A 72089-nucleotide genomic window follows, 5' to 3' on the forward strand; every position below is an offset into this window, starting at 1 on the left:
CTAGGATCGACAGAATTAATCCGTAGCAATAGATTCGTGAGGCACTGCATAATAATACATGTATTTTGTTTGTATGTTTGTTCCTTTGGTAAAATATAAACGGCTTATAAGAATATTTAAATGCAAAACCAAACCATGAATAATGTATAATGGCATACTATGTGTACAGTGACACACATACCCCTGTTATGTGCTGAAGGGATAGAAAACAATTGTTTTACACGTTACCCACATTCACAAGTAGATTGCATTATACCTGTGTAGGGCGGAAAGGAATATACAGACAACTATTGAGCCAATAGTTTAAATGAATATAAATTCTGACTTATGTTCTCCTTTATGGTAGACCTAGCCAATTTCACCAAGAAGTATGGAGGTTCCATTTGCAAGACAAAATAAGTGTTCAGTCTAATTATAATCACATAGGCTCGAGTCATTTTAATTAAATAAAAGGTGGAAAGGTAAGGTTATAAAATTATTATGTAGTCTGATTCATTCAACTATTTACCATCTTTACTCATTCAAATTTACCTTTCACATTATATTTTGCAAAGTAAATCTTTCCCCATGTTGTGACATTGAGAACGTCATAATTTACCTCACATTTATTTCAATATTTGACATAAATGTGTGCACCTGTATTTTCATGTTTGTCTGCAATAATTATTTCAAATTTGTAATTGTTACTTAAACAAATGCTGAATGTAATGTAAATATATATTTAAAACGTCATCGCCAGAGAACTATCAGTGTCGATTATCTGCAGAAACAGATTCCATTTAACGTAATAGGCACAATAGTGATAAAAATATTCTGAATGGATCATTGAAAATCAGTGATGACTCCAGGTGTTCGTGAAGTCTTTCGTAAGTCATTCTTTAGATCGTTTTATGTCATCTTGACCTTCAGGGTTGAGGCTTGTAGGTCATTATGCATAAAACCCTGCGATGTTGCAAGATCTCAAGGTGACATTGCCAAAAACTTCCACAGAAGTGGAACAACAATCGACTGATAAACAAGCCATAACAAATACGTACCTGTGTGTTAGCAGGTACGGTTTAATAAAATCGACTGATAAAGAAGCCATGACAAATTCGTACTTGTGTGTTAGCAGGTACGGTTTAATAAAATCGACTGATAAAGAAGCCATGACAAATACGTACTTGTGTGTTGGCAGGTACGGTTTAATAAAATCGACTGATAAAGAAGCCATAACAAATACGTACCTGTGTGTTAGCAGGTACGGTTTAATAAAATCGACTGATAAAGAAGCCATAACAAATACGTACCTGTGTGTTAGCAGGTACGGTTTAATAAAATCGACTGATAAAGAAGCCATAACAAATACGTACCTGTGTGTTAGCAGGTACGGTTTAATAAAATCGACTGATAAAGAAGCCATGACAAATTCGTACTTGTGTGTTAGCAGGTACGGTTTAATAAAATCGACTGATAAAGAAGCCATGACAAATACGTACTTGTGTGTTGGCAGGTACGGTTTAATAAAATCGACTGATAAAGAAGCCATGACAAATTCGTACTTGTGTGTTGGCAGGTACGGTTTAATAAAATCGACTGATAAAGAAGCCATAACAAATACGTACTTGTGTGTTGGCAGGTACGGTTTAATAAAATCGACTGATAAAGAAGCCATGACAAATTCGTACTTGTGTGTTGGCAGGTACGGTTTAATAAAATCGACTGATAAAGAAGCCATGACAAATTCGTACTTGTGTGTTAGCAGGTACGGTTTAATAAAATCGACTGATAAAGAAGCCATAACAAATACGTACCTGTGTGTTAGCAGGTACGGTTTAATAAAATCGACTGATAAACAAGCCATAACAAATACGTACCTGTGTGTTAGCAGGTACGGTTTAATAAAATCGACTGATAAAGAAGCCATGACAAATTCGTACTTGTGTGTTAGCAGGTACGGTTTAATAAAATCGACTGATAAAGAAGCCATGACAAATACGTACTTGTGTGTTGGCAGGTACGGTTTAATAAAATCGACTGATAAAGAAGCCATGACAAATTCGTACTTGTGTGTTGGCAGGTACGGTTTAATAAAATCGACTGATAAAGAAGCCATGACAAATACGTACTTGTGTGTTGGCAGGTACGGTTTAATAAAATCGACTGATAAAGAAGCCATGACAAATTCGTACTTGTGTGTTGGCAGGTACGGTTTAATAAAATCGACTGATAAAGAAGCCATGACAAATTCGTACTTGTGTGTTAGCAGGTACGGTTTAATAAAATCGACTGATAAAGAAGCCATGACAAATACGTACTTGTGGTTTGGCAGGTACGGTTTAATAAAATCGACTGATAAAGAAGCCATGACAAATTCGTACTTGTGTGTTAGCAGGTGCGGTTTAATAAAATCGACTGATAAAGAAGCCATGACAAATTCGTACTTGTGTGTTGGCAGGTACGGTTTAATAAAATCGACTGATAAAGAAGCCATGACAAATTCGTACTTGTGTGTTGGCAGGTACGGTTTAATAAAAAAAAAAAGCCAGGTTGTGAAATGAGGGACAGATATCAACGGGGCATTGTTGATCCACACTGGGCAATACAACCATACCCGGGTGTTTAACAATCTGCTCTGAACACTGTTGAGGGTTACTTTAAAGAGTAGCACTATCAAGACAGCGAGCGTATGGACCTGATACCTGACATTCAAGATGTTTAGACACTATGGATTATGACTGAAAACTTCTCTTTCAGAACACTTTGAGAACACAGAGAAAACACTGTCGCTGTCAGGATGAAAGGCGGTGATGTTTGACATGTCGAATGACGTTGAAGGACACAGAAACACTGTCACGAATCAATGCAGAAGAATACTTACAAAACCAGTTTTCCATTATCATTTCACAATTAGCATGTTAACCGTGATGTTGAATCATGCAACTGGTAATATTTAAAGAGAACCATTCCTCGCATTAATGTATTTTTGTGTAGGGCAATGTTCACGTATAACACGTATTATAGCTAAAATGAATAGAATTATCATAAAAACGCCCGCATGTTATCAGAAATGAGCGGGCTACTGTAACTTGATAATGCCCTCATATTACTTGCCGACGGGCCATTATCACGCCCGTTGTTAGGTGACGTCAGAGGATAGGGATAGGTGACGTAACGTTCAATAGTGACGTCATCTGGTTTGTTCTATGACGTTTCCATATTTGTAAAAGTGGGTCAGTGACATTCGTGTTGATTGCAGTAAATGTTTCAAAATCGATATTGTTGTTTCTTTTTATTTGATAAGAAATTCCATCCATTTTAGCTATAATAACGGTAACGCTATTTTTCAGGGCATTATCATTTGCAGAAGCCCTCGGTCTTTTCAACTGCACTCCTTCGTCGGGCTTCTGCAAATGATAATGCCCTGAAAAATAGCGTTACCCTTATAACATTCGTCAACCCGTCAACTCGTCTGAGGCGCCGTAATTCGCAGGGCAGAGTTTCGTCCCTTAGGCTTGTCTGAAACCTCAGAGAGTGGGTTTAAATCAGGACATACATTCGCCATGTACTAAGGTGTAACGCAACACTACACACTACCTTCCATTTGATACATTGGGCGCTTTCTAGCTATTTGCCGGTCAAAGACGTTTTAAATGACCATTTGTTTTTAATAATATCCTAAAGAAAGAAAGACCTACATATACGTAAACAGGGTGAACCTGAAATATTCAAAACCAACGATTGTTGGAATTAGAACCGCCATACATTTATCCCAAAAGTAGATATCCTTCTCGTCCTACAAGACATATAGTTTTGAATGACGTGAGAAAAGTTATCGTTAGATGTTGGTTCATATGTATGTAAAATGTCTGTTTGGTATTACGTGATAATTTCATGATGACACCATGTTGTGTGTACAAAATATCAGCGAGATATCGCGCATGAAGAGGCAGAGTACCCAAGTCTCGCAATGGCTCGCTGATATTTTGTATTCACTGTCGAATGTATCCAATGGCAGACGAACATGCCCCTCAGTGCGAAGGGTATATCTGCACGAAATAATTCTGGTACTAGTATTTAATCAAGTTCATCATTTCAAGATGTATGACAAAACGTTTCAATCAGACCACTAATGTCGGTACGTCTTCGTGTCAACATTATTCCTCAATGTATCACTATACAAATAAAATGTTGCTATTACTTCTGACTTCGTTTGATGTTGGTACATTGTATTGTGTGAGGGTTACCCAGTTATCTACCAACTCCGCCATCATTTGATGAGTAACCAATCAGCGATGCCGGAAAGGTGTGGTGATATTTCAGGTACAACATATTCTTTACTTGACATTTCAGGGCCTATTTTCGAGTAAGCACAGAGAAAAACCTTCTGCATACTTATTTTTAACAAAATTGTACACGTGCACATCTCTGTGCATATAAGTCTGCATGTTTATACTTGTACATGTCCAAAATTGTATGTAATACGGGTCGTTTTTCCTCAGTTTAAAAATGCGTTTTTGTCCTTTTTGACCCACATTTATTGAAAACGAATACCATTTTATGCTTATCTGTCCATGATATGAATCGCTCAGAACAAAATATTTCCAAGGTTTACCCCAAAACATCAATACACTAATCAAGCTCCTCCGTTTTGATGAAATATCTAACGACCAACAAAAGAATACTATCCTATTCATTAATTATGGTTCACGACTTCGCAACCGTCTTTGTACAAATGATGTTTAATTATTCTTGAGGTCATTTGCCTTCATTAATCAAAAGCTTTAATCTCTTCTTGTTGTGTTGTGATGCGACTTATTTTTAACAAAATTGTACACGTGCACATCTCTGTGCATATAAGTCTGCATGTTTATACTTGTACATGTACAAAATTGTATATATATAATGTTATTGTATGGATATGGGCCTATGGCCAGAATACAATAAATGAGGATGATGAATGACGTGCGAAAGGTTATCGTTAGATGTTGGTTCATATGTATGTAAAATGTCTGTTTGGTATTACGTGATAATTTCATGATGACACCATGTTGTGTGTACAAAATTAAATATCAGCGAGATATCGCGCACAAAGGGGCAGAGTACCCAAGTCCCGCGATGGCTCCAATGGCAGACGAACATGCCCCTCAGTGCGAAGGGTACATCCGCACGAAATAATTCTGGTACTAGTATTTAATCAAGTTCATCATTTCAAGATGTATGACAAAACGTTTCAATCAGACCACTAATGTCGGTACGTCTTCGTGTCAACATTATTCCTCAATGTATCACTATACAAATAAAATGTTGCTATTACTTCTGACTTCGTTTGATGTTGGTACATTGTACTGTGTGAGGGTAACCCAGTTATCTACCAACTCCGCCATCATTTGATGAGTAACCAATCAGCGATGCCGGAAAGGTGTGGTGATATTTCAGGTACAACATATTCTTTACTTGACATATCAGGACCTATTTTCGAGTAAGCACAGAGAAAAAGGTGTAAAGGTTTCCGTTTTCGGAAACCTCCCAGAAACCTTCTGCATACCTTCCCACTTTAAATCCAGCCCGGATGCATTCCGGAAACCTTCCAAAACATTTGTCAAGCCCTCGGCGGGGCATTTTATCTAATTTAGTGTGAGAGACATAGAAACATATGTGAAAAGTACCAAGACAATTGAAGGTTGCTGAAGGTATCCGGAAGGTTTCCGGGAAACAGAAACCTACACTTTTTTTGCTGTGATGGCATTTATTACCATGAAAACAGCAAATGATCTTCTGACGGCTATTTGGTAACACTAAATGAAAACCTTTACTCTCTCGAAAACCTTGATGATAATGAATTATTATCTGCGTTTACAATGGAAACCAATGGAAAGCACTTCACATCACCTACATCACCATCAACCCAAGAATTCCATCCACAACATCACGACCCCAACAGTCACACCATCTACACCACCATCACGCCAAGATTCCTATCACCTACACCAACCATTCCTCTCATTGCGGCAGTGTTTGTGGAGGTTCATGGCGTTCATCGTTTAAATTAGCAAAAAGGTCAACAAGAAGGCAAAAGAATTCACAGGCATAACAGTTAACTATTCAGTAGTGCATCCGTTTATCAGCACACGGCCTCTGAAACTTTCATCTAACGCCTCAAAATCGTTGAATATTTTTACCATTATTGCCAAATTATCCCGTTTTGTCTGCTTAAGGAATCATATGCCATTTCGAAAGTATATAAAGGCCACAAAAGAGAGTCATTAATAGCTGAAATCGTTGTCACATGATCAAAACACAACCACCCATTCTTGAATACATTCAGCTCGTCCTGGATAAAATTCCGAAAAAAAGTCTAAGTCCTTGTAAGGTATAAAACTCGTAAATAAATGTAGCTAATGATCCTGTGACTTTGGAATACGTATATTTCCAGCATGAAGAAGTCTTTAAATGATTGGGTGAAATGTGGACCTTTTCACGTTTACCAGGGTGTAGATACATGTTCTGTTGAAAAGATATGTGAAGTATGATATGTGTTATTTAATAGGTGTTCTGTGATGTTGTTGTGTGGTATGTGTTATGTGACTGGTGTTTTCCCATACGTGCTATGTGCTTTTTGATATGCATTATGTGATTTGTGATAGATTATATCCTATGCACGTCTAAACCAGGTTCAAACGAAATGCCGTACTGCATTAGGGTTTTGTTATTGACTCCTTCTGAAAACCATTCCATGTGTTATAGAAAAATGTGATATGCGACATGTGAAATGTGATATTTGAAATATTTTATGTGTTATACGATATCTGTAATGTTACATGAGATATGGGGCGGTCGGGTAGCCCAGTGGTTAAAGTGTTCGCTCGTCACGCCGAAGACCCGGGTTCGATTCCCGACATGGGTACAATGTGTGAAGCCCATTTCTGGTGTCCCCCGCAGTGATATTGCTGGCATATTGCTAAAAGCGGCGTAAAACCATACTCACTCACTCACATGAGATATATGATATGTGATATGTGGTATGTGGCATGTGGTATGTGATATGTGGTATGTTGTGTGACTCATATGTATTTTTTGTTATGTGTTATGCAGTATGTGGTATGTTATATATGATATGTGATATGTGGTATGCTTTATCCAACCGAAGTTGGCATTCAAGGTGACTCACATATTTCCAAACCCAAAAGAACGTCTACACCCTTTCTCAACACCGTCTATAAAATATTGCACTACACGGGACATACAGTACGTGTTGCAACTTAACAAAACCACCGACGTCATATTTTGAACAAACATGGCCAAGTAATGTCCATAAACAGAGTTTTCAAAATGGCCACAGAACGGATTAGAACCTGTCGCAGAAATTTGGGTATCATCATTGATGGGAACAAGATGGGTGCATTTCAACATTGTTGATCTTTTAGTTTCAGAATAGATGATGTTTACGGTGTCGTAATAAACTCACCGTCAAAAGAAACGCGAACCATAGAAACATACAGATAAGTATGTAGGTTAAGAAGAGAAGTTTCCAATGTGTACTACTTAATGACAAAACTAACAATCAGTCAAGCATGATCACAAAATGCTTTCGCCTCTTTTGCACGCACGTGTCTTGCACCATCTCTGATGACATGGACCATATCGTTTTTCCTTGCTTTAAATATTAATGGTGGTAAACGGTAATTTACTCTGCAAATGTTTGTATTTTTCGCGTAGCTACATTAAAATGCCAAGCCAACAGAAACGCGAACCATGGAAACATATAGAGAAGTATGTAGGTTGAGGAGAGATGTTTCCAATGTGTACCAATTAATGACAAAATAAAAATAAAAAATGGATATGTTGCACGTGATTTCCAAACTTTACACACAAATCGTGCACGAGAGAAAGGGTACATCTCGAGTCATGGATCTGTGATGTCACATGTGATGAGTTCATGAGCACCCATCCTGTTAAAAAACAAAACAAATATATATCTACATATCACAAAAATTACTATGAGCAACACAAACATTCTTGTACACCAAATTGTTTTATTTGAACACATGAATAGTTCAAATACCTCATATATATGAGCTTGAGAAATTTGATTTAGCGTATATGGCGGACAACATGGCCCCCACGATGGCCGCCAATACAAGAAAATGAAAATATGAGAAGAATATGACTTCACTTCGGAATGCATGAGAAATTTTAAAATGAAATTTTAGGTTTCGACTAGGAATATATAACATAATTATCGCCTATGTTATGTGCCTTAATTGCTAATCATATCGACTTACTTTGAAGCGCCAAGGTGAAGCACTTTTATGGAATTGCTTCAATATTGTGGGTAACTCATTAACAAATATTAACAATATTTTATTCCAATACAGTAGGGGACACGGGTGGCCCAGTCGTCTAAGGCGCCGCGATTCGCTATGCAGAGTTGCGTCCCTTGGGCACGCCAGAAACCTGTGATTGTGGGTTCGAATCCCGGTTCACGCCGATTATGTTTCTATGTTTGTCAGCACCATATCCGTGCTCGTGGGTTTCACCGAAGTGGTAAACGTCTAACACCTGCATCACTTCAGGCTTTCATCCCAAATTAAGCTGACACGCCGTGATATAACTGGAATACTGATAAAAGCGGCGTTAAACCCAACTCACTCACTCACATTATATGCCCGTGCTTGCTGTAAAAGGCGACTGCTTGTAAGGCGAGATGCATGTCATCGTTTTCCGATGCCCATGATATCAATCACTGGATTGTCAGGTCGAGGATTGATTATTTAGAGCCGCCGTCAATACAGATGGAACACTGCTGAGTGAGATGTTAAATACCAAACAAACATAATTTTAACTGTTGATTAATGCGTTTGAGTCAACGTGAACAAAAGCTGGACTTGCGTTGGTTGTATGATATCATTGTCTTTCCGATGTTTTCGCCATGTCCACTGATATTAATGTTATAAATGCTGACCACAAGTTACCTACCTGCTGAATCTGCTGAATCGTATTACAAAACAGACCGCCTCCGTGGTCTAGTGGTAGAGCGTCCGCCCGGAGAGCGGAAGGTCCGGGGTTCGAATCCCGACCACGTCATACCAAAAGACGTTAAAAGATGGTACTTGTTGTTACCCTGTCTTGCGCTCGGCATTAAGGGGCTAAAACAAGGACTGGTCGGCTCGGTGTCAGTATACTGTGTCTGAGTGGGGTATTCATGTTAAACTGCGGCATGGTATCTCAGTGAGCTAGCACTATAAATCGACATCACTCAGGAGTAATACAAGCAGCCACGCACACGTGCGTGCACGTCGCTATATAAGTGCAATAATCTTGGACGCAACGTTGAACCTAATTTCACCTGACCAGACTCCAAACTTTCAAAATCTCTTGATCATGAACAACCAGTCTCAACCACACACGGAAATGAGAGCTAAAAGGGCCAAAATCTAGCAAAGTGACTTTGGTCTATATCGAACTTGACTTTGGCCCTTTTACAGAATTTTAAATAGCTATATTTCAAAAACTTATCAATGAAAACATACAATTTCTCTACAAGTAGACAAGAACTCATAGATGTTATTTATGCAATAATATACAGAAAGGACCATTTTGGCACCTTTTGGCTCTAAGCTCTTCAAATGGTCTGTTGGCTGCATGAAATGTGAGTAAATGTCTGCGATTTTTTTGCGGGTTTGTTTATTATTATTATCAGTAACATGGTCCTGTGGATGATCACACATTACCGACCTGCTGAGGCTTTTTTTCAAACAGGACGACCGTGAAAATCCGGGTTAGAATAGGTCTTCAGCAACCCCTGCTTGTCGTAAGAGGCGACTAACGGGATCAGGTGGTCAGGCTCGCTGACTTGGTTGATGCATGTCATCGTATCATAATTGCGTAGATCGATGCTCATAATATTAATCACCGGAATGTCTAGTCCAGACTCGATCATTTACAGACCGCCGTCATATAGCTGGAATATTGCTGAGTGCGGCGTCAAACAACGAACAAACAAATCAGGCAATTCCAAAAAAACAAATAAAACAAGACCCTCCCGAATAACTTAAACACTGACAGATTAGATAAAGACGGCGCTTGCTGGGGCGATGGGGTAGCCTAGTGGTTAAAGCGTTCGCTCGTCACGCCGAAGACCCTGGTTCAATTCCCGACGTGTGTCAACACAATTTCCTTTTCTACATTAAAAAATAGAAATTCACAATGATACTATTGACAAGAGAGACGCCCTTCTCTTCGTAAATACTTGTGTCGTATGTCTTGTATGGTAATATTTGCCATTTCTTAGAAAACCTGCAAAAGTGCCGACAAAATTGATAGATTTGACAGCCGAACCACACTCAAACCACAGATCAAACTTAAACAACAGATCAAACTCAAACAACTGCTCAAACTCAAACGACAGACCAAACTCAATCCACAGATCAAACGCAAACGACAGATCAAACTCAACCCACTGCTCAAACTCAAACCACTGCTCAAACTCAAACGACAGGTCAAACTCAAACCACTGCTCAAACTCAAACCACTGCTCAAACTCAAACCACAGATCAAACTCAACCCACAGATCAAACTCAAACCACTGCTCAAACTCAAACCACACATCAAACACAAACCACTGCTCAAACTCAAACCACTGCTCAAACTCAAACCACAGATTAAACTCAAACCACTGCTCAAACTCAAACCACAGATCAAACGCAAAGCACTGCTTGAGTATTGAGTAAAGACTGCTTGGCTAACGTACGCCCTTAAGCTCTGCCCGACAAGTGACAAAGTTGCGAAAGACTGTAGTTTCCACAGACAAAGACTTCAGACTGCAGAATGATGAAGAGATTTTGCTTTATTGTACTTTGTAAATATATACAGAGACATCATATTTTAAACCATTCATTGACTAGATGTACAACATTTACAATAAGTGTAGAGGCGTCTGTACAATCGTCTTCAGGCGAACGCATGTTGACGATGTTAAAATAATTGTGCTTGTGTTTTGCCAAGACTGCAAATGAAATTTCTTCTCGTGGGTTCTCTTCATGGGAGATAACTCCTCATACTATATTTAAACGTTATGTGGTCACGTGACTTTTTCTTCTTTTTGCCATAATTATTGTCGACACTTTACTGTTTTGCACTGTTTCCTTATCAAGACCATACAAAGTAATCATCCCCAAAAATGTCTCCGCCAGACTTCCTGAGGGAAATGCACGTGCTGAATGAGTATTTATTGTTTAACGCCACATCAACCAACAGATGCAAGTACTGGGATTCTGGGAGTCAGCTAGATCATGTTTGATCGTTGTTTTACGCCGCACTCAGCAGTATTCCAGCTGTATGACGGCAGTCTGTAAATGATCGAGCCTGGAACAGACAATCCAGTGATTGACATCATGAGCATCGACCACGCAATTGGGATCGGTGACATGCTTCAACCAAGTCAGCGAGCCTGACCATCCGACCCCGTTAGCCGCCTCTTACGACAAGCATAGTCGCCTTTCACGGCAAGCAAAACTTGCTGAAGACATATTCTCCCCCGTGATTGGAAAGTAAATCAGTTGTTCACAAAATGCTGTATAAGAGAAGTCCTCGGGTTTCAGAAAACATTCGTTCGCGGGACATGCTAGTTCTGGAATATAGTGCATTGTAGGTTCAAGCAAATTTCTATGACGGCGGCCTGTTAACGTTACCATTTAGTCTGGGCCAGACAAACCAGTGATTAACATTATGAACAAAGATCGATCTACGTTGACACGTTATATATCAAGCCGAGACTACTTCGTATCTATTTAACCCGTGAAGATCCGGGGTAGAATAGGTCTTCAGCAACCCATGCTTGCCGTAAAAGGCGACTATGCTTGTCCTAAGAGGCGACTGTGCTTGTCGTAAGAGGCGACTGACGGGGTCGGGTGGTCAGGCTCGCTGACTTGGTTGAAGCATGTCATCGATCCCAATTGCTTAAATCGATGCTCGTGATGTCATTCACTGGATTGTCCGGTCCAGATTCGATTATTTACAGACCGCCGTCATATAGCTGGAATATTGCTGAGTGCGGCGTAAAACAACAAACCAACCAACCCTATCTATTTAGACACTTCGTGTGACAAGACAAAGTACCTATTGAAACACGCCCATGCCCGGACAAGTAACCTAGACTGAGATTTCATACTGAATGCTTCACCATGCGTGCTCGTGAGCTTGGAGCTAACTATTTTATTTATATGACACTCTTTATAAGAATAAAAGATGAAAAATGTATTTCAACATTGAAGTATTGGCATCCAAGAACCAGAGAAACATTTCATGGCATCCGGCGTACTGCACTACGGCATCCGGAACAACAGGGGCATCCAAAAATGGGTTGGCATCCCTATTCCCACTAGGTCATATTCTCCACCCTAGAAGTTGACCTCGCTTGACCACAAACCTTGGTAATCTGGAGAGGGGTTCAGAAGCTTGGCCGTCCAGATGAAAGAAAAGCGAGATTACCTGATGACCAATGAAATTATTTTTTTCTTCATCATCGATCGGTACACGTGGTGGTGATCATTGTCTTTGAAAGCTGTTCTCCAAACCAGAAACATCCCATAACGGCATAATTGTCTCACGTGCCGGTCATGAGGGGGGAGGGGATTTGGGTGTGGTTGATTCCGACCCCGGGGATTTGTCAAGAGGCTGGAAGGCAGAATGTTCACTGCCCAGGGAGAGGCGTGGGGTGGGCGGGGTCAAGGCCTCACGTTGAGAGGTCAGACGGCTGAGGTCACTCGTGCTTGCCAGTGACGTGGGTGGTAACCCTGGCAACAGTCGGAATGTCTCCATCGGTGTGTGTGGGGGGACAGGAAGCGTGGGGTAGCGGAAGACGAAGGGAGATGATGTGTGGAGGAGCTTCAGACGCTGGTGACGTCGCCATTTCGCCCGTCTGTTGGAAAACCACACCTAAAAAATAATGATATTTCAGATTGCAGTGATTATTCAGATTATAATCAATCGCCTTTTCTTCAATGATCCATGGAATTCCTTGCGTGTGATTCAGGAACATAATATATGCTTCTTGATAGTGCGGAAATCATTTAATATTCAAGTACCGTCCATACAAACGAGTTTAATCGGCGCCAACGAGGTGAGGTGAAATTGGGTTTAACGTCGCGTCCAAGATTATTGCACTTATATAGCGACGTGCATGCACATATGTGTGTGTGTGGGTGTGGGTGTGTGGCTGTGGCTGCTTGTACTAGTCCAGGCTGATGCCGATTTATAGTGCTAGCCCACTGAGATACCATGCCGCAGTTTAACATGAGTACCCCACTCAGACACTGTATACTGACTCCGAGCCGACCAGTCCTTGTTTTAGCCCCTTAATGCCGAGCGCCAGACAGGGTGACAACAAGTACCATCTATTAACGTCTTTTGGTATGACGCGGCCGGGGATCGAACCCCCGACCTTCCGCTCTCCGGGCGGACGCTCTACCACTAGACCACGGAGGCGGTCTCCACGTCAACGAAGCACGATGACGCGCAAGTCGCCGAGCCTGACCACCCGACGCTCTATAGGTTCAAACACGCATAGATCACTCGGGGTCATCGCACTTAAAGTGAGCAGTCAATTATATCATTTCTTTGAGGCAGTCCCCTTGAGGACTGGGTAGAAATGTTCCCCAGCGCACCGACGGTGTGGATGAGTGCTTTTAATGTCAGTCACTGGGTTGTCTAGTCCAGACTCGATTATTTACAGGCCTGAATGAGGCATTTCACGTGAACAGTTGACAAGCCTTTGCATGTGTTTGTGACGCGTGTCACCGGAAGGACTGGATACAATCACCGTTTCACGGACTCTGGTACGTATACCGTCACTATTTGAATGTCATTCATTGCTACATGCTACAGTCGGAATCATACAATGGACTCTGCTTGTAGCATACATTTGTTATGATTATGGTTATTATTGTTGTTTGCTGGGCATGGGTTGTGTCTCACCTGCACTCTGGCCTCCGAAAGATTCGTTTTGGAAGCGAGGTCTTCCCGGGTGGCGACCCCAGGGTAGTGAGTCCTGTGGAACTCCTTCTCAAGCACCTCCAGCTGCTCCTGTGTGAAAGTCGTCCTGTTCCTCCTCAGCTTCTGGTGATGGTCGGAACTGTCGGGGCTGCTGCCGAGTGGATCTGAAAGAGTGAGTGAGTATGGTTTTACGCCGCTTTTAGCAATATTCGGCAATTTCACGGCGGGGGACACCAGAAATGGGCTATACACATTGTAGCCATGTCAGGAATCGAACCCGGGTGATCGGCGTGACGAGCGAACGTTTTAACCACTAGCCGACCTGTTTAGTTTCTCTATCTGATGCCCAGCGCTAGGCAGGGAAACAACAAGCACCATTTGTACGTCGTTCGGTATGACGGAGCGGGGATCGAACCACCGACCTGCCGCACTCCAGGCAGACGCTCTAATAATCGACCACTGAGGCGGTCTCTAGGCAGACGTTCTATCGACCACACCACGGAGGCGGTCTCCGGGCGGACGCTCTATCCACTACACCACAGAGACGGTGTCCGGGCAGACACTCTATCCACAAAACCACGAAGACGGTCTCCGGGCAGACGCTCTATCCACTACGCCACGGAGACGGTCTCCGGGCAGAAGCTCTATCCACTACACCACAGAGGCGGTCTCCGGGAAGACGCGCTATCAACTACACCACGGAGGCGGTCTCTGGGAAGACGCTCTATCCATTACACCACGGAGGCGGTCTCCGGGCAGCCGCTCTATCCACTACACCACAGAGGCGGTCTCCGGGAAGACGCTCTATCCATTACACCACGGAGGCGGTCTCCGGGAAGAGGCTCTATCAACTACACCACGGAGGCGGTCTCCGGGCAGCCGCTCTATCCACTACACCACAGAGGCGGTCTCCGGGAAGACGCTCTATCCACTACACCACGGAGGCGGTCTCCGGGAAGACGCTCTATCCATTACACTACGGAGGCGGTCTCCGGGCAGACGCTCTATTCACTACACCACGGAGGCGGTCTCCGGGCAGCCGCTCTATCCACTACACCACAGATGCGGTCTCCGGGCAGACGCTCTATCCACTACACCACGGAGGCGGTTCTGTTCTCATAAAGGTCGTCATCGACCGCTAATTCCAAGCCCTGCTTAATCCCAGATCGATGTTAACAGTATCGTAATATTTATAGTTTCACTGTTTTTTTCTGCATATGCGTACTAACTGTACGTTATAAATCACGTGTTGCTTTAGGTCTGTAAGCCTTTAAGTATCACTCGATGGCGATGAAATGTGGAGCTTGAGACAATCGTGGCGCGAAGTCATCTAAAGCAGACTTGAAAAGTGAAATATTTTGGACATATTTCAGTAGCAACACCAACCTTCGTCTGAAGATTCACAATCTCTCTCCATGATCCAAGGGTCTTGGGGTTTGACAAAGGGGCGACTACTCTGATGAAGGCTAGGAGGCGGCGCCACTGCTGGTCCCCATAAAGGATGATAAAGAGGCTGCAGCACGTGTGTCGCCATCTTAGCGTACTCTGCGGCTGCGCGTTCTGCTGCTCTGTTCCGGAGGATTCGGTTGATTGAGCTGACGCTGGGGAGGTTGGACTGCGTGCACACGCCTGGGGCAAGAATATATACCACTGCCTTATATAGGAATATATAACGGTGTTTTATGTTTGTTTGTTTGTTGTTTAACGTCACACTCAGCAATATTCCAGCTATTCTGTAAATAATCGAGTCTGCACGAGACAATTCAGTGATTGATATCATGAACATCGATCCACGCAATTGGGATACGATGACATGCATCGACCAAGTCTGCGAGCCTGACCACCCGACCCCGTTAGTTGCCTCTTACGACAAGCATTGTCACCTCTTACGACAAGCATGGATTGCTGAAGACCTATTCTAACCCGGATCTTCACGGGTCGTGTTTTATGTAAGGATATATGACAATGTCTTCTATAAAAATACATGACAGTGTCTTTTACGCCGATTCCGACTGGACACAAGGTTGTTTGAGACAATATTTTGATATTCAGTCATTCAAGCCGAACAATTTCTGTGAATAGAGGAGCCATAGAATTTTGCTAGGACCCACAACACACTATATTCCAGAACAACTAGCATGTCTCGCGAACAAATTTGAAATTTCTGAAACCCGAGGACATTTCTTATGCAGCATTTCCTAAACAACTGATTTACTTTCCATTCAATCACAGGGTAGAATAGGTATTCAGCAACCCATGCTTGCCGTAAAAGGCGATTATGCTTGTCGTAAGAAGCGACTACGGGATCGGGTGGTCAGGTTCGCTGACTTGGTTGATGCATGTCATCGTATCCCAATTGCGTGGGTCGATGCTCATGATATCAATCACTGAATTGTCTGTTCCAGGCTCGATCATTTACAGACCGCCTTCATACAGCTGGAATATTTCTGAGTGCGGCGTTAAGCAGTAAACAAACAAACTTTCCAATCACTGGTTTATTTGGGCCCAGTCTTCATTATCTACAAGCAGCCGTCATATATACTGAACAAAGAAAGTAAGGGATCATGAATGTTTTGGGGGATATTTTTGCAGTTAAGACTGAGCACACAATGTCTTAAAAATATCCCCAAAAAGATCCATCATCCAAAACTTTTTTGTTCAGTATAGTAGGAATAACAAACATGATATCATGAACTACAGTCGAGCACCGTTAGTTCGTTGTTACGCTACAAACAAGTCGGGTCCATTTAGCTCACCTTCCGCTAACAGTCTGTCTCGGATCTCCCATGCAAACATAGTTGGGTTGTTCCTCTTGAGGTCCTCTATCTTGGACACGACACCAGGCGTCGCCACCTTGGGCTTGCTGCCTCCGATGCTGTTACATCTGAACGTGAATGGATCATACAGACGACCTGAGGATGGAGAGAGAGAGGGGTTGAGCGAGGAAAGCTCCTGAAAAAAGGGATAACCTTGACTTTAGGCTGTCCGTGGTTTATTGATTTCTCTTCTCAAACACACCTTGACTTATCATTCCGACGAGGTAGCCTAGTGGTTAAAGCGTTCTCCCGTCACGCCGAAGACCCGGGTTCGATTCCCGACATGGGTACAATGTGTGAAACCCATTTCTGGTGTCCCCCGCCGTGATATTGCTGGAATACTGCTAAAAGCTGCGTAAAATCATACTCACTCACTCACTCACTCATTCCGACGCAAAAAAATAAAATTTTCGTATCTCAATTTTCCCCGCCACTGAGGAAAATTATGCCCCCATATGATAAAAAAAATACCATTGCACGTTCAGGTCAGCTTGATTTTTATTAAGATATGTTTATTAAAAATTCATTTCCGAAGCAAAGGGACTCGATGTACGCCATGTATTATTTTAAAGACTGGCAACGGGTGTTTTCAACTTTAAAATGTCATAAAATAAGTTCCATAATTAGTGAAATATTATTTTTTATTTTTATTTCGCCCGCCCACTCCCCTGCTGTTTGAAACACATAATACAAGACATATAGATGGCCTTAGAGTCGAGGCCCTACATAAGATGGGCGTAGTGGTTCTAAACATTAAAAAACGTGGGATAAGGATGCTGGTTTGCGGGATCTTCAAGACGAGCGCGTAGCTATTTCGTTCATAAAGATAGATGACAATTAATTATTTTGTATTTTAATGAAATCATTCAGATACGATTGCAGAATTCAGTGTTTGATCACTTTACAAGAACAAAAAACATCAAATTTTATAACAGATTCCACATAATAATTTCTAATATATCCAAATCGTGACTTTAAGCATGATTTTTTCAGCCCAATTTACAACACTTCAGCATGGTAGGGGCCACGTGGTTGCATATTTATATCTTACAGTTTCCATTGAACAAATTTAATTTTACCCCAAATTACCCAATTACGGGTAACGTTTTGCACACTGTTGCACGAATGGGTGGTGGTTTAATAGACATAATCAAATCTAACAACAGTTCCTTCAATTTTCAATTGCATAAAAAGTTTTGTTTTCGAATTCATTAATTGTGGCAAATGTATTCCAAATACAAGCCTTAATTATCTGTCATATGTGGTAATAAGGGTTTTTTAATTAAACAGGAAGATGAGGTTAATCTGAGCGTACAATTGGAGTACCTGTCAATACGTTACGAGTGCCTACAAATACATACATGATTTTAATTTAATTAATTTATGAAAAAAAAATAAAAAAATTTAAAGTGCTTTTAAGTGCGGTTGTTTTAAAATCTCCCATTTTCCGTTCCACGCAATTAATCCTATAATGGCGCGATTGCTTTGAAATACCAACTGCGTTTTGAAACCTATTCGAAAACTTAATGAGCCGTAACTTGTCAACTGTTTAGAAACGTGATTAAAAGTGATCGGATCATGTGATGAATGGAACCAGTTAATTCAAATGTTATTTTTTGAAAGTTCAATGACTGTCACGTTTTAATGTAATTCTAATTTATACTCTATCTATGATATTTGTAAAGGAGCACTGTTCGAACTGTACCAGTGATCACCAGTTTGCCATTAGTTCACACATGTTGCCCACTGATGGAAATATGGCTAGATCTCTTGCACTACACAAATTATAATTGCGGTTTCTGACGCAGCTGTGCTCTGGGAAACAGTTTATTTTATTCCTTTTTAAAAAAATCAAAATTAGAAAGTGATAGTTTTGGAAATATGTGCATAAGCGACAATAACGCCTGCAGTTTTTAGTAAAAACTATTGAAAGTTGTTGATTTGTTTTTGATAATTATTGTTATTTTTATTCATACGTTCGATATGGGCAAACACATTCCACATGCTTCAGATTATATCAAAGGTATTATATACAATGTGTCGTCATTGTTCGCACTACTGCGGTTTATGATCACAGAGACCGTCAGCGCCACACCCGGGTGCTCCCACGCCCGGGGTCAAATAGGTTGTTGGGTGGGCTCGTTACCCCTCGCATATTTCCATCTACCCACCTCCCCCCGGACGAAGTCACGCGCCCCCCACGCGCTGCGCACGAGCCAAATCTCCTTCTCGGCACGCGCCGCCACCTGTCGGAACAGTTTGTTTTAAGTGAATTAATATAGTGACAATACAAGCATTAACAGGTGTTTAGCTTTGCGTTCGTAAGGCCGGGGAAAACGCCGAGATTACACAGCAATATCTGATCGAGTTGACTTGGAACGTGATAATCAGGTTTGAGAAAAGACTGGGAGTTTGTCGTCGCGACGCGCGCGAAGAACACTTGCGATAACGATACAGAGGGCTTAGTGGTCGTTTAAGCGATTTCCGATACATAATTTGCTCTGAAAATAATAAGACGCACACACTAGCGTAAACAGTGCCCTGTTTTCCAACAACCTTTGGAGTATTTGTTGAGTGAACACTTACCCCAGACAATAAACAATGTGTTCTATTCTCTCCTGATCAGTTTTGTGCTTTGTGTTACTTGTCGGATCACTAGCCGTATTGATTTTCGTCGTTGCGTGCTCAACACTAAACCAATGCGGAAAGTCATGTTTGAAAAGGGAGGATGGCACGGTTCCTGCAACTGCGGAAGTTCTTTGTGCATGTTCTAAGTCGTTAGGCTATATTCCGCTTCATACCCCATATAATTACCCCTTTGCCAAGAAGCAACAAATACAGAATGATCACAATTATCCTCCAAAACGGTCCCGGAACTAAAAAAGGTTCTCTTGAATTAAGCTATGCACATAATTCTCATGGTTGTAATACTAATTTTTAAGTAATGGTTTCAATGACGATTTTGACATGTAGCGGACATAACATTTCCGAGTCCCGTGATGGGATTCGAACCACGGACCTTCTGATCCGAGGTCGGACGCCTTGTCCACATGACCAAAGAGGTTAACCCCGTCAGCATGTTGTAAGGTAAGGATGTCATCTGTGGGATGACTCCACGCCCTGCTACAGAAATATTACCCGGAAATATAATAATTAGCTTATTCTTTTCTATAACCCAAAGAACAGAACTTAATTACACTTTAAGTAAATTCTAAAACGAAACAGATGTGACGGTTGTTACAGCACGTGGAATTCTTTAGATGGCTCATATGTAACAGGACCTGTGAAGACCCGGGGTAGAATAGGTCTTGCCGTAAAAGGCGACTATACTTGTCGTAAGAGGCGACTAACGGGATCGGGTGGTCAGGTTCGATAACTTGGTTGATGCATATCATCGATCCCAATTACGTGGATCGATGCTCATGAATTATCTGGTCCAGACTCGAATATCTACAGACCGCCGTCATATAGCTGGAATATTGCTGAGTGCGGCGTAAAACAACAAACCAAACAAAACAAAAATCATATGTCACAGATATTGTCAAGTTTGTTTTAAAAGAGTCATTTTTCGCAGAGGAAAATATTCTTTTAAACCAAATAATTACGTTTCCGTAATGATGGCAATATATTAATACTGAACGTTTTTTAATCACAAATATTAAAACTTTTTGTTTTCTTATACAAAAATATTTGGGCATCTTTAATGTCTTATATATACTACACATTGTTACACATACCGTTTTATCATAAAGAAATAAGAACAACGGTTTGAATTTCAAATGTTATAAATATATATAATATATCAGTTATCTTCCTGTCAGATTGACTAAAGGTTATTATGAATTTCAAAAGGGCTTACTAAATATCACAATAGACTAATTATGTTAGGATTAGAAGTAAAAGAAATAAAAACATACACCATGAATAGATTGACCTTCGTTGTCTCTCAATACTGTCATTTTCAGTCCCTGTGTGATAAAATAGAGCGTAGACATGTCTGGAATTCGTCATCAAATATAATAAGTGGTAAGATAACTGCAAAATGACTGAAATATTTTGGCGTTTTGTAAATTACCTAAGTGGAAATTCCAGTCATTTTACACATTGACTGTAACAAGAGACTATGAACCGATATATTCCCGTAACATATACCCGTTGTCAAGGGGCCTTATGTTACCTTGCGCACGTGCTTCCGATGTGTGGGCGAGTGTTTATCTCGCTCCTGTCAATCACATGTGCTGATGGACATTGATTACACTTTGTAATCAAAACAAGTCACTGAAATTGACAAGAAGCGGCCGATTCAATCTGTTGAGTGGGTATATGGGTCATTATAGGAACTCATTATTGGCAGTAAATAAAAACATGCGCGCCTATATGTTAGCAGAGAATATAAGTTACATATGGGAATACATAATTTTTATTTACTGACCTATTACGAGTCGCTGTGGTTATTATATATATTTACAGTTTCGTCTTTTTGAAAATTTGCCAGTATTAGTTCACGCCACTCTACATGACGATTCACACACAGTAGTGTAGCTCTCATACAGATATTGAAAGCAAAAATATTCGAAACCTCCCCAACAAATCTACAATTCTAGATTTCTCCAGTTTCTGTAAGAGTTCCTGTGCAACATTATATAATATATCAAGATAATTTAACGCACAAACAGATTCAAAAATATTTTCATTTCAGAAAGTAAATTTGAGTCTATCGTAAGTCGTCCACTCCCCAAACCATTATTAATTTGTTTTATTTATTAACATTCTTTTTACATTAAAAACAGGGCGTCTACACACGATTTAAATCGTATTACAGCTAAACGACATCAATGAGATTCGCAATTCCACACACAGTGTGGATTGTGCGTCTTTTGATAAGGTCATTCCTCTGTCCTTGGTTAAACTAACCTGTACCGACGTTAAACCGGGGCGGTCGGGTAGTCTGGAGGTTAAAGCGTTCGCTCGTCACGCCGAATACCCGGGTTCGATTCCCATAAGGGTACAATGTGTGAAGCCCATTTCTGGTGTTCCCCGCCGTGATATTGCTGGAATATTGCTAAAAGCGGCGTAAAACCATAATCACTCACTTCCGTTAAACCACAACTTGAACTCTCACGTTTACGTATTTATAAATATTTATATAGAACTCTCAGGTATTTATAAATATTTATATAGAACTCTCAGGTATTTATAAATATGATACACCTTAATAATCAAAATACAAAATGGCCTACACATCCATCTGTCCACCTCAGAACCAGAATAATTTGTAAATGGTTTCGGTTTCGATTTAATCGATTTAATCGAAACCGCGATAATAATTATTTTCATGTTAAGATTATCAAGTGACAGTCTCGAACAAATAACCTTTTCTGTGTTAAACAGCTGTTTCTAGACCAAAATTTAATCCTTAGATAAGTCGCGAGTACTATTTTGTTGTGGTATTTAATTTGAAAACACTAACCCAAATCTCTCATCCCTAATGGATGCAAAAAATGATGCATCTAGTTTGTGATTGTTTGTCAGTGACGCATGTGTTTATAAGCTTTTAGCAACAATGGACGAAATATAATGAATATTTTATCACAAATATCCATTTTAGTCTAACAGGAACTCGATCCAATTGTATAGATATGAACAACATTAATCCCACTTTGTATACACATATTGATCCCATACGTCGTAATAGTAATAGCTAGTTATTGAAATAGTCGTCGATTTATTATAACCATATGTCATTGAGCCATCGCCTTTGTCCGCGCACACGGCCCTCTTCGTTGTTATGTATGAAATCAATAGACGTATATTAAACATATCGCTCGCAAGATCCAACGATACGAAATATAATTACCCACAATCTGCAAATTTATCTTCAAATGTCTAAAGCCTGAAGCTTCCGCTAGCAGTGATTCCTGTCACCGCCCCAACGGAAAATGATGAACGCTTTACCGATTCTCAACTTCAAGCCAATCAGGACACGTTATAATTGATGTTAGCCAATCAGCGTGCGACAATGACGCCCGTCATCCCACGTACCGCTTTGTAATCACCGATCGCAAAATGGGTCTGTTAACACAAGATAAGCGTTAATTAAGTATATTTGATTGTCACATGTTATATATCTGATAAGTTGGTTCAAAAGGGTTCATCGGGTGTCGGTATTGACTAGTTGGCACCTGTTGTCGACGCATGCTCAACAGTAGAAAGAGGTGCTCTATTCTCACGACACGCTTAAAGCCACAATGGGTTATTATTTGCGCAGATAGGACAAGCAAATGTTCGAAACATGATTTGTTTGTTAACATGTGTGGGAAAGGATTTTGTATGACACTCTGGTTTTATGACGTCAATTGCAAATAAATGGACAATGCATTGTGTACGCTTCAACCGACCCAATAATATTCTACCGACCTATTACGTGTGTATTTGTAAAGCACATGGTTGCTCAAAGATCCAACCTATAATGTGTTAAATTTTCTAACCATGTGACATGGTTTCGGTTTTTTCAGCAACTTAACGTTGTCTTGAATCGAGTTTATTGTATGTATTGCCCCGTACTTCAGTTATGTGTATTTTATTACTCGATTAATAATGACGATTATTGAGAGAGAGAGAGAGAGAGAGAGAGAGAGAGAGAGAGAGAGAGAGAGAGAGAGAGAGAGAGAGAGAGAACCTTAAAAAATTATATTTTACATAATATATACGAATAGACACAGCGAAAGTACTATGTTTGAAACTGATATAAAGAAGATGATGGACTAACGTTGACTTTTTTATTTTATTATATATTACATGTACACCGAGTGAACATTTACCTCATTCTTGTGTATATACATATATATATATTTTAAAATATCCTAATATATACTAAACGAAAAACGTTATGGATCACGAATATCTTTAGGATATTTTAATGAAATTTGCGAGAAATATATTCCCAAATAAAATACAAATTAAACATCTGATTTTTCACAAATATGAAGATGATTAGGGCATTGAGGACATGCGTTGCGTTGGCCAATTATGTGATATACAAGATCAGATATACCCCGTTAAAATAAAAAAAACCATACACATTCGCTTCGTTTTTAAATTGTACACAATAAATTCTGTACTCATTTGTTGATTAATGGCAACTGTCAAAATTGCAATTGGTCCTTATTTTATGTAAAGACTGCCCAGGGTTCTGAATTAATAATAATTGAATAGTTACAATATTAACTGTCAGCTATCATGTTTCCTTATAATGGCTGCAATACCAAAACTAACGTTTGCAACTTCACGAAATGCAAATCGAAATACGATGTAAATGTTTTATCATGGTGTTTCTTTTTCTCAGCATCCACAATGGCACATTGAATACGGATCAAGAGATATTTTTTATCCACCTGTCCATAACACTGCATGCAGTCTTACAAAACGCAAACACACACACACACACGAGCGCGCGCGGGCACAGCCACCCAGAACGCAAAAAACCACAAACCAGATAGTTTCATTGTCGTAAACATTTACATATAATTTACCCCAGGACAAAACTTTATTGATTTTATATTTTATATTGTCTTTAAAACCAACCCGCATAACGGTAATTTAACTTACCATCACTCGGAGACTTGTCAATTCGTTTGATAATGTACATTTTCAATGGGTTGGGACCACACTATCATTCAGCTGAAATTCGTATTAGTGCGATATTATGATAAGGCATGGAGTAAACCCTATATTAATGACGAGCAAAATATGCGAGTTTAAGGCAGCCCCGTATACATAAATATTATAATATTGTTATTATAACTTCAGCTATAACAGGTAATGTACACCGCCATGTTGGGTTTGTTGTTTGAATCAACTATTCAGCTTGCATTCACTTTTACTAATAAATAAAACAATAAAATGTTATCTGGGTTTTATCAAGTTGCATTTTTAATTAACCACCAAAAACCTAATGACGTATCATTACAAAGCATACATCCAGGGGAACACGTTAAATTCGTGCTGTCGGTTACAAAGGATTTGTTCGTGATTTTAATGATGTTTTCGAAAATAAACTGAACACATCTGTTGCAAAGGTTTAAAGTGTAAGGGGACACTCGTACGTTTCATTGCATATCTGACTCGGGAGCGCCGTAAATGTTGTAACTATCGTCATCTGGGAACGCTGAAATCTGTTTACATGCCATGGTCGTTTGACTTCGTAAATAATGCGGCCATGTCACCTAATAACTATTGCGTCGTCTCCATACGTGACGTCATCCCCGACAGGCAGGATTGTTACCGTTGTGGCGACGGGTGCACACTGATATGCGTCATTTTAAGGAGCTAAACATATTTTAAATATTTTTGAAGGAGTGACAGCAAATTAATACTATAAGGATCCTAACAAAAGTGCTTGGATCCAAAATTCAAGACGAATTCTTATTGCTTTAAAGGCAGTGAACAGAATTCAAGGCGATGCACATTGTCCGGATCTACGAGCCTGAGTCAAATACGTATTGTACCGTGTGCTGTTATCTCAAAACGGATTTTAAGTCAATTAGGAAATACAAACACCTGATTGTATCGAGTTTGAGGTTATCCTCACGATTTCGATCAAAGCGAACGCTTTAACATCTGTAAAATCTCTGAAAGACATGCTGAGTCTCGAACACTATAAGAAATGACCTAAAAATATATTATTTAGGGTTATTTCGTTTTTAATTATTTTATTACAAGGTACACATGTCGTTCTTATCTATCGTGAAGATGTCCGATTTTCGTTGACAAACGTTAAGAATACCTAATATCGTTTATCCGACAGACTCGTTAATCCGACATAATCATATGCAACCAACCATGTCGGATTAACGGGACTTCACTGTACAAAGTTCCACGAATCTTTAATGAAGTGAGCGAATGCAGGATTCGTTTGTATGTATAACGGTTTTTCAAAACTTGTATAAAGGTCGGTATTGTTAACAACAACATTCCAGAAATAACACAACTTGGCACACAAAGAAAGGGCTTCACTTTTTGTGGCTTGTTGATAAAAACAAACACGGGTCGTCGACGTGACGACCGAACCGTTAAAGGCTACCATGACTGCTCTAACAAAGAAGGGACTTCTAGTTTTTTTATACTAATCAGCTAAAATATACGGACTGCACCACAAATCTCATCATTGACCCACAAATTAGCCATGCTGGAAGTTCACGCTTGTGATTCACGTAACGCACGTGCTTACCTTTTGAAATGTACACGGTAAAAAAATCTGGTTGGTTGGTTGTTTTGATGTTTAACGCCGCACTCAGCAATATTCCAGCTACATTGTATATGGCGGCGGTCTGTAAATAATCGAGTCTGGACCAGACAATCCAATGATTGATATCATCGATCAACGCAATTGGGAACGATGACATGCATCAACCAAGTCAGCGAGCCTGACCACCTGATCCCGTTAGTCGCCTCTTACGACAAGCATAGTCGCCTTTTATGACAAGCATGGGTTGCTGAAGACCTATTCTAACCCGGATTTCAACGGGTTTCCTCTTTTGGAAAAAAGCCTCAGCAGGTCGGTAACGTGTGGTCAATAATAATAAACAAACCCGCCTCTTACGACAAGCATGGGTTACTGAAGACCTATTCTATCCCGGCTCTTGACGGGTCTAAATATCGGGTAATAAATCCCAACCAGTTATGACACACATTTTAGACAACCTTTCTCCTTTGCCACATTCGTAGGGAACTATTTTTATTGCCCAAGAGAGGATAATGCCATACTGGGTCCATGCACGCTATTTACCCGGGGTGTGAACGATTGAACGAATTGTCGACGCAGGATGGTTGTCCAATAGTATTAACATCTATGACACATTTAAATATCAATTGTTAAATCGATGCCGAGCCATAGTATTCATAGTATCAATCATCATCATCATCATCATCATCATCATCATCATCATCATCATCATCATCATATTGATAATAATAATGTGGTGATGATGATGATGATGATGATAATAATTTTCTTCAAACTATACATTGATTGAAGAATTACATACGTCTACATTTAATAGATTTTTATATCATCATATAATTATAATTATTTATTAATATACATTCCTCCATAAAATCATTAACAATAATAAGAAGTATACGTCCTTAAATCAACAACGTCACATGCAATCAGCTGTACCGTTGAATGAACACGCGAAGGACGGGTAAATAAAAGGGACTAAAAATTGTAGAACCACAAAACATCTGTACTAAATGGAGAGTCCAGCGTACGATTCTGCCTACAACAAAAGCATGTGAATTTAAATCACTATCAGCTTTGTCGTGTTAAATAATGCGAATGAATCACTGTCGAACGGTAAGACAACTATACCGTTGCAGTAGTTGTACCGTTATAACAATAGTATAGCAATAGTATTTTAACTATGGTAACGCTACCGTAATGGTAAAAATACCGTCGATTTTTACCCATGTGGTAATTGCATCAATCGCACTTTACCTACTTTATAAATTTTGTTTTATCCCCGCTTTCCCCGCAGTCAAATAATTGTCTCTTTGTTTCAGAATTCCATGTTAACAACTGATATATTGTAGTTAAAAATACACGTATATCAATTTGGTCATACTTAGTTTGCAATATAAACTGCCGGCAAAGAAAGCATACACTTTTCAATAGGATTTGACAAAAAATTAAAAACATTATCGAAACGTTGCTAGGATAAAAACGGTGGCCGAAATACTACCAACTTGAGGTCCAAAAAACAACTATGACACCCGTATCAAATACATCACCATCGAATAATCATTTCTTGTTTGTTTTATTTTCAGCGACCATCAACATTTTCTTTTGCCCGGAGTTTATTAAACAAATTCGTAACAAAAACAGAAATAAAACTACTCACTCCATACTCTCTGCAGGTAGTCACGTGAGGCCAATGTGTGACGGGCATCACCTGGGGGTGGGGGGGAACAGTGGGGGGAGGGGGAGGAAGGGGTTTGGTGGGGGGACGCGGAGGTTTGGAGGCGCTGGAGAATGGTTCAAAGACATTGTCTGTGAAGAAAAACAACACTTGCTTAATACGCATAGAGTTAATAATCACCACTTGCTCGTGATTCCATTACGCATGTACACATTGAAAATAAAATAATTCCATCTACATAATTTAATTTCTTTAACATCAAAATAAATAAAGTGTATAATATTGTTTTATCGATAAATCGAGAAATCTAGAGTTGCTCGGCTGCTGTATAATTAGTATCGGTCTATATATTCACGGTGAACGTGAATTATATAGTACATTTTCATTACCCGTTTCATAAAAATATTATCATAACGAAATATGTAATAACAGGTTGGTCAGCTGTATATACAGTGAGTACATTAAAATTACATGACTTAATAAATATGATTTTTACAATAAATAACAACGGAAATTATGAATAAAAGAGAAAGAGAGAAATACGAAGAGAAATGAATGGAGAAAAGGTAATTTAAACTAAAACGTACATTATATTTTTTCACGTGCGTGTGAATTACATCGGCAGTTGAATATCTTGAAACAGTGTTCAAAATGCACATATTAACAACACATCAACCTCTGAAAAATTCCGTACTTTAAACCAAAGATGTGATTGAAAATATGCACAGTACAAAACTACAAAATCGATTAACCAACAGTTCTTTGGAATAATATATAAATAAGACAATCGCGTTTTAAAAAGTAGAATTCTTAAATAAGCGAGTTGCGCAGTGAACAAGTCTTACAAAAACAAGGTCCGGTATATGACTAAGTACTTACTTCAACGGTGTGAATACGTTGCCGGCAAATTGACAATATGAGTATTTAATTGTATTAATCATACTTTTATACACGTAGACGCTCACCGTCATCGATTATCCACTGCTTGTCTACCTGCAGCCGAGGCGATCAACAGGTGCGCCTTTAGCCACGCCCACTGATGCAAGCTGGCCACGCCCCCGCTGTGACCGTGTCAAAGTAATGTCGGATTTACACGCTAGATAACCTACCAAACTGAAGATCCCCTGATACGACTGACTGCTGGACGCTAAAAGTATTAATGATCACCATTTATCCGTCGATGATGACCTTCGCACGCGTTTGTGTGGTGTGACAGTTTATCAATAATTGTGAATTCTAAGCAGGACGACCAATTATTGCTACAAGAACACTGTAATAACAAGTGGATTGAACGGCGGTAAAACTGTCAAGTATAAATGAGTTTAATATTGTCTGCTAAAGCTACAATCAATCACTGAGAGTTTGACGGCTATATATTTGTTTGACTAAATAATTTGTTTAGGTAATATGTTTAAACATATTTGATAAATATGTGAATGATTACAAATATTAACATGACAATTACATAGTAATAACGTTAGATAATTAAAAAAAACAATACCTTTCCAAATGATTAATTACAAACTTCGATTAATTAAGAATCGACGTGTGGATATATGAACAAAAAGTTAAAAAAATATGTATGAATAAAGATAAGATATAATTATTTTGTTTATACCTACAACACGTAGGTAAACAAAGATAGTACAATGCATGTAGGTTACTTTTAAAAATAATATTGGTCCCTCGGTAAGCGATATTCTGGGATGCCTATGCATATTTTCTCATATAATGTTGTTTATTTATATTGCGCATAATTAAATATTAATTAACATGTCTTGTATCGATCTACAAGCATCTTTTAGCGTCTTTTGGTACGACGCGGCCGGGGATCGAACCCGGGATCTTCCTCTCTTGGCGGACGCTCTACCACTAGACCACGGAGGCGGTCCCCTTACACGACGAATTAATGCTGATGCAATTGACTGTATTTACAGGACGAATCGACTAACTCTGATAGCATTTCAGGCTTTAAAAACTCAAATAATTAGGGAGGCGGTCCCCTTACACGACGAATTAATGCTGATACAATTGACTGTATTTACAGGACGAATCGACTAAGTCTGATAGCATTTCAGGCTTTAAAAACTCAAATAATTAGGGCCAACTTTGGCACAATAAATTTAGCTCACTGCCGGGTACATGAAAGCATACACTTGAAAATAGGATTTGACCAAAGAATTACAAACGTTATGGACACGTTTCTGGGCTGAAACGTCACAGTCGCCGAAACAGTGCAAACGCAAGGTCCAAAACAGAACAATGATACTGATTTCGAATACATCACCATCGAATAATCATTTCTTGTTTGTTTCATTTTTAGCTACCATCAAACACTGGCGTATACTTTCTTCTGCCCGGGACCCCCTACGTGGTGTAGTGGTAGAGTGCCCACCCGGAGAGCGGAAGGTCCGGGGCTCGATCCTTGGCCGCGTCATACCAAAAGACGTTAAAAGATGGTACTTGTTGTTTCCCTGTCTGGCGCTCGGCATTAAGAGGCTAAAACAAGGACTGGTCGGCTCGGAGTCAGTATACTGTGTCTGAGTGGGATATTCATGTTAAACTGCGGCATGGCGTCTCAGTGTGTTAGCACTATAAATCGGCGTCAATCCGGACTAGAACAAGCAGCCACACACACACACGCGCGCATGCACGTCGCAACAAAATAGCAATAATCTTGGACGCGACGTTAAACCCCATTTCACCTCACTTCTTCTGCCCAACAATTTCTGTCAAATCTTTCTTAAATCCAAGATTGTCATTGCAAACAGGTCGATAAGAATATTTCTCTCGAACACCGAGGATATTTTTCGATTCAAATGGTTCACTGGAGACGAATTTCTTCATGTTTTACATTTTAATAACAGCCGCAACACACGGACAGATAGATATATAGACAGATTGTCTTAAACAATGTACACTCACTCACTCACTCACTCTCTCATGTCAATTTTACTGTTTTAATTTCGTAAATTGATAATGATGCATTTCTTTGTACTCTTTTGTACTACCGTTGGTGTTTTTTAAGAGAATAAACTGCTTCTGTTTGTGTATGTGTGACCCCCCGAGGATTCCCGGTTAGAACAGGTCACAAGCAACCTCTGTCCTTATAAGGGGCGATAAAATAGATCGGGTGGCCAGGTGCTATAACTCACTCACTCACTCACTCACTCACTCACTCACTCACTCACTCACTACAATGCATATCAAAGAGATGGTTACGATGCAGTTCTCGTGTATGGTTCTAAAATATATAAAATAGATGAAATATTGAAAGACGATATATCAACAACGAAAGTACTCATATTTAACGATATTTTATCTTTGTGATCCTTAAATGTATTTGCTTAAATTTGCAGACGGGGTTACTGGTGCGATTTTGACATTACTCCATTTGGTAAATCTTTCTCCAACATGAACGGAACAGAGATTGCTTCTATTCTAAAGCATTCCCTGAATCGATCACACGTGTATGTATATCACAATAAAAACACCCGGCTTGCATTAAATGTGTTTTAAGTATTGTTGTAAAAATAAGCAATTTCAATTGTAATGAAACATATTTTAAGCAACATTTTATCACGCCAGAACAAACAATATAAATAAATATAAGTGTTTAACCTGGTATATATTTCATGTTTGACGTCAAACAAAGTGTGCATGTGTGTCAACGAGTATTTTGTCACAGATTTTCATGTTTTAAACACTTTAAAAAAATGTGTTCAAAATTAAAAAAATACTTTTACGTCAGTTAAAAACATAAAATAAGCAAATAAACATTAAAGTATAAGGCAGCATCTGTAGTGCCGCATGTTATACAGGGAAACAGTTCAAGCACGTGTGCAGTTTAGGTAATATTACTTTAGCCTGGCGCGTGACTTATCCTGGCAAAACTCCAACATTCTAAGACCTAACATGGTTATTAAAGATTGGGTGATATCATATCGGTAAAAGAACCTACGCTAGGGGGCGCGCTTAGGGTCTGATGACTTCACGGATGCAGGTGGCGCATGGATGTGTACCCGCAAGCATACGCAAGAAGCCGAGATCGCTTTTATTGCTCGTTCAAACAAAGTAATAAAAATGTAATTATCTGCAAAAAAGGATTACGTGCAATGTGTGATTGATAAGATAAAAGCAATTGCTGTGTAGGTGTTTATTTGAACAAGGGGCAACTTTTTTGGGAGGACTTTGAAGTGAAATTTGTTTGGTACAATAGTACCAGAAACAAACAAACTCCTCTAAAGTGTGTGTCCAGTCACTCAACATGTGTGCTTGTTCACTTGTGTCCCCAAAGATACAAATTTGCGTCGATTTATCATATACTAATTACACATTTGTTAGTAACATTACCGTGTAGTATACACTGTACTTTAAACCGTAAAGAGGGGTAGACACTAAACCATTCCATACTGTAACGTAGACACTAAACATATACCTAAAGTGCGGTCTACATTAAAAAAAACACAATTAACCAAACCTAATGCGTATAGAGTGATATACATGTTAGGGTTAGCTCGTAAAATGTCAGCGTGTTAAGTGCAGTCCACGTGAGGTCAGCGTTTAAAGTGCGGCCCTTGTGAGATCCGCGTGTAAAGTGCAGTCCCCACGAGATCCGCTTGTAAAGTGCAGTCCCCGTGAGAAACACGTGTAAAGTGCAGTCCCCGTGAGAAACACGTGTAAAGTTCAGTCCCCGTGTGATCAGCGTGTAAAGTGCAGTCCCGAGAGATTCGCGTGTAAAGTGCAGTCCCCGTGAGATCCGCGTGTAAAGTGCAGTCCCAGTGAGATCCCCGTGTAAAGTGTCACTTCCCGTCTGATCCGCGAGTGAAGTGCAGTCCCCGAGAGATCCGCGTGTAAAGTGCAGTCCCGTGAGATCCACGTGTAAAGTGCACTTCCCGTGAGATCCACGTGTAAAAGGCAGTCCCAGTGAGATCTGCGTGTAAAGTGCAGTCCCGTGAGATCCACGTGTAAAGTGCACTCCCCGTGAGATCCGTGTGTAAAGTGCAGTCCCCGTCTGATCCACGTGTAAAGTGCACTTCCCCTGAGATCCGCGTGTAAAATGCAGCCTCCCGTGAGATCCGTGTGTAAAGTGCAGTCCCCGTGAGATTCGTGTGTAAAGTGCAGTCCCCGTGAGATCCGTGTGTAAAGTGCAGTCCCCGTGAGATCCGTGTGTAAAGTACAGTCCACGTGAGATCCGTGTGTAAAGTGCAGTCCACGTGAGATCCGTGTGTAAAGTGCAGTCCCCGTGAGATCCGCGTGTAAAGTGCACTTCCCGTGAGATCCGCGTGTAAAGTGCACTTCCCGTGAGATCCGTGTGTAAAGTGCAGTCCCCGTGAGATCCGTGTGTAAAGTGCACTTCCCGTGAGATCTGCGTGTAAAGTGCAGTCCCCGTGAGATCCACGTGTAAAGTGCAGTCCCCGTGAGATCCGCGTGTAAAGTGCAGTCCCCGTGAGATCCGTGTGTAAAGTGCAGTCCCCGTGAGATCCGTGTGTAAAGTGCAGTCCCCGTGAGATCCGCGTGTAAAGTGCAGTCCCCGTGAGATCCGTGTGTAAAGTGCAGTCCCCGTGAGATCCGCGTGTAAAGTGCAGTCCCCGTGAGATCTGCGTGTAAAGTGCAGTCCCGAGAGATCCGCGTGTAAAGTGCAGTCCCCGTGAGATCTGCGTGTAAAGTGCAGTCCCGTGAGATCCGCGTGTAAAGTGCAGTCCCAGTGAGATCCGTGTGTAAAATGCAGTCCCCGTGAGATCCGCGTGTAAAGTGCAGTCCCCGTGAGATCTGCGTGTAAAGTGCAGTCCCGAGAGATCCGCGTGTAAAGTGCAGTCCCCGTGAGATCCGCGTGTAAAGTACAGTCCCCGTGAGATCCGTGTGTAAAGTGCAGTCCACGTGAGATCCGTATGTAAAGTGCAGTCCCCGTGAGATCCGCGTGTAAAGTGCACTTCCCGTGAGATCCGCGTGTAAAGTGCACTTCCCGTGAGATCCGCGTGTAAAGTGCAGTCCCCGTGAGATCCGCGTGTAAAGTGCACTTCCCGTGAGATCTGCGTGTAAAGTGCAGTCCCCGTGAGATCCACGTGTAAAGTGCAGTCCCCGTGAGATCCGCGTGTAAAGTGCAGTCCCCGTGAGATCCGTGTGTAAAGTGCAGTCCCCGTGAGATCCGTGTGTAAAGTGCAGTCCCCGTGAGATCTGTGTGTAAAGTGCAGTCCCCGTGAGATCCGCGTGTAAAGTGCAGTCCCCGTGAGATCCGTGTGTAAAGTGCAGTCCCCGTGAGATCCGCGTGTAAAGTGCAGTCCCCGTGAGATCTGCGTGTAAAGTGCAGTCCCGAGAGATCCGCGTGTAAAGTGCAGTCCCCGTGAGATCTGCGTGTAAAGTGCAGTCCCGTGAGATCCGCGTGTAAAGTGCAGTCCCAGTGAGATCCGTGTGTAAAATGCAGTCCCCGTGAGATCCGCGTGTAAAGTGCAGTCCCCGTGAGATCTGCGTATAAAGTGCAGTCCCGAGAGATCCGCGTGTAAAGTGCAGTCCCCGTGAGATCCGCGTGTAAAGTGCACTTCCCGTGAGATCCGCGTGTAAAGTGCACTTCCCGTGAGATCCGCGTGTAAAGTGCAGTCCCCGTGAGATAAGTGCAGTCCCAGTGAGATCCGCGTGTAAAGTGCAGTCCCCGTGAGATCTGCGTGTAAAGTGCAGTCCCCGTGAGATCCGTGTGTAAAGTGCAGTCCCCGTGAGATCCGCGTGTAAAGTGAAGTCCCCGTGAGATCTGCGTGGAAAGTGCAGTCCCAGTGAGATCCACGTGTAAAGTGCAGTCCCCGTGAGATCTGCGTGTAAAGTGCAGTCCCCGTGAGATCCGTGTGTAAAGTGCAGTCCCCGTGAGATCCGCGTGTAAAGTGAAGTCCCCGTGAGATCTGCGTGGAAAGTGCAGTCCCAGTGAGATCCACGTGTAAAGTGCAGTTCCCGTGAGATCTGCGTGTAAAGTGCAGTCCCCGTGAGATCTGCGTGTAAAGTGCAGTCCCCGTGACTAAGCAGTTTTCCTATTTCATGACGTTTTTAGACGATTTACAGAAGCAAAATATTGCGAGAATCGGCAATATTCCACCTATATGACGACAGTCTGTATGCAATCGAGTCTGGACAAAACAATCCAGTGACTGACATCATGAGCATCTATCCACGCAATTGGGATACGATGACATGCATCAACCAAGTCAGCGAGCCTGACCACCCGATCCCGTTAAGCATGGGTTGCTGAAGACCTATTCTACCCCGGGTGTGCACTCCGACAGACTGACTAAGGTTTGGTTTAACGTCGCTAATAACAGTATTCCAATATATATCACGGCGTGTCAGCTTGATGTGGGAGGAAAGCCCGACGTGATGCAGGTCTTAGAATTGGTGATGATGGAACTCACGCGTCTAAACCCAGACAGGATAGTGCGTGCGTGCGTACATGTGAGTGTGTGCGTACCCACCCACTCCTTTGTAAAGGTTGCCTTAGTCTGAGTTTGCGCTCGTTTCACAAAGCACCCGATTTGTCAACCTAAGAGCTTAGTAAGTTTGCGATCAATGTTAGGCTGTATGACATCGCATTGCTGAAAGTATTTATCGATATGATGTTCAAATCACGACAGTATAGCACTCTATAGCATATTTCTAACACAAATTACAATTTTTTAGACCGATTTACACACCAGTCAAATGTCATTTCTATACATGAATGGTTACGAAACTACAGTAAACTACCTTTATAACGACCACGCTTATATCGAACTGGCGGATATAACGAAATGTATTTTGATCCCGTCCAATTGCTGTATATTTGCTGTATGACATGAATTTAGACAACACGTAGGCATGCTATTATCAAAGGTAGGCTGGTGAAGTTTAGCGATACAGTAAACTACGGTTATAACGAACTCAAAGTGACCACTAATTTTAGTTAGTTTTAACCGTAGTTCGTTGTAGACATATAAACAGCAAATATACAGCAAATGGGCGGGATCAAAACACATTTCGTTATATCCGTCAGTTCGTTATAAGCGTGTTCGTTATAAACGTAGTTTACTGTATCAGAGTACGACAATTCTCGAAGATGGGTAGAAATACCGGTTGGTCCTGCATGTACAACTGAACGTCAATAAACATACAATAAACTACGGTTATAACGAACTCAACGGGACCACTAATTTCAGTTCGTTATAACCGTAGATCGCTATAAGCATACATACAGCATAACTACAGCATATAGTCGGGACAAAAAAGTAAGTTCGTTATATCCGTCAGTTCGTTATAAGCGTGTTCGTTATAAACGTAGTTTACTGTACATTCACAATGCACTACAGATATCGATTCAGTCACATCATACTCGTGGTTTGTACATTAATTGTTAATTCTTATCAGATAGTAATAGTACATTATTGGCATGAACACATGTTTAAGCTAAAACCTTCGTTCACAAATTATTGGATTCCGTTTTCATTGGGGGAAAATGTGTTCACCTAAAAAAGATCACAAGGAATTGTTCTTCACAGGAGGTTTTTAAAATAGAATATACTTAAATTCTTAGGTTTCGCTGAAAAGAGTTTTAAAACCTGTCATCAATTGCGTAGTTTTGTTGAAACACGTGCCTTTGAAATTATTTGCAGATGAAAAATTAGCGTTCAAGTACATAGGTACAGTAAACTACGGTTATAACGAACTCAAAGGGACCACTAATTGTAGGTCGTTATAACCGGTGTTCGTTATAGACATATATACAGCATATATACACCAAATGGACGGGATCAAAACACATTTCGTTATATCCGTCAGTTTGTTATAAGCGTGTTCGTAATAAACGTAGTTTACTGTATTTCATATTTGATACTAAACTATGTGACAGAAGACTAAACAACGCACAAGCGTATGCATCAATTTCTTGACATAAAGCACAATGTGTTCGTTTCGTTTCGTTTGTTGTTTAACGCCACACTCAGCAATATTCCACCTATATGACGTCGGTCTGTAAATAATCGAGTCTGGACCAGACAATCCAGTGATTGATATCAGCGAGCCTGACCACCCGATCCTGTTAGTCGCCTCTCACGACAAGAATAGTCGCCTTTTACGGCAAGCATGGGTTGCTGAAGACATATTCTACCCCGAATCTTCATTGGTCTAATTTCCAATGACTAATTACATTAAACAAGTGAAGTTATATAAAATTATGTTTCATTTCTAATATTCCATACTAATATGCATCTGTAGAAGATAAGTTACTTTTAGTAATAAGCTTCATATCAGTTAAGAGGCGGTCGGGTTAGTGGTTAAATAGTTGAAGACCAGGGTTCGATTCCCAAAATGAAGCCCATTTCTGCCCCCCCCCCCCCCCCCCCCCCCCCCCCAATGTTATTGCTGGAATATTCCTAAAAGCGGCGTACTACCACTCACTCATATCAATTTAAGCTGTATTTTATGTATTTGTGTATGTGACATTCACATTGCAAGGTGAACCACGAATGTTCAAGATCCACACGCCCGATAGCTCTGTTCTGTCCACATGTTCCAAGAGGTATTCTGGACTTCTGCGGATTAAAGTCGAGCTGTTATGTATAACACGAAATTTGCATGTCACATGATTACAACCACCAGTGTGTCGGCATAGAGATGCACGTGCAGCACGCGCCTAACCATTCACTGAGCGTCCACATACGCAACGTTGCGCTGGCCAGCTATCCGACGAGGTCGGAATATTAAGGTGGGCTTATTGATCGTTGTTTGACCTGGGGCGGTGTCTATTTCTTGTGCGGGAAACCGCCGGCGCGTGGACATTGTAACAGTTGTTTGAAATTAATGTTCCGCTTCATTATATAAACACCCCCAGAGCAAATCGACTTAGGGGTGGCCGTCTATCACAGAGATTGTGATAGATTTCGTTCTTTGGTTAGCGCTATCGGCTCATCGGCTTACAAGTAAATGAATTCATAACACTGCTGTCTTTTGTGAAGATTGCCATGCGAGTGGTTCATTTCTCGTGCGAATCCATGACTCTATTTCAAGCCTTTAATCAGCCATCGTGCAGAGCAGCGATCGTAAGGCGTACCTCAAAACCACGCTCGCCTTGGCTTTTTTGTACACCATATACGTGAAGTTCTGTTTTACAAAAAACTTACTTTTAAAAATGATTAGTGAGTATGTGATGTTGGATGTTTTGTTTTGTTTTGTTTGTTTGTTTGTTGTTTAACGCCACACTCAGCAATATTCCACCTGTATGATGTCGCTCTGTAAATAATCAAGTCAGCACCAGACAATCCTGTGATTGATAACATGAGCATCGTTCCACGCAATTGAGATACGATGACATGCATCAACTATGTCAGCGAGCCTGACCACCCGATCCCGTTAGTCACCTCTTATTGCGGCAAGCATGGGTTGCTGAAGACTTATTCTACCCCGGATCTTCACGGGTCACATGTTGAATGTAAATGACCCGGGTTCTCTTCCCAAAATGGGTACAAAGCGTGAAACCAATTTCTGGTGTCCTCTGTCGTGATATTCCCGGAAAATTGCGGCGTCAAACCCAACTCACTGTTTAAAAAATAAATTGTTGTACATAACCCAGAGATATTAATAATAAAATTATCATTCATAATCAGTGCCCGCTTTATCAAACCAACGCAGATCATTTACAGGAAATTGATTATTGCTCTAGGAGTGCGGCTTTAAACAACAAACAAATAAGAAGTAAAATATCCACAGATCCACAGAAATTGTAAAACTAATGCTAATTTGCATATAATAAAATTCTTTAACTTAATTGCACATTCTGAGATATCGATAAATCGTTTAAGACGGTCAAAGGGGTGCAGACTCAAACGGCACCACAGCAAAAATGGCGCCTCATTTGGCAAAAACAGGTACTATTTGACGGGCGAAAACAGCAACTCTATTTTAAAAAAAGATAAGAACGATGCCTTGTTATGTTATGTTGCGTAGGATTTATTTACATTTTCATTTCCTGTACTCCAGGTCTTTACAGATATTCACAGCTTTTCGCAGTGGGCTGTTTCATAAGCAGGGCTGCTGCTGACAATTCAACGTTGTTGTTGTTGTTGAACTTTTGTGGTGTTATGTTTGCTGATGCTGCTGTTTTGAGGTTATGTTTAAGACCCTGTGAGACATCTTAAATTCAGTTTCAGCTTGACATTGAGTTAATTTGAGTAAAGGTACATAAAGGTACTTCAATATTTAAAGCATGTGGTGTTTTCACAATAAGTTTAGTTTCGTATCGGCTAAGATCGAGTATGGTTGTAGTATCGCCCCCCTCCCCCCCACACCCCCACCCCTAACCTCACCCCCTACCCTCTGTCAAAGTTCAAGTGTCATTATAATGCTTGACTTGATGACTTGAACAAATGACTTCAACCTCGCTTTTCATATTTAAAAAAAATTCCCACTTCCCTTTTAAAAATCCCAATATGTTGCCTTTTGGAAACATGTTTTTTTATGCGACGCATCTTTTGTTAGATTCTACACTTTATTACCCGCATAACACGCATGGCGGATCTCGACCTCAGAACTCGCCTTCCCCCCGAAATGGTTGACTAAATTCAGTATTACTGCCTCGTTCAACCTGTTACAGGTGAAACTAATGCTTTCAAAGATTACATTTAATATTTAATTGCTCCATCTCAAGCTCCTGAGGCATAACGCATCATTCCATCACAAACACTCAGTGCGGTTACTTATCAAATGCTTAGCTTTTAAACTCGTCCTGCTGTTAAAACATACTTGCGCTTCTGTCACTGGTTAAATGGAAGATGATACTCTATGTAGTAATTGACGATGCAATCAGCGTTTCATGTTTAACCAAACGCGGTACGAAAACCAAGAGACAGACTATATGTTGAGTAGTTTTATGAAGCCATTGTCAAGTGAGGCTCTGATTCTGCGCCGATAACACATGAGTTGGTTCGTGAAATCCCGGCTGTCGCAATCACTCGGTTTAAAATTACACTTTCCTGTCGGTTCGTCATTAGGTGAAGGTGTAATTGTTTACCGTTATCCGTCTGTCAATGCGGGTTTGCCACCAGCACGTGCAGCACGTGGAAACTGTTCGTGCGGTTCACGAGAAGTACATTCCCATCATATAGTGTTGTTATGTATAAGAGAGAGAGGGTGACATATTTCTATCGGCTTAGACTCCCGGTGGAGTGGCACACGTTTAAATCGGCCTCCCGTAACTCGACTTTATTGTCGGGAACCGGCGTCTATGCATTATTATTTAGTCGTCTTATTTCGTTCAGTTTGATATTTTGGATAAAGCGAGTTCGGTCCCTATAAAAAAACAATTGAAAGCTTACTTATTGGCACAGAGACATTTTAATATCACCTTATCAAGTCTTTGTGAACAGTTCAAAATAAGAGAAATTTTATAATACAAACTAACTTTTAAATTTGTGCATGTTGTAATATCATTCAGAATAAAGAATTGTATTCGCAATATCATTGCAATATCATTCATACTTTCTCACTATGTTTAATATGAAATAATTATCAAACTTATATTTGTAATAATCTGTAGGTATAATCATGATAGCAATACAGTAAACTACGTTTATAACGAACACGCTTATAACGAACTGGCGGATATAACGAACTGCTCTTTTGGTCCCGGCCATTTGCTGTATATATGCTTATAACGAACTACGGTTATAACGAACTAAAAATTGTGGCCCCTTTGAGTTCGTTATAACCGTAGTTTACTGTATTATTAAAAATTATATTTCTAATCCTTAACTGAAGTAGTCCCCTACACTATACATTCAATGAAGAAACCTATGAACATATTACATTTTTAACATCCTTACATATAGCTGGAATACAAACAAACAAAAACACGTTCACTTTAGTAACTTATGTAGATATAGGCACTACCCTTGTTTCGAACTTTTGATAACTCGAGATGATTTTGTTTGTTTGTTGTTTAACGCAGCACCCAGCAATATTCCAGCTATACGACGGTGGTCTGTAAATAATCGAATCTGGACAAAACAATCCTGTGATTGACATCATGAGCATCGATCTACGCAATTGGAATACGATGACATGCATCAACCATGTCAGCGAGCCAGACCACCGGATCGCCTTTCACGACAAGCATGGGTTGCTGAAGACCTATTCTACCCCGGGTCAAGACCTTTGTAACTGTATCTGGTGGTGCTGTCTTGGAAGTTGACGTTTTGTCATTTCTCCACCAAATTCCTGCTGAGGCGATTTTCAAACCAGAGGAAAGTGTGAGCTATGTCCCGATCAGGTCAGGTGAACAATTTATTTGCCATTGCATGTGTTTTTGACGGGTGCAACCGTTTGAGAAGGCTACGCGCGCCTTTTCGCGAACACCTGGTGTCATCACTATTTGATTTTGATTTATGAATACATGATCATGATATGTATTAGGACTCGAACAAAGGACTCTGCTTTTAAAAAATAGATTTCATATGAATATGGTAGTATGTTTCTGGTGGCTTTTAAATAATAAATATATAAATTAGTGAGAGATTGGTTTAACGCCGCTTTGAACCATTTTAGCTGTATCACGCGGAATGTTGCAGGTCCGACTAGAATATTCATTAGATGGTTTTGTCATATTAGTGGTATGAATATGGACGTTTTACGCATTGTGTGGCTCACGTGCTAGTGGAAATCAGATGCAAAACATGCATACAATAAACTACGGTTATAACGAACTCAAAGAGACTAATAATTTTAGTTCGTTATAACCGTAATTCGTTATAAGCATATATACAGCATAACTACAGCATATATTCGGGACTAAAAGGTTAGTTAGTTATATCCGTTAGTTCGTTATAACCGTGTTCGTTATAACCGTAGTTTACTGTATATATCAAATCATTTTAAAGCGTATAAAAACGCAAACACGTAAGTAAATGAAATCTGTTTCCAATATGCAGATTTTCAGAGAATAGTTGGTTGTTAATTGAAGCTGTTTTATGACAGAGATGATAAATGATTGATTTTCACCTAATCCAACCCAGTCCGACACCGTCACCATTTCCACCGCTGTGAACCGCAAGATGATCCGTCATCGTTTTTAACCCGTGAATCCGGACTTTTGTCTTTCAGGGATACGTTACCGCTTTTTATCAGAAAACAGCACGAATTTCATTATCGCAAGTCTAATCTTACACGTTTGAACCATTTGATAAATACCCAGGGGACATTAATTGCACAATTTCCTCATAAATGTGGCTTTATATATGTTGTTAGGGATGTAAACATTTGAAGTGACGCACAGTCTTGTTTGCGGCAAAGGTCACACACTGGAAACCGAAACCATCTTCCATTCTTATAACGGTAACCTACTTTTGAGGGTACAGTAAACTACGGTTATAACGAACTCAAAGGGACTACTTATTTTAGTTCGTTATAACCGTAGTTCGTTATAAGCATATATACAGCAGAATTACAGCATATAGTCGGGACTAAAAAGTTAGTTCGTTATATCCGTTAGTTCGTTATAACCGTAGTTTACTGTATTATCATTTCCAGAAGCCCAGTGGGTTCGATTAAATACCCGACTAAGGAAGACCGTTGAAAAGACCGAGGGATTCTGCAATGATGATGCCCTGAAAAATACAGTTACCGTTATTATAGCTGAAATGGATGGAATTTGTTATCAAATAAAAAGAAACAACAATATTAGTTTTGAAACATTTACTTCAATCAACACGAATGTCACTGACCCACTTTCACAAATATGGAAACGTCATAGAACAAACCAGATGACGTCACTATTGAACAACGTCACCTATCCCTATTCTATGACGTCACCTAACAACGGGCGTGACAATGGACCGTCGTCAAGCAATATGAGGGCATTATCAAGTTGCAGTGGTACGCTCAATTTTTATTACATGCAGGCTGTATAATGATAATTATTATCCAAAACTGGCTCCCACGGGAGATATCGCTTGGATGAGATCAAGCGATATCTGCACAGTAGATATCGCCGCAATGAAATTGCATAGCTGGAATATTGCTGAGTGCGGCGTTAAATAACAAACAAACAAACATAATTAACTGTAAATGCACGGAATCGTACAGATAGATTCTCGAAAATGGCCACGAAAAATCATGTGCTATACGATGAATGAGAGTATTGCAGGGGAAACCCTTCTGTGCGTGGTGTGGTTGGTGTAGTGACGTGATGCGGCTTGAAGGCGACTGGTGATTGTAATCGTGCATTGAACCATGTCCAGCCACATGTTGCTATGTATTGGATACAACAATCACCTCCGTCCCATTGTTACTTCTGTTCAACTCTTGCATCGTATTTCATACCCTTCTCTGTTTTACCATCCTGTATTTCTGTTGTTGTTGCTTTAGGTGTTTACGAGGTCGCCTTCTGCCTTAGTAATTTCGGCTGACCTGTCCCTCTTTGGGACTTAAGAGTGAGAGTAGGGTACAAATATCTATTGCGAGTTTGGGTAAAAAAATCTGTTTTTGTATTGATATGATTTCAATTGTGCTATATTGATATAATTTCAATTTTATCTTTGGCTGCTCTGTTTATATGTTTATATTTATTTATCCCCTTCTCAGATATATCACCCACATCTTAGCTCTAGCATCCCAGCTCTTCCAGCCTCTTACCTCTAGCATCCCCTTATCAGCTTAAGCATCCCAGCTGATCCCCTTCTCAGCTCGGGCATCCCCTTTTCAGCTCTAGCATCCCCTCCTCAGCTCTAGCACCCCAGCTCACCCCCTTCTCAGCTCTAACATCCCAGCTCATACCCTTATCAGCTCTAGAATCCCATCTCATCCCCTTCTCAGCTCTAGCATCCCCTTCTCAGCTCTAGCATCTTCTTATCAGCTCTAGCATCCTAGCTCACCCCCTTCTCGGGTCTCGCATCCCATTCTCAGCTCTAGCATCCCCTTCTCAGCTTTAGCATCCCATTCTCAGCTCTAGCATCCCCTTCTCAGCTCCAGCATCCCAGTTCATCCCCTTCCCAGCTCTAGCATCCCCTTCTCAGCTCTAGCATCCCAGCTCATCCCCTTCCCAGCTCTAGCATCCCCTTCTCAAATTAGCATCCCAGCTCATCCCCTTCTCAGCTGTAGCATCCCAGCTCATCCCCTTCCCAGCTCTAGCATCCCCTTCTCAGCTCTAGCATCCCCTTCTCAGCTCTAGCATCCCCAATCCCAGCTCTAGCATCCCCTTCTCAGCTCTAGCATCCCCTCAACCGCTCCAGTATCCCATCCCTAGTACCTCATTTCAATTATAGCTATGGCACCAGTTGACATTTCTTCCATCCTATACTTATCGGATCAAGCCGAATGGATACTCGTGCCCCACTCGAAAGTTTCCATATTGGCCTGTGGACACGTGAATTACTTCAAACAAGAAGGATAACTCTTATTCTAGCAGTGTTTCATAGTAATGTGGGGGGCGGTGCAACAGAACACGCTTATTCCTAGTGTAAGAGTATTGAACCTTTCTGATACAGAAATACCCTTTCGTTAAACTGTATAGTCAAATCATTTATCCTTATATTTTGCTTACAAATTACAAATATGTTCATTGTAAAAAAATAGATGAAAAAAGGACAATTCAAGGGTGTTTTTCCAATTTCCACAATGACTTTTCAAGATTTATTCACGTTTTTTTTTGTCTTTATCTTGCCGGAAGACCCAGGTTAAAACTTATTTATTTCACGATTTTATCTAAAGAGATAAATTGTGCCCGAAAATTCTTTAAAAAAATAATTTAAAATAAAAATAAGGAATCGCCTGCCACAAAACTTACATTGTTGCAAGGTGTTTTTTATACGCGTTATTGACTGATATGTGAGATTGCTCCTCTTCAAGGGGACTTTGCTGTAGGAAACTTGGCACAAATACATGCTATAACTGGACGCTGAACTTAGAAAAAAACACATATTCATTTTCTAGATTAAACCTACAAGCCTTTTTGTTATTTTCTTTGTGACAACCAGTTTCAAAATTATTATTTTTCAAACGTTTTCTTGAACAAAACTTGTTCACCCCCCCACCTCAACTCCCATCCCCCACCCCCACTGCCATCCCCAAACTCCTAAGTCCAAACAAACCCACCCGCCCACCCACCCACCACACACACACACACACACACATACACACACACACCCGCACACACCCGCACACCCACACAAACACCCACACAAACACACACACACACACCCACATAACCCCCCCCCCCCACACACACACCTACACCCCCCCACCCCCCCACCCCCCTCGGTCTGTTTCTCACCCCCGACTCTGCGTTCGCTTCATAACGTGTATAGTGTTCGCAATAACAAAACCCACCCGTTCTTTTTTTCAACTTCCCAAATCTGCCACTAAAAGTGTGGGCCCTTTTTATTTATTAAATCAGACAACGAAAAATAATTCATGCAGTGCAAAAAAGTATCGCAAATAAACGGGTTCCAGGCCATGAAGGATAACCAGGGCGGTATTATGTTAGATTTCTACCTAGCCATGGCGTCGAACATTTCTGGTTGTTGAGGCGGAGCACATTTAAGCCCGGAGGATGAATTTTCAAACCGAATGCGTCGCATTTGAATGCGCCACCTGGTGAATGAGAGTGAAATCACAGAGACATGAAATAGTTTTAAATGTTATTCAATAATGATGAAGCAAGGCTACTTTGTCAACAGCTTGTGACGTGGTTGTGTAATTGTTATTTCGAACCATTGTGCGGAACAGTCAGCGATATACTTGGCGAGATAAGCAATCGCATGGTAATATATTTATATATATGTATATTGTTGCTTTATGATTTGTGATAGGCAATCGATCTCTTGACTTTTATGTAAGCAGACATGCGGGTTGTTTTTTCAAATCTCTTGTGCAAATCATTTTCCCATCCTCGAATCAGTCTTCCAATTCACTTGTGTTGTATCGAACAATGATAGACAAAAATCGTATTCTTCACTAAACATAAATTGTGCATGAAATTAATTTCCTTTCAACATTTGTATTAACAACGAATATAGGGGTGGGGTGGGGTGGGGGGTGGGGTGTGGGGTGGGGTGGGGTGCGCACCCATTTCATGAACCCATTGCATCGACAGCATTATTATTGGGTCTTATAAACACTTGACCAGCATATCATCGGGTCTTATAAACACTCAACCAGCATATCACTGACTCTATAAACACTCAACATAATTGCTAACCTATGCCAGTCATGTATAAAGGCTAAACGCACTGTAGCTCACGCATGTGTATAGTCAACGGTTTGAACGGCCAACAAAGACTGTCACTTAACAAGTAGTTGTCAGCTTTGCTATTCAAATATTTTCTGCATAAACATTGAGGACAAAACTAAATTTCACAATTTCAATACACGACATTAAATTAACTTTACACAAAGTTTCTTGCAATAAGCCGCATGTACCTTCTTAGGGTAATAGGGGCGGTCGGGTAGCCTAGTGGTCAAAGCGTTCGCTCGTCACGCGGAAGACCCGAGTTCGATTCCCTACATGGGTACAATGTATGAAGCCATTTCTGGTGTCCCCCACAGTGATATTGCTGGAATATTACTAAATGCGGCGTAAAACCATACTCACTCTTTGTAAAGGGAATACTTGAACGCGACGTAAAACCCCAATTTACCTCACATCTGAGGAGAATAATTTTTCAAATGACATACATTATTTCCATTTCCTTCAAACACAAAAATACACAGCAAGTCTAAATAACTATGATTTCATCTTTATGAAAAACACACATGCCAAAGTTCCGCTTTGTCAGTCTGGCAATATTTTCGAGCCAAAATACATTTTCATCAGAAAAGGCCATTTATTGGGCTTTTCAGTGTTGATGTATAGGTGACCAAATTGAAAATCAAATTCAAACTGGGATTTTGTTTTGAGATAAGATTTTTTTCCAGCTACACCTACAAAATCAGATAATTTTTATATGAACTATGAGCCTGAAATGTTTTAAAGAAAAACACCTTGAACAATGTCAATTTTTCAACAATCTGAATCATTAATATTTTTTCGAGAATTTCGGGGACAATATGTTTGTTTCGATAAAATTCCAGGCCCCGACAGAATATCAAATGGTAGGGTTCCTTTTTCGAGCGGGTGGTCAAGCAATACGTACCCCACAAACCAGTGGAATATAAAATGAATGTATTGATGCAGGTTAACACTTGTAAGTCAGTATATTAACCAGTCAGTGAACTCTGAACGCTCATTTCAAGCGATGCTTGATTCCAAAATTTAAATATTATCGTATTATGTTTAACACACCGACTTTTATTGTTTCGACCACGGTGTCGTGTGCAGAAATGGAATTTCACTGGTACATATTTAGGCTCGTGTTAATTTAGCCTTTCCAGCCTTTGGATATAGTTCGATGGCTTCCTTATAATTAATGAATTAATTTGTCATAATCATTATTTTGATTTTTTTATTCAGACATAGAATTTTAGAATAACTTATCATAAAACCATTAAAATATCATCAAGAATCAAATTAAGTTATATCAGCACTGCCCCATATGTCGCTAACTTTTGAATTAAAATGTAATTTATTGAATCTTTACATAACAAATCTCGATACGGTTCAATGAAACGTAAGATGTGGTTCAACATATGTTGCAAGAATTTTGTAAATACATTTAACAATTCTTTATTTAACCATATCGACTTTTAGTTTTTCACAAGGGAAACGAATTCGGAATAAAGTAAGACATGATTTAAACATATTTATTTTCACAGACATATAAAAATGGATTGGTAAACAAGCAAATCGCTTATATCAATATGCTCCTTGAATCGTAAAACATGTTGAAAATAATACATCAGTGTAAGCTGAATGTTCCAAATGAATTAAACATGCCAAGCAATGTAATTAATTGAAAATATGTCAGTTTTTAATTGAAGTTTTAAACAGAATCTTATCTTTGGAATCAAATACAAATTTCAGTATAGCACTGTTTGTAACGAGTAACTATGGTGAACAAAATACATTTTATTTTGAAGAATATAGTAATTTGTTCACACAACAAAGAAATGTTATGCATCTCGATATGATATCTACTGGAACAACGTTTAGTATCCAAAATACATGTATGTCTATTTTATAGGCTGTCCGTCTCGTGAAGACCCGGGGTAGAATACACATTTCCTTTCAACATCATCAATGAGCATTTTCCATGTACACATACTTTGTAATGTAATACCTAGGTGCTTATGACTTTGTACATGTTTGATTTCTGTACCATTCATATATAAGTTAGGTTTGCGACTAGTGTTTATTTCATGGGTAAATTCAATAGATTCAGTTTTGTCGGTACTAAATTTAACTTGCTATCCAGTAGGGTTATTGGGTTTACAAGCAGCTTCCAGGGGATTTTCTATGATTACACACAAAGATGTATCTTAAGAAACAAGTCTTATGTATATATTCCTTCAACATTATCATTGATATCAATAATAAACAGATAGCCTAGTGGTTAAAGCGTTCGCTCGTCACGCCGAAGACCCGGGTTCGAATTCCGACATGGGTACAATGTGTGAAGCCCACTTCTAGTGTCCCACGCCGTGAATATTGCTAAAAGCGGCGTAAAACCATACTCACTCACTCTCAATAATAAACAATAATGGTCCCAAGACCGAGCCCTGTTGCACTTCTTCCGCGACTGCTTTTAGATCTGAGCTACAGCCATTAACTACCCTTTAATTCGATTTTCCATTTATACATAAAACACTCTCAATAACGTTTCACAGATACCACAATGTGAAATTATTCCTTTGTACCAAACTTTATCAAAAGCTTTACTTATGTCGCGATACTTTGTGGTATTATAAAAGAATTATCGGTATGTAACTTGATAATCATCCCGTGGTCTTGTTTGTATGTTGTTTAACGCCGCATCCAGCAACATTCCAGATATATGACGGCGGTCTGGAAATAATCGAGTCTGGAACAGACAGTCCCGTGATGGATATCATGAGCATCTATCCACGCAATCGGGATACGACATGCGTCAAATAAGTCAGTGAGCCTGACCACCCGATCCCGTTAGTCGCCTCTTACGACAAGTATAGTCGCTTTTTATGGCAAGCATGAGTTGCTGAAGACCTATTCTTCCCCGGGTCTTCATGTGTCCACTCCGTGGTAATTTCGGTTAAGGAAATAGGTCCCCAGCAATCCATGCAGGTCGATACAGGAGACTTACTGGATGAGGCGCGGGATCTATAACTTCACGTGTCATCGTACCCCCTTCGGAGTGGATCGTGCTCATGACATCAATCACTGGTTTGTCTGGTCCAGACTCGATTATTTACAGGCCGATGTCATATAGCTAGAATTAACAACAAGCGTCACTTTCCTCTCAAATCAAACCCCGCCGCCTCCGTGGTTCGATCCGGGGTTTGATCCCCGGCCGCGTCATATCAAAAGACGTTAGAAGGGGCACGTGTTGTTACCATGTCTGGCGCTCGGCAATAAAAGGCTGAAACAAGCACCGGTCGGCTCGGAATCAGTATATGTGTCTGAGTGGGTATTCATGCTAAACTGCAGCATGGTATCTCAGTGGCCTAGCACTATAAATCGGCATCAGTCCGGACCAGTACAAGCAGCCACAAACACAAACGTGCCTGCACGTCGCTATATAAGTGCAAATAATCTTGTAAACGACGTTAAACCCCATTTCGCCTCATATCACCTCAAATCAAACTCATAGTCTATCATTTTAAACTACCCCGCGGTATTAGTGAAATGTGTACTATTCAATACGGCGTCAGATCAATCTCCGTCATATTGTTCTTCACGGCTGCACGTGCCAGGTATCCACATGAATATTTACACTGCTGAGCATTTCCAATTAACGGGAACGTGCAGATTGTACTAACGGTTAACCGTTAATTACTGCCCAGTCTGCGGACAGTGAGCACCACGGTGTATTGATATAACGGTATCCAATGTTCGCAGGTGCTTCAATGGGCTGTTATCATCTGCTGGCTGTCAAAGGGGTTAATTTGGCAGTGATGGTATCCCAAGACAAACGTCGTTGTTTGTTCAATGTCAACACTTTGAGATGAGTTTGGAGCACGAGCGTGTTAGGGTCGCAAGCAGAGGCGGAATGTCGATCGGTGAGAAAAGAAAACAATTATTGTTATCTTGTTGGCATTGTTCTGAGCTCGAGGTGGCCACAGAACACGTGCAGATGACTCCCGTTATATACTGCTCAAAAGAAGTTAGAGAACACCCAATTTGTTCATGACTAGAGTTAATCTGTTATGGTGGGTATTGCAACACACACAGCCTTCCAATTTTGTTCAGGGTTTTCTTGTATTGAGAGATATATATGTGACAGTCAAGGTGTAAAGTGACTGAAACTGTCACTTAAGCAATTTACAAAACGCAAATTCAAACATTTTACGGTTATTTCTTCCGTCAGATTGACGTATTAATTTAGATTTAAAAAAAAATATCAGTTGACAAATTATGCTGGGATTAGAAGCCTCCAAATTATAAAAGTAAACATTGAATTTCGATTTCTTTTAATCCTATCATTTTCAGTCACTAGGTGATGGAATAGAACATAAAAAAATGTTTGGAATTCGTTATCATAAGGTAGCAAATGGAAAAATAATTTTAAAATGACTGAAATATTTGGCGTTTTGTAAACATACATTGACTGAAACGTCAATGACGTTTGAAACAGTTACATGGCAATATTTCCTAAGTGATTATTTCAGTCATTATAGACATTGACTCTTGCACATGCACCCCCCCCCCCCCCCCCCCCCCCCCCCACACACACACACACACACACACGTTTGATAGGGATGCGATGTAGTCCTTACTGTAAGGAAACTTACGACTACATTGGAAATCTGCACTTGTTTATTTTAAGTTGTATTGATCATGCTGGAAGTGAACATTATCTAGGCGGACACGACAGTACCCCTACCCCTCCCTTCCGCATCCAAACACGCCCCCAACACAACACACACACACACACACACGCACGCACGCACACACTTCCCGTGCCTCTAAGTAAACCTCAAAGCGTGACAGCAATTTATCATTAGATCCTCAAAAATGTTTTTAAACAAACCCATAAACGCGATGTCAGCCGAAGTCACATTTTGTTCAGTTGTACCAAACATTTGTTATGTGGATAAAATAAAAGCGACAAAACCCGTTCCATAAACCTAAGAAATTTCTTCCAAAACAGATTGTACGATAAGACTTCGTTCTTACTTGGTTTAACCTATCAGAGTTTTTTTCGGAAGGAAGAAACTACTTTTAACATGGTTTCGTATCCGTCGTCGGATTAGAAATTCACATTTCGCTTTTTTTGTTTCTGACCTGCATAATCTGCGCTGTAGTGTTCATGTACAGAGTGAATTATCAAATTGTGAAATACCTGTTGTTTCACGCCGAAACGAAAATATGTCGGAGCCTTATAAGCCAATAGTTTATGAGAATATTTTATTGGTTTGAACGAATTTAACACGGGGCCGTAATTGTATACCCAGGAAACAATTACATAAAAAAATATCACGACAAATTATGCAAACGAGAGATATGAAAGTGTTTAATATTTTTTCCAGCTTTCTAAACCCCTCAAAATGAGATTAAGGTTGTATTTTTTTATACATGCAACATCCGTGAGTCGAATTGAGGGTTTGGACGAGACGTTTGATGGAAGTAAACATCAAAGTCTCGTATCAAATACCATTTACCACAAAGCAAAAAACATGATTTTATATGTTAAGGATATCAAGCGTATTAATATTTACGGCCCTGGCAACATAAGGGGGTTCGCCGTTATAAAGAGGTTAAAGAGGTTAACCGTTATAAAACTACCGCCTTATATTTCCGTTATTTTTAATTCAAACGTTATCATACAGAATTTCGACCACTATTCACATTTACGTTTATTATATAGTTTATTTCATTGGGTAGATCTTCGCAATTATACACATGGAAAATGTTTGTGTGTTTCTTTTAATATATGCACTAACACATGGCGAAAAATTCTAAAGGAAACCCCGTAAAGGTTGTAGATGGAGAAACCCCCAGAACAGTGCCGAGTGATTAAAGTAATATCACGCACGAGGCTATTAAGTCAATTTGCAGGCTGTAGCCACATCGGGAAACGCACTAACCACACAACCACCAAACACCATAGTTAATTTTTTGTACGTGGCAAAAATATACCAAAAGTTCGTTTTGTTTGTATGTTGTTAAACGCCGCACTCAGCAATATTCCAGATATATGACGGCGGTATGTAAATAATCGAGTCTGGACCAGACAATCCAGTGATTGACATCATGAGCATCGATCCACGCAATTGGGATACGATGACTTGCATCAACCAAGTCAGCTAGCCTGACTACCCGATCCCGTTTGTCGCCTCTTACGACAAGCATGGGTTGCTGAAGACCCTCACAGACAACCTTCAACCCGCCCCCTCACGGAAACCATTTACCCCCACTCTCACCACCCGCAGACAACCCTTTACCCCCACTCTCACCACCCGCAGACAACCCTTCACCCCCAGTCCCCGCAGACAACCCTTCACCCCCACTCCCCGCAGACAAACCTTCACCCCCACTCCCCGCAGACAACCCTTCACCCCCACTCCCCGCAGACAACCCTTCACCCCCACTCCCCACAGACAACCCTTCATCCCCAACCCCATAGACAACCCTTCATCCCCACCCCCACAGACAACCCTTCATCCCCACAGACAACCCTTCATCCCCACAGACAACCCTTCATTCCCCACAGACAACCCTTCATCCCCCACAGACAACCCTTCATCCCCACCCCCACAGACAACCCTTCATCCCCACCCCTCAGACAACCCTTCATGCCCACCCCCACAGACAACCCTTCATCCCCACCCCCTCAGACAACCCTTCATCCCCACCCCCACAGACAACCCTTCATCCCCACCCCCACAGACAACCCTTCATCCCCCACAGACAACCCTTCATCCCCCACAGACAACCCTTCATCCCCACCACCACAGACAACACTTCATCCCCCACAGACAACCCTTCATCCCCGACCACACAGAAAACACTTCATCCCAACCCCCACAGACAACACTTCATCCCCACCCCTATAGACAACCCTTCATTCCCCACAGACAACCCTTCATCCCCACCCCCACAGACAACCCTTAATCCCCCACAGACAACCCTTCATCCCCAAACAGACAACCCTTCATCCCCCACAGACAACCCTTCATCCCCCACAGACAACCCTTCATCCCCACAGACAACCCTTCATCCCCCACAGACAACCCTTCACCCCCCACAGACAACCCTTCATCCCCACCCACACAGAAAACACTTCATCCCCCACAGACAACCCTTCATCCCCCACAGACAACCCTTCATCCCCAAACAGACAACCCTTCATCCCCCACAGACAACCCTTCATCCCCCACAGACAACCCTTCATCCCCCACAGACAACCCTTCATCCCCACCCCCACAGACAACCCTTCATCCCCACCCCCACAGACAACCCTTCATCCCCACAGACAACCCTTCATCCCCCACAGACAACCCTTCAACCCCCACAGACAACCCTTCATCCCCCACAGACAACCCTTCATAACCCCACAGACAACCCTTCATCCCCCACAGACAACCCTCCATCCCCACCCACACAGACAACCCTTCATCCCCACCCCACAGACAACCCTTCATGCCCACCCCCACAGACAACCCTTCATCCCCACCCCCACAGACAACCCTTCATCCCCACAGACAACCTTTCATCCCCCACAGACAACCCTTCATCCCCCACAGACAACCTTTCATCCCCGACCACACAGAAAACACTTCATCCCCACCCCCACAGACAACCCTTCATCCCCCACAGACAACCCTTCATCCCCACCCAAACAGACAACCCTTAATCCCCCACAGACAACCCTTCATCCCCAAACAGACAACCCTTCATCCCCCACAGACAACACTTCATCCCCCACAGACAACCCTTCATCCCCGACCACACAGAAAACACTTCATCCCAACCCCCACGGACAACACTTCATCCCCACCCCTATAGACAACCCTTCATCCCCCACAGACAACCCTTCATCCCCACCCCCACAGGCAACCCTTAATCCCCCACAGACAACCCTCCATCCCCAAACAGACAACCCTTCATCCCCCACAGACAACCCTTCATCCCCCACAGACAACCCTTCATCCCCACCACCACAGACAACACTTCATCCCCCACAGACAACCCTTCATCCCCGACCACACAGAAAACACTTCATCCCAACCCCCACAGACAACACTTCATCCCCACCCCTATAGACAACCCTTCATCCCCCACAGACAACCCTTCATCCCCACCCACACAGACAACCCTTAATCCCCCACAGACAACCCTTCATCCCCAAACAGACAACCCTTCATCCCCCACAGACAACCCTTCATCCCCCACAGACAACCCTTCATCCCCCACAGACAACCCTTCATCCCCACCACAGACAACACTTCATCACCACCACAGACAACCCTTCATCCCCACCACCACAGACAACCCTTCAATTCCCACCCCCACAGACAACCCTTCAATTCCCACCCCCACAGACAACCCTTCAATCCCTACCCCCACAGACAACCCTTCATCCCCACCCCCACAGACAACCCTTCATCCCCACCCCCACAGACAACCCTTCATCCCCACAGACAACCTTTCATCCCCCACAGACAACCCTTCATCCCCCACAGACAACCTTTCATCCCCGACCACACAGAAAACACTTCATCCCCACCCCCACAGACAACCCTTCATCCCCCACAGACAACCCTTCATCCCCACCCAAACAGACAACCCTTAATCCCCCACAGACAACCCTTCATCCCCAAACAGACAACCCTTCATCCCCCACAGACAACACTTCATCCCCCACAGACAACCCTTCATCCCCGACCACACAGAAAACACTTCATCCCACCCCCCACAGACAACACTTCATCCCCACCCCTATAGACAACCCTTCATCCCCCACAGACAACCCTTCATCCCCACCCCCACAGGCAACCCTTAATCCCCCACAGACAACCCTCCATCCCCAAACAGACAACCCTTCATCCCCCACAGACAACCCTTCATCCCCCACAGACAACCCTTCATCCCCCACAGACAACCCTTCATCCCCACCACCACAGACAACACTTCATCCCCCACAGACAACCCTTCATCCCCGACCACACAGAAAACACTTCATCCCAACCCCCACAGACAACACTTCATCCCCACCCCTATAGACAACCCTTCATCCCCCACAGACAACCCTTCATCCCCACCCACACAGACAACCCTTAATCCCCCACAGACAACCCTTCATCCCCAAACAGACAACCCTTCATCCCCCACAGACAACCCTTCATCCCCCACAGACAACCCTTCATCCCCCACAGACAACCCTTCATCCCCACCACAGACAACACTTCATCACCACCACAAACAACCCTTCATCCCCACCACCACAGACAACCCTTCAATTCCCACCCCCACAGACAACCCTTCAATTCCCACCCCCACAGACAACCCTTCAATCCCTACCCCCACAGACAACCCTTCATCCCCACCCCCACAGACAACCCTTCATCCCCACCCCCACAGACAACCCTTCATCCCCACCCCCTCAGACAACCCTTCATGCCCACCCCCACAGACAACCCTTCAATTGGATAATCCTGTGGTTTGATTGCGGATAGTCATCGGCTGTGAACATAAATCTTCCGATTCCGCTGCCAGGATGAGAATTAAGTACCTTTGTGATTTAGAAATAATCTTCTCAGCACAAAGGGGTGCCAGATGGGTAGACGTGTAAACCTGTCGCAAGATTCTACTTACTGAGCGGGTGGTCAGGGTCCCTTGATCATGTGATCATGTGTCTTGGTGAGCGCCACGTACATTTGAACATTTGAAAAATTTCGGCTGACGCCACTGGTTCAAATACTCGAAAGCACCCGCAAAGCATAGACAAATTATGCTTGGATTAGAAGCCCCGAAATTAAAAACATAAACATTGACTTTCGTTTTCTTTTAATCTATAATTTCCAGTCACCAGTTGATGAAACAGAACATAAAAATGTTTCGATACTACTCAACTTTTGGAAGGGATACGATATCGTCCAAGACTTTCAGAAAAATTAGGGCAACATTTGTTTTTTTGATGTTGTATTGTTGCTGGAAGTACGCCAGTATCATGACAATATTGAATACAATTCCGATGACATTCCTAAGAAATCAGTCACATTGAGTCCCCTACATTGATAGAAGGAAATCCTCATCACATGTCGAGTAGTATATATGTTGTTTGTTTATTTGTTGTTTAACACCGCACTCAGCAATATCCCAGCTATATGACGGCGTTTTGTAAATAATCGAGTCTGGACTAGACAATCCAGTGATTGATCCGCGCAATTGGGATACGGTGACATGCATTAACCAAGTCAGTGAGCCTGACCACCCGATCCCGTTAGTCGCCTCTTACGACAAGCATAGTCACCTTTTATGACAAGCATGGGTTTCTGAAGACCCCGGATCTTCACGGGTCTGCTGTGTAAGGAGATATGTTGGATGTTTATGTTAATTCATCGTGGAATACAATACTGTTTAATTAGCATGTTAGGTGGTTGCAGTGAGATTAATACAAGTGGCGAGAGAGTTAGTTGTGTTTTCCGGCAGAGAACACAATTGTGGATTTTATCGAAAAATTAAACTGTCGCCAAAAAATCCAAAAATAATTATTATGCATCGGACTGTTAAAAAAGGAACTGCCTGCCACAAATATGACATTGTTGCAAGTTTTTTAAGCCATCTCCCACCCCCATGATTATCAAATGGTTGTTTCCTAAGGAAATTCCAATATACATAATTTAAAATTTCAACTTAATATCTTGAAATTTCAATAAAAAACCAAAACCAAATGGCCCTAAAAGGCTTCCATATAGACGTTGAAAAAAGGTTTATTCTTCTTAAGATTTGCAAGTTTTGAGCTGTTTTCAGCGAACATAGAAGGTGTTTCCCATATTTCGTCACGAGTATACCTTTGGCTTTAGCCGAAGTTTTGAGGAGAGTCAGGTGAAATACAGTCGGGATAACAATCAAAAAAAAATGTTGGTTGGCAATATTCCAGCTATTTGACGGCGGTCTGTAAAATATCGAGTCTGGACCAGACAATCCAGTGGTTAATATCATGAGCATCGATCCACGCAATTGAGATCGATGACATGCATCAACCAAGCCAGCGAGCCTGACCACCCGATCCCTTTAGTCGCCTTTTACGACAAGCATAGTCGCCTTTTACGGCAAGCATGGGTTGCTGAAGACCTACTCTACCCCTGATCTTCACGGGTCCAATCTAAAAATGAAATCTTTTACTTTTTCCATCATCAGATGAATGATGAAGGATGCTTGGGTTTTTGAACCATTCAGATGTCAGCTCTCTAAAACGATTTTGTTACCACCTCGATTTGGAAATAACTGCGACTTTAACAAACGAAAGCCGCATAGAACAGAAATATTCCTTCGTAGACACTCGATGTGAATGTGTAATGCCTGGGTGTTCACTCACGACATCATGGGTTTTCACGTCATCGATCCCAATTGGGTGGAAAGATGCTCATAATATCAATCACTGGATTGTCTGGTCCAGACTTGATTATTTACAGACCGCCGTCATATAACTGGAATATTGCTGAGTGGGGCGTTTAACAACAAACCAACCAACCAACCTCTTGTATGAAGCCGATACCGCGTGATATATATGATACTGTTCAAAGCGGCGTTAAACCCAGTTCCCTTACTCACTCACTGAAATCGTCTAACACACAGTAAGTCGGAAGAGCCACACGCACAATATTTAATTGGTTTAATCAATCAAGGGTATGAATAAATATTCAAGACGAAAATATTAAACATGATTGTAAACAGTTAATAACGATGAATGAATACGTGTGGCCTTAAAAATGCACGTGGTCTTGAAACATGTGGTTTGAAAAGTATACATTATCAGCTTTTATTCAACAACATTGTCAGAGAATTGCTGCATGTGCTATAACTGTGTTTACATCTATGGTTCAAGTTTGATAGTTGCCAAATGTTTAATGTAACACGTCTGCGTATCAAATTAATTAAAACTGTTGGTGGATGAAAGTTTTCGTACCGGTATCTACTGACACAGGTCCCAGTGGCAAGGTTCTGATAACCTAGGACAGTAATTGTAACGAAATTAGTATGGAATGGTGCTGATAACTTAGGACAATAATTGTAGCGAGTTTAGTATGGGAGGGTGCTGATAACCTAGGACAGTAATTGTAGCGAATTTAGTATGGAATGGTGCTGATAACTTAGGACAATAATTGTAGCGAGTTTAGTATGGGAGGGTGCTGATAACCTAGGGCAATAATTGGAGCAAGTTTAGTATGGAATGGTGCTGATAACCTAGGACAATAATTGTGGCGAGTTTAGTATGGGAGGTTGCTGATAACCTAGGACTATAATTGTAGCGAGTTTCGTATAGGAGGGTGCTGATAACCTAGGACAATAATTGTGGCGAGTTTAGTATGGGAGGGTGCTGATAACCTAGGGCAATAATTGTAGCGAGTTTAGTATGGGAGGGTGCTGATAACCTAGGACAATAATTGTAGCGAGTTTAGTATGGGAGGGTGCTGATAACCTAGGACAATAATTGTAGCGAGTTTAGGACGGAATGGTGCTGATAACCTAGGACAATAGTTGCAGCGAGTTTAGTATGGGAGGGTGCTGATAACCTAGGGCAATAATTGTAGCGAGTTTAGTATGGGAGGGTGCTGATAACCTAGGACAATAATTGTGGCGAGTTTAGTATGGGAGGGTGCTGATAACCTAGGACAATAATTGTAGCGAGTTTAGTATGGGAGGGTGCTGATAACCTAGGGCAATAATTATGGCGAGTTTAGTATGGGAGGGTGCTGATAACCTAGGACAATAATTGTAGCGAGTTTAGTATGGATGGTGCTAATAATCTAGGACAATAATTGTAGCGAATTTAGTATGGGAGGGTGCTGATAACCTAGGACAATAATTGTAGCAAGTTTAGTATGTGAGAGTGCTGATAACCTAGGACAATAATTGTGGCGAGTTTAGTATGGGAGGGTGCTGATAACCTCGGACAACACTTGTAGCAAGTTTAGTATGGGAGGGTGCTGATAACCTAGGACAATAATGTGGCGAGTTTAGTATGGGAGGGTGCAATAATTGTGGCGAGTTTAGTAAGGAAGGGTGCAATAATTGTAGCGAGTTTAGTATGGGATGGTGCAATAATTGTTGCGAGTTTACTATGGGAGGGTGCTAATAACAGAGGACAATAATTGTAGCGAGTTTAGTATGGGAGGGTGCTGATAACCTAGGACAATAATTGTAGCGAGTTTAGTATGGGAGGGTGCTGATAACCTAGGGCAATAATTATGGCGAGTTTAGTATGGGAGGGTGCTGATAACCTAGGACAATAATTGTAGCGAGTTTAGTATGGATGGTGCTAATAATCTAGGACAATAATTGTAGCGAATTTAGTATGGGAGGGTGCTGATAACCTAGGACAATAATTGTAGCAAGTTTAGTATGTGAGAGTGCTGATAACCTAGGACAATAATTGTGGCGAGTTTAGTATGGGAGGGTGCTGATAACCTCGGACAACACTTGTAGCAAGTTTAGTATGGGAGGGTGCTGATAACCTAGGACAATAATGTGGCGAGTTTAGTATGGGAGGGTGCAATAATTGTGGCGAGTTTAGTAAGGAAGGGTGCAATAATTGTAGCGAGTTTAGTATGGGATGGTGCAATAATTGTTGCGAGTTTACTATGGGAGGGTGCTAATAACAGAGGACAATAATTGTAGCGAGTTTAGTATGGGAGGGTGCAATAATTGTTGCGAGTTTACTATGTGAGGGTGCTAATAACACAGGACAATAATTGTGGCGAGTTTAGTATAGGAGGGTGCTGATAACCTAGGACAATAATTGTGTCGAGTTTAGTATAGGAGGGTGCTGATAACCTAGGACAATAATTGTGTCGAGTTTAGTTTGGGATGGTGCTGATAACCTAGGACAAATTTGTAGCGAGTTTAGTATGGGAGATGCCATCATATATCTGGAATATTGTTGAAGGCTGCGTTAAACAACAAACAAACAAACAAAACATGCTTTTTGGCTGATTTAAACTAAATGTACATCCATGCAGTGTATTTTATGCAGGCATCAAAGTGACTAGTTATTTTCTGTTGATGGAAATGGACAAAATTGGCTTGTGCGTTGGCATGAGTATCTTCATAAATACTTCGGCTGAATGTCTCAGTTATCTATTCCGACATGGTGTCAACTTAAGGAATAAAGCTCCTTTTTTTGCCACAGTTAGAAAGGAAGAGAGATCCTTGAAGATGATCGAAATCTTCATAAATGAGTGAGTGAGTTGGGTTTAAAGCCACTGTTAACAGTATTCCAGTTACATCACGGCGTGTCAGCTTAATGTGGGAGGAAAGCCCGAAGTGATGCAGGTCTCAGACGTTGACCACTTCGGTGAAACCCACAAGCACGGGCATTGTGCTGACTAACCTAGAAACATAATCGGGGCGAACCGGGATTCAAACCCTCAATCATAGGTTTCTGGCGTGCCCAAGGGGGGGCAACTCTGCACAGCGAATCGCGGCGCCTTAGACGACTGGGCCACCCGTGCCCCCTTCGAAAAGCTGAGGAAGACCATGGCGTTGCAGCACGCTGGACGTTAAGGCTTCAGATTCCTGACTAGAAACGTCAAAGGTTCATCATATATTGTGAGAATTTACGTCGTTTTAAAGCAGGCAAATAAACAGATCGATAAACTGGGCTGACGACAGTACGTAATCACATATTTGATTTTTGCAAATACCTAGCTTTTACATACATAGCCTAGCATTTATATATATTCATAGATATGACTCATTTACGTTAATTGTGCATATACAGTGAGTATGGTTTTACTCACTCACTCACTAAACTGTATGGCCGTTCACGAACATCCCGCTATGACTAACGAAGTGAACAAACAAATAAATGCACATCCAAACAATCGTCTATGGATTTCTTGTTTTTCAATAAGAAAAATGAGTGAGGAAGTGAAAAGGTTTATCCCTTTCAATTCCGCTTTAATAAAATGTAATCCTCACCGTTTGCTTGCCTTCTGTTGTTAATTCTATGTGCGCTTCACACACTTAACACAAGCATTAGATTGTATATTTTACGTGTGCCTCCTTGACTCAACCATTAACTAAAACAAACCACTCTCCATGAAAAGGGTTAGTGCTTGTTATACAACTATATGAACTAGACTTGACACTTGTAAGTAATTAACATAAGATCTTTGATCAATATGTCAACCCTGTTAAAATCTTACGAATCCTGAACGAATGAAATAGAACATGATGCCGATCAAATTTCACATTCTAAATCAGCGTCATAAGAACATTTAAAATCAGCACGCATAATGTCTCTGCTTGTTATAAGAACGCTTAATATTTCACCCTTGTAATAAGAACGCTCAATATCTCACCCTTGTAATAAGAACGCTTAATGTCTAACCCTTGTAATAAGAACGCTCAACATCCCGACCTTTTAATAAGAACGCTTAAAGTCTCACTCTTGCATTCAACACGGTCAATATCCCACCCTTGTAATAAGAACGCTCAATATCTTACCCTTGTAATAAGAACGCTTAATATTTCACCCTTGTAATAAGAACGCTCAATATCTCACCCTTGTAATAAGAAGGCTTAATATTTCACCCTTGTAATAAGAACGCTCAATATCTCACCTTTGTAATAAGAAGGCTTAATATTTCACCCTTGTAATAAGAACGCTCAATATCTCACCTTTGTAATAAGAACGCTTAATATTTCACCCTTGTAATAAGAACGCTTAATGTCTCACCCTTGTAATAAGAACGCTCAATATCTCACCCTTGTAATAAGAACGCTTAATGTCTCACCCTTGTAATAAGAACGCTTAATGTCTCACCCTTGTAATAAGAACGCTTAATGTCTCACCCTTGTAATAAGAACGCTTAATATTTCACCCTTGTAATAAGAACGCTCAATATCCCGACCTTGTAATAAGAACGCTTAAAGTCTCACACTTGCATTCAGCACGCTCAATATCCCACCCTTTTAATAAGAACGCTCAATATCTTACCCTTGTAATACAAACTCTTAATATTTCACCCTTGTAATAAGAACGCTCAATATCTCGACCTTTTAATAAGAAGGCTTAAAGTTTCACAATCACAATCAGCACGCTAAATATCTCACCCTTGCAATAAGAACGCTCGATACCTCACCCTTTTAATATGAACGCTCAATACCTCACCTTTGTCATAAGAACGCTTAAAGTCTCACACTCGCAATCAGCCACTTCATTTCTCACCCTTGTTATAAGAACGCTTAATATCTCACCCTTTTAGTGAGCACGCTTAATATCTCACCCTTTTAGTGAGCACGCTTAATATCTCACCCTTTTAATGAGCATTAGTCTGTCTCTCGAATCCTACAGAAAAAAAGATTAAAAAAGGAGTCCAACTCAAGTCTAGAATGAGATTGCCTCATCTATTGGCTTGAATTTCAGGATTGTACTGGGCTTCATCATCATCATCATCATCATCATCATCATCATCATCATCATCATCATCATCAGGGCGGTCGGGTAGCCTAGTGGTTAAAGCGTTCGCTCGTCACGCTGAAGACCCGGGTTCGATTCCTAAGATGGGTACAATGTGCGAAGCCCATTTGTGGTGTCCCCCGCCGTGATATTGCTGGAATATTGCTAAAAGCGGCGTAAAACCATACTCACTCACTTATCATCATCATCAATTATCATCAGCCAATTCCCGTCCACTGATTTACCTGCCCTAACTAGAAATAAAGGAGACCAGTGACAATATCTCATCGGTTTCATATTTTGATCTAGGCATAAAGTTTCAGAGTGAAACACAATTCTCCACAAGACTGTATGACTAGAGTATGACTTCAACTTTCCCATGGTCAAGTTTCCCTTTATGTTAGATAATATTCTTGTAGCTCCCAACTTTTGAATTGCGATCCTGCATGCTCTTTCTACCAAGATTTCCAAGAGGAGTCTTTCTCAGGAGTTGTTTGATCAAGATTACATCATTGCAAGTCTCTATCAAGCTTTTAAATCATTCTATGGTAGACATGTAGAGGACATTTCCAAATGTGCCCCATCAGTGACAATAATGATGCCCGATGCAATTCCCTATCTTGTACCACATGATCCCGGGTTTTTCTTCTGGTGAATTGACTTGCTTTTGCATGTGTAACGGGGGCCACCGTATAGGCAGGGTACACTCACATTTCTTGGAAGACCTGGTATCATCACGATATGATAGTGATTAATAAACACATGCTCGTGATACAGTCGGAATGATACAACTGACTGCTTGCATCAAAGATGTCTCATGAATATGAACAGGGTTTTGTCGCTTATATTCATGTCAGCGTTAATTCATTCTGCTGTAAACCGCCTCCGTGGTCTAGTGGTAGAGCGTCCGCCTGGAGAGCAGAAGGTCCGGGGTTCGATCCCCGACCGCGTCATGCCAAAATATGTAAAAAGATGGTTCTTGTTGTTACCCTGTCTGGCGCTCGGCTAAGGGACTAAAACAAGGACTGGTCGGCTAGGAATCAGTACATGTGTCTGAGTGGGTATTCATGCTAAACTGCGGCATGGTATCTCAGTGAGCTAGCACTATAAATCGGCATCAGTCCGGACTAGTACAAGCAGCCACACACACATACACGTGCATGCACGTCGCTGTATAAGTGCAATAATCTTGGACGCGACGTTAAACCCCATTTCACCTCACCTCATTCTGCTGTACAAGTTCACTGACATAATCACGTTGATGAAAAGACATATACCGGCATTTTTGATCTCATGACATACGAGAGTAACGCCACAGTCCAATTTGTCCAAATACGAAGAACTTCTACTGAATCTCAACAGAAACAATGCAATACAGTTACAATAATGATAATAATAATGATAATAAACCACACAAAATAGTGAGTGAGTGAGTTGGGTTTAACGCCCACTTTTAACATTATTCCAGTTATGTCAGCTTAATGTGGGAGGAAAGCCCGAAGTGATGCAGGTCTAAGACGTTTACCACTTCGGTGAAACCCACGAGCACGGCTATGGTGCTGACAAACCTAGAAACATAATCGGGGCGAACCGGGATTCGAACCCACAATCATAGGTTTCTGGCGTGCCCAAGGGACGCAACTCTGCACAGCGAGTCGCGGCGCCTTAGACGACTGGGCCACCCGTGCCGACCCACACAAAATAACAGTAACCATATTCAAAGGAAACGGCACAGTCACTTGCATGATATGGACTGATATGGACTGATATGAGGATTGAAATGATTCCTAGTATGTATGTCTTTCATGCTCATGCCTCGATGTCAAAGATCATGGCTATGCTCACCTAATTCTCTGTCTTGATAAGGAAGGCAATATTGCGGTCGAGACTTCATTTTGAAGATGAGATTTTCTTTTTCAACCAAATGTAGGCTGAGTTTTGTTATTTACACAAAAGTATGAGCTGTGTTAAAGTGCACCCTACCCCTCAAAGAAAGATTCCGGGGTAGAATAGGTCTTCAGCAACCCATGCTTGCCGTAAAAGGTGATTATGCTTGTCGTAAAAGGCGACTAACGGGATCGGGTGGTCAGGCTCGCTGGCTTGGTTGATGCATGTCATCGATCCCAATTGCGTGGATCGATGCTCATGATATCAATCACTGGATTGTCTGGTCCAGACTCGATTATTTACAGACCGGTGTCATATAGCTGTAATATTGCTGAGTGCGGCGTAAAACAACAAAACAACAAAACAACCAGCCAATACAACAAATCAGGGGAAGCAACTGAAAGGGTAGTCAATAACTACATAAACTTTATAAATGATTTAGATATTTATGTATGATTTTATCACTTTGTAAACAAAAAACGATGATTAGTTTATGTGTTATGACTGTTCATTTCTTTCCATGTGTATATCGTTTGACAGTAATGTTGCATGAATGTTACTGTATAAATATAGTGTAAAATGTCAGATTATACGTTGGTTGTATAATTATCCTAGTATTTCTTTCTCTCTTGTGTTTTAATGACAAACAATTCATTAAGCATGCAAAACGTTTTGTTAAGAAGTAATCTTTATTTGAACAGCAGCATAGCATCTTTATATCAATAGTGTCTCATAGAAAAAAACACCTTAACACACGTTTCTTTACACAGAAGCATCGACGGATTATGATGATCATACTTGGGAGGTTATGATGATTATTGTTGTGTCGTTAAGTCTCAGACAGATATTTATTTTAAAATAGCATCGCATCATAGAATTCCTTTTGTTTCCACAGTCTTTGCAAAAAAATACCCTACGGCTGCAAGGGAGTCGAGAGTTTCACAGTCGATACTGGTGATCCAGTGAAAACTTATATAGGAATATCGCATATGTAGTAATATGCGTCATCGTTGCAAGAGATGTCGTTCAACTTGTAGCCAAAATTTCTTCTGAGGTCGGCACATTCTTCGTATATGTTGTTCGGCTCCTCGGGTGCCCACACTGCAGCGTCAATGGGCGTCCCGTCATGCCACCTATTTATCTCGTACCACATTGAAATCTGAGAGGCTCCAACGATGTACGGATCCCATTCGCCAACTGTAACAAGAAAGTGAACCCTGTTGAAATCCTACTTTCTCAAAATTACTGACACCTTTGAAAACGTGTGTGTATTAGTGTGTGTGCGCGCGCGTGTGTGCATATGTGTGGTGTTTGCGTGCGTGCGTGTGCGCCTGCGCGGGTAGGGGGGTTGGTACGTGTGTATGTGTGCGTGCGTGTGTGTGTGTGTGTTCGTGCGTGTGTGTGTTTACGTGTGCATATGTGTGTGCGTTCGTGTGTGTGAATGTGTGTGTGCGTTCGCGTATGTGTATGTGTGTGCGTGCGTGCGTGTGTGTGTGTGCGTGTGCGCGTGTGTGCTCGTGTGCTTTTCGAAATTTGACCAACGATACATTTATATGATGTGGAACATGAAATATCAATAAATATGAAAGGACCAACACACGAATGAAAGGACGATATAAAGTAAAGGTATCCACTGAAATGTTTTTAAATCAAAGATTTTAATTAATTAGCTGATGTGTGAACACGAATCTTCACATAGATCTGGTGTGAGATTTCTTTTATTATTGACTTATAACATTGGTTTATTATTGGATGTGAAACAAAGTATGGTTCTATAGCTGATGTGAGACACGGTGTTGTTGTATAGCTAATGTATAGATGATGTGAGACACGGTGTTGTTGTATAGCTGATGTATAGATGATGTGAGAGAGGGTGTGATGGTATAGCTAATGTGAGACACGGTGTTGTTGTATAGCTGATGTATAGATGATGTGAGAGATGTTGTGATAGTATTGTTGATGTGAGACACGGTGTTGTTGTTTAGCTAATGTATAGATGATGTGAGAGAGGGTGTGATGGTATTGTTGATGTTAGACACGGTGTTGTTGTATAGCTGATGTATAGATGATGTGAGAGAGGGTGTGATAGTATTGTTGACGTGAGACACGGTGTTGTTGTATAGCTAATGTATAGATGATGTGAGACACGGTGTTGCTGTATAGCTGATGTATAGATGATGTGAGAGAGGGTGTGATAGTATTGTTGATGTGAGACACGGTGTTGTTTTATAGATTATGTATAGATGATGTGAGAGAGGGTGTGATGGTATAGCTAATGTGAGACACGGTGTTGTTTTATAGCTGATGTATAGATGATGTGAGAGAGGATGTGATGGTATTGTTGATGTGAGACACGGTGTTGTTGTATAGCTAATGTATAGATGATGTGAGACACGGTGTTGTTGTATAGATGATGTATAGATGATGTGAGAGAGGGTGTGATGGTATAGCTAATGTGAGACACGGTGTTGTTTTATAGCTGATGTATAGATGATGTGAGAGAGGGTGTGATGGTATTGTTGATGTGAGACACGGTGTTGTTGTATAGCTAATGTATAGATGATGTGAGACACGGTGTTGTTTTATAGCTGATGTATAGATGATGTGAGAGAGGGTGTGATGGTATAGCTAATGTGAGACACGGTGTTGTTGTATAGATGATGTATAGATGATGTGAGAGAGGGTGTGATGGTATAGCTAATGTGAGACACGGTGTTGTTGTATAGATGATGTATAGATGATGTGAGAGAGGGTGTGATGGTATTGTTGATGTGAGACACGGTGTTGTTTTATAGCTAATGTATAGATGATGTGAGAGATGGTGTGATGGTATAGCTAATGTGAGGCACGGTGTTGTTGTATAGATGATGTATAGATGATGTGAGAGTGTGATGGTATAGCTAATGTGAGACACAGTGTTGTTTTATAGCTGATGTATAGATGATTGAGCGAGGGTGTGATAGTATTGTTGATGTGAGACACGGTGTTGTTGTATAGCTGATGTATAGGTGATGTGAGACACGGTGTTGTTGTATAGCTGATGTATAGATGATGTGAGAGATGTTGTGATAGTATTGTTGATGTGAGACACGGTGTTGTTGTATAGCTGATGTATAGATGATGTGAGAGATGTTGTGATAGTATTGTTGATGTGAGACACGATGTTGTTGTATAGCTGATGTATAGATGATGTGAGAGGTGTTGTGATGGTATTGTTGATGTGAGACACGGTGTTGTTGTATAGCTGATGTATAGATGATGTGAGGGATGTTGTGATGGTATTGTTGATGTGAGACACGATGTTGTTGTATAGCTAATGTATAGATGAAGTGAGAGAGGATGTGATAGTATAGCTAATGTAAAGATGATGTGAGACAGTGTGTGATAGTATTATTGATATGATACATGATGGTGTTGTATCGTCAGACTGAGCGAAATACTCAAGACCCTAATGTAGCATTTATATTATCACTTACTTTCTTTCAGATGATTCGTCACATCATTGAACTTGTCCATCGTATTCAGAACGGCCAAGCGACCAGTACCGTATCCATCATTCCTACATTTGTCTTCAGCGCGCCTTGGCTCTGTTTCAACGTGAACGAGTTTGAAACAAATGTTGGAATCCCGGTGATATATGTAATCACTGTCACATATCCATGCTGAAAAAGAATAAAGAAATAATACTAATTGTAAGTTGAAAACCCTAATACTTAAGTACTAAAAGGATATATAATACATATGATAGCTGATGCAAATGAGAAACATTTGTGGATGAACAAAAAATATATCAGAGGAGTATGAGAATTTATGATTGTTAGAGCTTTTAGAAACTCCGATATTGATATAGTTGTTGTTATTATGAATTCACACTCTATACACCTTTAGGATCTGTACCTTTTCAGTCACTTTGCTAATATACCAGGGTCTTCAAATAGTTTGGACAGCTCCATAAAATAGTGGTTAGATTACTTGGGCTAAAAACTCAAGGGAACTCTGCTTGGAGCATCAGCAAACATATGTGTCCATAACGTAACGAAATGTAAGTGTGCATGCAACTCTGCTAAATTATATATTTAAAGTGCATTTCTGTCATAACCATCCTTTGCGAATAGACTATCTGAAAAGGGTATGGCCATTCGAAAGTTTCGTGTTTGATCTTGATGATGAATGTGTGTTGACGTTGGGAGAATGTCAACCCTCTTGTTGCAAATGTAGTGCTGTCATTACTTTTCATTAAAACATTTCATGGTCCAATTGTTATACGTCATCTCCATATAATTAAATTAGAATCTCGTCACCACGTGGAATTCCTGAAAGAGATGATTTGACAGGATACAGTATTCACAACTCTTTTCTATGTGTCACATTGAACTACGACCATACATGTATTCTGGTATATAGGAGAGTTGGTCAAAACAAACAAACCTCACAAACAAACCCAACAATTGTGAAAGTGGTTTCATTTCTATTTTTCAACATAACTTCTCATATCGAGCTATGAGGTCGTTGTAGTCAGAGCGATTTTCACGAAATTATTATTTCTGTTTAGGAAACAGGTGGCAATCACTTGGTGCCAGGTCTCGCGAGTATGGAGGAGAGGCATTGTCATGAAGTAGTAGAACTCCATCAGTCAGCATTCCTCGCCGCTTTTCTTTGATAGAATCTCTCAGGCGATGAAGCAAATGAGTTAATCATCTAGGTTCACACCCATTGCATTCCAGAATACAGTGGCCATAACTTGTTTCAATGAACCTGAAATAAATAATGTCTTTGGTGCCGACCCGTGAAGATTTCGGGTTAGAATAGATCTTCAGCAACCCGTGTTTGCCGTAAAAGATGACTATTCTTGTCGTAAAAGGCGACTAACGGGATCGGGTGGTCAGTGTTGTGTAAACTTCCGGCATGACATGGCCTGGTATGGAATAAATATGCTGTGGCGTTATGGAAGCGAGTTGGACTATCTATAAGGCTCATCTCTCGCACAGTTGGTCTATCACACATTTCGTCACACGGTTGTTCATCGCTTTGGTACCAGATTTCAAGTGAGGATCAGTCATCCTTCCTGATTCCCAGCCTTGCCCATCTCGGAAGCTTGACGCAGTATCATATACATTATTATCACTGACTTTTGCGATCACCACTGTATTTTTGTTTTTCATACTGACCACTGCCATCATATTATTTATTGCCATTGAATATTGTACTACCACTCTGTTGTGTGGTGCCATTGTAATTCCTGTGCAGTAATTTGTATTGATTTGTAAACTTGATGTATTTTGTAATCCATTTGTTGATTGTATACCACTTGTTGTTTGTTTGTTGGTTTCACACCAACTTCTTGTACGTATACGTAAAACTTTCTGGATTAACATATTGTTTCGATTTGGGAATCGACACGTAACACAATAAACAAAGTTTATAATTACAGTTATGGACCAGATAAAGCCATATTTTGTATGTTAATGTATATTGCAAAAAACAAAGGTTATACTTACGCCTGTCGGGTTCCAATACAGGAATGTCACAGATGAAGTCAAATTTATTACTGCATGAGCTGTCCATGAGCTGCAGGTTTTTGTTGCGGGCGATTGCGTTGCATTTCTGAGAATCTCCGTTGGGTTCACCCTGAGCCCACAGATGGTAGTCAACCTTGTGGTCGTCAGCCCAGTAGTTGTAGTCGTAAAAGTAGAAGTAGTAGCGGAAATAGTAATAGTAGAATCTGTAGGAGTACATGTAGTAGTAATCGGTATCTTGCCACTGTTCTGATCCAACCCAGAAATACCTTCCATCTCTGCGTTCTGTAATCAATTTGGACAAAATGTACATTAAAGGGGAAGTGTACACGCAAAAATCATTTTTTTTCTTTTTCTAAACAAAACGCAATTTTAGAATTAGTTAGTATCTGTGTTTGAAAATATAAACTCACTTGTTTCACAGTGAAAGAAGGAACCTCACAATAGTGTGAAAATGATATGCCGTTATGAGGCCTTCGTTTTTCGAGCTAAACACGCCTAAGTTATCCCCCTTAGATTATGACGTAAGTGGTGCCAATTCAACTGGGTCCCTGTCTATTCTCAACGCAAAAGATATCAAGTACCAGTTTGCGGTAAAACAGCATGGCCTACGACACACTCCGGCGTAGTGGTGACTCAGCATAACACTATGCTGGCTGGCATCTGAGACGCTAGAATCACACACCTGTATCTACACCACGTGAAGCGGCTCTAACAAAGCATGATGACGTCAATATGTTTACCAATTGGCACCATTGACGTCATATTGCAAGGGGCACAAGCCATGGTGTTTTTGTTATGGAAATAGAACACTAGGTAAATGTGAAAACTATAAATCGTTTTAATGCCAAAAATATGTTAATTTATTGTGTTATTTTTATATATTTGTCCATGACACTACAAGGTTAACACTTTTAATGTGGAAAAAGAACAAGAAAAATAGGTTCATTGCCGTGTGAACTTGCCCTTAAACAGTGTTTCCAATGTGTATGTTTTAAATTTTCTACAGTCAATTTGGCAAAGATGTTCAAATGTAACACCTACCTCAGTGCTTGCGATACCACCGAGGCCTTGTTTCAGAAACTCTTCTACAAGAGGCGATAACCAAATCCACCCCATACCCCCTCTCCTCCCCCCCCCCTCTCTCTGCCTCACTCTCTCGGTCATAAAATACTATGGTTGCAGGCTGTGTATAGAGTGAATGTGTCAATTAATTATTCATTACTTACCGTCTTCGAGATATTTTTGAACAGTGTGAAACTTTTTGGTCGTTGACAGAGAAGCAAGTCCACCTGCTCCACCAGTATAGTAATTACACATGTACTCTGCGTAATTAAAGTTAAGGGCGGTGCCAGTAAAGACTTTGAAGCACAGACTTGCGTCAGATTTATAGATGAAGCCAGCCATGCAGTCCAGTGCTGAAATTTTGAAATACACCCAGAGAATAAAATCACAAATAATTACCAAGGAACAGTAGCCGAAAACATTTAAGGGACACTTCGGTGTTCTGCGGAGATCGAGATTAACAGATCAAGAGATCTAGATTAACAGATCTCAATGATCTTGTGCGATGATGACTGGACAGTGTATCACACAGATACCTTGGGCATGTTTGATTAAAACATTGATAGGTCAAATGAAGCTGAAGTTCACAAAAAGTGAAATTAATGTCTATGAATGTTCGACAATATGACAGAAACACATTGAGAGTAAAAAGAAACTATACCTCACAGTTGATTTTAAGGTACGTTTGATTTTGAATTGTAAATTTAAATAGGTTAGCGATTTATATACCCAAAATATGAACCACACTGGCACTTCTCTAGCACTCAGAAATATATCCACGTGGTTTTATTTAAAAAAAATACTATTTGATTTAAAACTTTAAAAAAGAAGAAAACGCAATTCACGTAGTATACAACTGTCGAAATCTTATCTTTGAAAATGTATAAATCTAGTAAATCTAAATCCTGCATTACCCCTCTATGCATTTACTACTGTTTTTGGACACAAAGACGAAGCTGTAGAAGAAGCTGTAGAAGAAGCTGTAGAAGAAGCTACAGAAGAAACCATCGTCGTATTATTGCCTCTTCAAATCTGGATTCACAGCCCAAGTAGGTTTAGCCAATAGTTGGTTATATTTTATGTAATTTATTTATATCGTCTTGGGTGTCCCATTTCTTTTGCATCAGATCTCGGATATATGATGTAATCAGTGCTTGTAATCAGTGTATGGGAGCTATAAAAATATCCTTGATACTTGATGCCTTGAAA

At 40.9% G+C, this 72089-nt stretch overlaps 4 protein-coding genes across 4 annotated transcripts; 2 read left to right on the plus strand and 2 right to left on the minus strand.

The window, feature by feature from the left end:
- The first annotated feature begins 5840 nt into the window (after positions 1–5840).
- Positions 5841–10708, plus strand: LOC139476958 (cytadherence high molecular weight protein 3-like). The gene is made up of 3 exons (XM_071259510.1): positions 5841–6005; positions 7075–7080; positions 10274–10708. Exons 1-3 carry the CDS (start codon positions 5841–5843, stop codon positions 10706–10708), a joined length of 606 nt encoding a protein of 201 aa, XP_071115611.1.
- Positions 10709–11961: 1253 nt separating this feature from the next.
- LOC139476959 (paired box protein Pax-6-like) lies at positions 11962–27827 on the minus strand (the record flags this gene model as incomplete). Its single annotated transcript, XM_071259511.1, has 5 exons — positions 11962–12918; positions 13957–14138; positions 15361–15603; positions 16731–16886; positions 27692–27827. Coding segments are annotated over 5 exons (1038 nt in total), but the record flags the coding sequence as incomplete, so codon positions are not given.
- A 23939-nt stretch (positions 27828–51766) lies between these two features.
- On the plus strand, positions 51767–55449 carry LOC139476960 (uncharacterized). Its single transcript, XM_071259512.1, has 5 exons — positions 51767–51802; positions 52247–52578; positions 52906–53836; positions 54068–54775; positions 54955–55449. The coding sequence occupies exons 1-5, from the start codon at positions 51767–51769 to the stop codon at positions 55447–55449; spliced, it is 2502 nt and encodes an 833-aa protein (XP_071115613.1).
- Positions 55450–65269: 9820 nt separating this feature from the next.
- Positions 65270–71222, minus strand: LOC139477022 (macrophage mannose receptor 1-like). The gene is made up of 4 exons (XM_071259583.1): positions 71045–71222; positions 69798–70100; positions 67776–67961; positions 65270–65496 (listed from the first exon to the last, which is right to left on the minus strand). The coding sequence occupies exons 1-4, from the start codon at positions 71220–71222 to the stop codon at positions 65270–65272; spliced, it is 894 nt and encodes a 297-aa protein (XP_071115684.1).
- Between the last annotated feature and the right edge of the window lie 867 nt (positions 71223–72089).

This window comes from Haliotis cracherodii, unplaced genomic scaffold (genome assembly GCF_022045235.1).
Source record: "Haliotis cracherodii isolate W230 unplaced genomic scaffold, xgHalCrac1.p SCAF_30, whole genome shotgun sequence".
NCBI classification, from domain to species: domain Eukaryota; kingdom Metazoa; phylum Mollusca; class Gastropoda; order Lepetellida; family Haliotidae; genus Haliotis; species Haliotis cracherodii.

Excerpts from the sequence above, each read along its gene's own strand:
- LOC139476958 (XM_071259510.1), top strand. The coding sequence starts at position 5,841 with ATGGAAACCAATGGAAAGCACTTCACATCACCTACATCACCATCAACC.
- LOC139476960 (XM_071259512.1), top strand. The coding sequence starts at position 51,767 with ATGGAGAAACCCCCAGAACAGTGCCGAGTGATTAAA. Across the intron at positions 53,837-54,067 it reads CTTCATCCCCACCCCCACAG|ACAACCCTTCATCCCCACCC; the intron begins GCAACCCTTAAT and ends CATCCCCCACAG. Across the intron at positions 54,776-54,954 it reads CTTCATCCCCACCCCCACAG|AAAACACTTCATCCCAACCC; the intron begins GCAACCCTTAAT and ends CCGACCACACAG.
- LOC139477022 (XM_071259583.1), bottom strand. The coding sequence starts at position 71,222 with ATGGCTGGCTTCATCTATAAATCTGACGCAAGTCTGTGCTTCAAAGTC. Across the intron at positions 70,101-71,044 it reads TCAAAAATATCTCGAAGACG|AACGCAGAGATGGAAGGTAT; the intron begins GTAAGTAATGAA and ends AATTGATTACAG. Across the intron at positions 67,962-69,797 it reads TGTATTGGAACCCGACAGGC|CATGGATATGTGACAGTGAT; the intron begins GTAAGTATAACC and ends ATTCTTTTTCAG.